Here is a 72,089-nt window from a genome sequence, read left to right as displayed (position 1 = left end):
AAGATCTTTGAGCGTTCCTTTTGAGTGGTACTCTTTCACAAGATTTTCCACCTTTGCCCGAAATTCACCGACTGTTGGTCTCGTGGAGATAGCTGTTTCCTCTTGCTCAACGGTTGCCTGGTCACTCGCGTATAAAGACTGCAGTGTTCCCATTGTAACATCAGGCATAAACCTATTCACCAGTTTCTTCACTTTTACGGTGGGCACGAGGTTGCTGAGGTATGATAAAGCCGCTGTGGCCACTCTTTTTTTTTTGCATTTGGCATCGATGTACTTGCAGCAAGAATGACGTCATTGCCCTCTATTCGGTACGTGCACACTTGGCCTGATCCACAGCCTTCGAAATCGAACGTTCCCGTTATGCCATTGAATGTTGCCCTCTGGTTTAAAACAAGACCATCGTCACCCTCAGTATTAATGTTCCGCAGCACGCATAGCAGCCCCACTTTGGCAGCTGAGAATGCAGGGCTAGCTGTTGACTCTCGTGATCTCCCTTGTGTGGAGAGTGTACCAGCAGAATCAGTCTTTCCGTCCCAAACAATGTCCGTTGTCCGGGCCGAGCAGTGGGCATAAAGCAGGAGGGAGTCCCAAATGGTATTTATGGCAAGTTTCTCAGCATGGTCCTTTTGTGCAGCAAATGCTCGAACGAGAAAAATGCTCCAGCACGATATTACGCAGCGGAAAAGCGCCGGAGTGCTTTCCGCATTATGGATCTCGATAGTCTCGACGTCAGGTTCCGAAAAACAGATTTAAAACGCGGACTTCAGCATAGCGATAGTAGCGGGCTCTGGGATGGTCCCCATTTTTACGAGACACACCAGAGGCATGAGGAAACATGGAAGAGGCATGGCCTTTCTTAGCATCACAGGCGAGTCCGCAGCGAAAGGCAAAGCTGTGTCGAAAATCCGTGGTACCTTTGCCACAGAGGCAGTGCCATGCTCACCGTCCTCCGCTGGTCGCTTGCATGGATGCTTGTGCCCGTCACTCATGTCGCGGCCGATTGACCGCTGGAACCGTCAATGGGGACAGCTTTCCAAGTGTGGAGCTTCGTGGTGGCGTGTCCGACGACGGAGGTAGCAGGCAGCCCCTGGTCGAGCCGCCCCGGCGTGGACCTGGCGAACCTTGTCCCCCGACCCCTTGCGGCGAAGCTGTCCCGGCTGCACGTGGAGGCGCTGTGGCTGTGCAAGGGGGCGCTGATGAGGCGACCCGCTCGTGTCCGCAACGAGGAATTGGTGATGACAATTGAAAGAGCCGAGAGGAATACTAAACATACGTTGGGATTGGCCAAGAAAACTTTGGTTGGGTCATGTGGTGAATCCAATTTAACCACAACGACAGGAAATGAATGTTGATGCCTTGTAAGGTGGGAAAAACAGGAAGAAATAGATAAGAAAAAAAATCGTTGAATGGTAGTAATGAGTATCTGGAGATATCAGTGACGAGCTTCCTGCGAGTACAGTGAAGAAGGTGATTACGTATACTCAATTACGGTAGTACTGGGTTTTGTCACTATACCAAGTGGCTGAATTAGTGCCGGTGCTGTAACGCGGCTGCACGAATGCTTTAGCGAGTCACGTTGTATTTTAACGGTGCATTTCAGTGGTTCGGAGGCACCAGGATGTGTTGCTGTATGCGAGGAAGTATGCCGAACAGATTGTCGTCGGTTGGGAAAATCGCACAACCCAAGGGTTGGAGAGTGCTGCGCCCCGTATGAAGCCAGATTGATAGTGCTAGAGCACCGCTCACCTTACCTTCAACGGTTTCGCGAGGAATAAGTAAATCCTCATTTGTAAATACTTCAATATTTTCCGACATATAGGTCACTTCCGCAAAGCTTGTGCGAGAGCCACTAACTTAAATGGGTGGTGGCCCCAGTTGGAATCCCGGACGAGAGCGAATTTTTCTCTAATTTCAAAGAATTGGAAAGAGCTGTCAGCTTTCCTTTGTAGCCGTAGGACTGCATTTCAGGTGGATGTTAAATTTTCCTTCGCAGGGAATTACTCCTCCCTGGGGATTTTCTCTCAGTCAGTTCAGGTCTACTACTACATGCAGGTGAATGAAGAATGCCTATAACGTTGCAATGAATGTTGCTACGCAGAACTTTAAGGTTACCCAATGTTAAGCTCAAGCTTAGCAACTTAATCGTAACGTCATTGACCTTTCCACATTTGCACATACATACATACATACATACATACATACATACATACATACATACATACATACATACATACATACATACATACATACATACATACATACATACATACATACATACATACATACATACATACATACATACATACATACATACATACATACATACATACATACATACATACATACATACATACATACATACATACATACATACATACATACATACATACATACATGCATTCATGCATGCATGCATGCATGCATGCATACAAGAACAGGGTGTTATCGAAATTTCCTGAGCGAACCGTTCCTCCGTTTCCGCTAAATCATTGCACGGGGGGGTTGCATTTCTATAACAATTTCATTTAACACCATGAACAAGGACACTACTTACCTGCGTACTTAGAAAATAAATGACAACAGTTTTCACCCGTAAAATGGCGGACATCTTGGCCATTTTGTACCAACCGGCCACGGCGGCACCATGGGGGTGAAATGCACCTAGCCGGAACAAACTGCGGCGGGAGATTTAAAACCGTCGCTAGCTCGATCAGGATGACAAAGAATAGTTGAATACGATTTGGTAGCAATCATCATAACGTGTTCCCATGGTTCATCGTTACCAATATTACCATCAAACGATGTATTTTTATCACCTGCTTTCTGGTCGTCCCTCCTGGACTCTGCCACGTAGCCGTGCTTTCAAAACTAGGACTCGCGATACTTTGTTCGCATTAGTTGGTTATCGTTTTGCTGTTGTGTGCATGCGTATCTCTGAGTTCTTTCACTGCAGACGAAGAGGCTGCCGTTATACGGTAACGTCCAGAAGGAAATCGAATTTAGGTGCTGGGACCTTATTTTTTCATCTGACCAGCAAGGGGCCAGAAATGTCCTTGCCATGCGTAACGCCTGCTGGCAGATTTTTTCGTAACCCCGCCGGAACTTCTTGCATCGAGGGCATCGGGCGCCGGGTCATCACTCGGATTCCCCGACTCCTACTTTCCCGACTGCTACATTCCTACTTCATGGCTTAATAAAAGTTTCTTGCGCTGTAACTACTACTGTATAACCAACACCTAATAAGACTGATTTGGAATTTGTGTAAATTAAGTGATTGCGCGTATTTTTAATAAATGTTCAGCCCTTCGACGTATACAATGGGTTTCTGCTTCAAATTATTTTCAACCGAAATGCCCAAAAACAAATTTGGGGATTTTGTCGCAACAGATGGGCAAAAAGGTAAGTGTGCTTTTTGAAACTACACCCATCACAAGGTGAACAAGGCTAACATGTGATATCAGCGCTTAGCACGAAATGCTGGACCTACTGAATTGACCTGTCTGGAGCCCAATCCTATTACGACGTAGGTATCAACTAGGCTCTATTTTTTACTGGAGCCCTTAGGGACTGAACACAATCTGTAGTGTATCTGCTGGCTTTGCAGCAGATATGTTCGAAAGACGAATCTTTAGGTGTCCCCGCTGCCGTAATGGCCTCTCATTTTTACACTCCACCCCTCATACTCGTCCCTCCAATCTCGCGTTTTCAATAATGAACGAAGTGCCACTATGTCCAGTTTAATTTTCCCGCGTTCGGGAGGCACCAGCGCCGTCTGTTGGAACACCCCAGCGACATCTGGGTGCCCGCCCATCAATACCGATATAACTAATTTCCACCGGGCTACACGCTGCTGGATGGCCCATTAACAGTATTTCCAGCAGGCTCCCGAGCGGTAATGCAACTGGTAAGTGACATTACGGGCACAGTTATAAAACAGGGTTTCAACCGGTCAAGAAAATGGACCATCCATGAAGCATCCGGGACGTTGCACCACCAGTTGCCTCGACGACTCGAACCGGGCCGCACGCAATGTAAGGGACGAGCGGGAAGCTCTCGACGAGTTTCTTCAACAGCTGTCGCACTGCTGCAACGTAACTCTGGCTGTCAAATATGGTTTTACACGAGTGGCTCTTCTGCGCCTTCTGTGGCTGTCATTCGAGAGATACTGCGTGTGTAGCGCTACACCAGCTTTGGCCGTTGTGTGCTGCCAGTACGGCGCTGAATGCCGCGAAACACTCATGTCTTAACACCTTCGTGTTTCTTTCCCCACTTCGAAGTTGTAACACCAAAGTAAGGCCTCTCTTCAGCTCAATCGGGGAATCAAACCCTTGGTGAAGTGCATTCGCTGTAAGTTATAACCGCGGTATTCCTATTTGAATTATCACCTTCCCAGGACATGAAAGGTAGCTCCGCAAGTGTAAATAGCAAGATATAAAATAACGCTGTTGCTAGTCCGGACATCCGCCCACGCACACAGCAGAGATGGCCCATGTGCACATAGGAAAAAAAGCAAGAATGACAACGCCCGTACGTTCCAGGCATCTCGGGAAGCTCATTTTTCTTTCGCCAGTACCCACATATACTGCATATACTTACCTGGCGCATTTGATTCTAGGAATTTTCATCCGGTATTATAGTGACCAATTAAAGGCCAGCTGCACTCAAATTTTTCTTTGTCCAAATAAGTAGTCTATGCTCTTAAAATCACCATGGCAAAATCCTTATCTTCTTAATCACAGAGCGCGCTAAGTACCGCCGTTCCAAGTACGTCCGTGCAGACGACGTTTGCACCTGGCGGAGAATCGCCGAAACAAGTTCCGAGCGGCCTATAATGGAGGTTGGGGAACCTGTCCCGTGCGCTTCTCCGGCGACTTGCAGGGCGCTCCGCCGGGTGCAGGGATGCATTTGCCCGGGGTTTCTCTGCTACACCAGCGCGCTGTACTACCGTCGCCATCACATGTTTAAACAAGCGGCATAGGCATTAATGTCCGCCTTTTTTTTCAACGCAAAAAAAGATACGAAGCTTTCAAACTATTCACGCGCTTGCGAACGTCTTGGAGTTAGCAAAACTCTTTTTACTTGGAAAAATTACTTTTACTCAAAGAAAAAAATAGCGCGAAACGCACAATCGTCTTACATTTGCCATTCCTATTGCATTTACCGCAGAAAAAAACACATTTTATAAATTCCAGACCACTTGCAATTCCGCGTTTAATATTTGCCATATTTGGGCTGGCCCAGAGCATTTAAACCTTTCCAAAAGTTTGACTACCTAAATAGACTTCTTGTACACGTGGCTATATACATTTGTGCGACTTTTGCCTCACTCGCTAGTGAACCAAAATTAGCCTTTCTCGTAGTAACAAATATATCCGCAGAAATATCGTCCTTCGTCTTCGCGAAGTGCTAAAAATAACGAAACTTCTCCTCTCCTAAAAAATAAAATAGATTTTTCTTCAATCCCCAAGTGAAGTATTTACTTTGAGCGCTAGATTCAGTTTATATGAAAGTAAAATATTTTCAACAGCACATGTATCTGGTGAAAGTAGAAAACAACGGTAGATAGGACATGTTTTCGCGTTTTAGTGCATCATTTAGCTGTGGAAGCTGGTTTATAGTTTCAGACCACTTTTATAATTCGATTCTAGATGTGCAGCAAGGCGAAATATACTGGGCCGATATTCACGAAGCTGTTTGTACGTAATGTATAGTAGAAATAGTGATTCATCGCCGCCCGCGTGCGGTTTGTTCTTTTCATAGAGAGGGACGTGACAGCCGAGGCCTCGTCTGTAACGAAAGCTGCCTTTCCATTTCGTACGAGCAAGCAGCTTTGTAAATGAGGGTCCGCTTTTTTACTTGCAATGCCAGAAGTTGCTACTCCGGAAGTCATTATATATGATGGAAAAAAATACTGTCAGACGGTCTACTTCATCTCGATTGATAGCAACGGGATGCCGGAATCGCGCCTAACTCCATTATCGTGGGAAACGTTAGTAAAAGTTCTTCTGTGGAAATAACAGAGCGAAACGCGGTGCTACCACGCGCATTTGAAGGCGACTCTGAGCGGCCGCTGGTTCTGGCGCGGCCGCATCCTTTCCATCACGTGCGTCACGTCCGGCCGCCGGTATGGCGGCCTTTTCTATTCAGTTTCGGTACCGAAAACGCCAATGTTGCCAGCCGTTTGCGTGGCGCGCGTTGATGTTTGCAGCGCAGTATTTTGCATTTCGTACCCTTTTTATATGTACTAATAGGTGACAATATTTTTTACGTTGTCAAAAATTTGAGTGCAGTTTGCCTTTAAAGACACGCGGCAAAACAATTACAATCACGTTTCCATAGGTCCACCAGTCCCTCCGCAGGTATCATCACCCTTCGGTCGCGCCCTGTAAAGCTCAGAGCGAAAGCTCTATTACTTTAGCTACAAACCCAAAAACCGCATCCTCTTGTCAATTCTCTGCAGTATCAATGTGACCTACAAGCTCAGTCACACCAGCGCCTCGTGTGGTTGCGAAATGACAGCGTCTACTGGCTCGTTCGTTCCGAAAGTGCGGGTGTGGATAGGGGTCTAGGAGAAAAGAGTACGAGCGCGTGCCATCGGAAAATAGTATTCGAATAAGTACTGGATGCATTCAAGTTTCCCGCGCACTCGTGCCTGGAGTGGTGACTTCAATGAGTAGAGCGTGTGTTTCGTCTTCCGGTTTAATTGGGCGCGTGTTCACTGCGTGCTCTCGGCGCGAAAACCGCACTATTGCTGGACAAACTTGGTTTCACCGAGTTCAACCACGGAAATTTTTTCATCGTTATATGTGGGCCCGCTGCAAGTTTGCTGTTTTGCTGTCTGACTCAGTCTCTGTGCCGCAATTGCTTACCTTTAAACAGCTAGTAGTGCACATGATTCAACCCTGGGGAGTGTCCTACTCTTGAACGAAATGGCCCATGTAAACTATTTTTAGCTTCGATGTCTTAGTAAACGGGTACTCATTTCCTGACTGAATGGAATCCAAGACGACTGCTCCCCTTCCTCTCCGTGAGTGTTGACGAAGCGTGCGCTTAACATTTCGTCCACGGAAAGCCCTACAAGCCATATTTTAGCTTTGCCATCTGCGGCTTTGTCGTATTTCTTTATGTATGAAGCGCGAACCGCCATTCCGAACGTACTCGTGAGCCGTAACCAGTGGCGAGTTTAGGTTTATGCGAACAGACTTAACACACTTCAGGATCTCAAATCTCTATCTTCGCGTAAACTGGAGAGTTTTAGGATTCCAACTTCACGCCACCGCCGTTGGGAACTGAATAGACGGAGTCAAGCGTGGAAGACTAACGCCTGTGTGATCATACCAGATAGATAGATGGAGCTTGTCGTTTCGCCTGGAAGGGGACATTGAAGTAAACCTGTCAAACTTTGATCATGTCAGCATTCCACAGACCAGCTCGAGTAAACAATTTCCATCGTTTATACTTCCCCTAGATAAGTATTTAATTTACAAAGTCGTATAAAAATGTCATGCGGCGTTCGTGGCGGCTGCAACAATTACAGCAATGGCGCAGGACTACGCGAAGTTTCCCTGCATTGTCAGTTGGCGATGTCCTAGTTTTAAACGTTATGCATATGCAGTTGAAGTTGCTTCAATGTCTTTTTTTCTATCAGGAAGAATTTAGGGGTTTTCGCAACGAGCATATGTACCAAAATGTTGTTCTTGTGGCTTTTTTATAGATTGGTTGACATCCGTTTCAGTTCCGATTCCCTGCGATGACATGCTTGGCGTCACCCGTGGCCCTACATTCTCGGTATCTTAGGAGCCGGCATATGGCTGTTGTGGCTTGATGTTGGCTGTAGAATGGACCAAATGGGCCCCCCGACACCGTCAAGGGCCAAGAAAAAACTCCCACCTCCCCTAGCGGGAACCCCTGTGTAGATGCGATGCATAGGTGGAGCGCCGAAGGGACCGCGTTTTATAGCGCGCATAACGTTGAGGGGATTGCGTAACCCGGTCCCAGTCGATGACGACGTTGGCGTACTTGTAAAGCGTCGTGGACTCTAGGTGTTTGAGCCAAGCGTGGATGTTGCTTCGCCGGAGAACGGCACACCGGTTATATGCGCAGCGCGCCCGAGAGGAAACCGCGGAAGAGAGAGTACTGCACATGCGCCGGCCCCAGCGCGTCTGCCGCGGCTATGACGCAACGTGCCGCGGCTATGACGCAACACAATCCAACACAATCCACTTTAATCCAATCCAATCCCAATCCAATCCAAGCCAAGCCAAGCCAAGCCAAGCCAAGCCAAGCCAATCAAAGCCAATCCAATCCAAGCCAATCCAATCCAAGCCAATCCAATCGAATCCAATCCAATGCCCCTCGCGAGAGAGTGTTCGCTATGGGAGAGGAGAGGGGGTGAGCGGCGGAGAGCGCAGCTGGCCGGCGAGGAGAATGGGGGAGGGGTGGACAACGCCGACGACAACGACGACGACGCCGGAGGGACAAGGCGAGTGAATCAGATGCCCTGCATCTAATATCGCACCGTTAGCTGCCTAGTCTCGATCCGAGGCGTACGCTTTCCCTGAACGCCCCAAGCGTCATCGGAGACGCTCACCTGCGAGGCGATTCGCCCGCCCCTAAGAATTAGTTCCATCGTTGAGTTTCTCATGCAAGAGACTCGGGATGTCATGCTCCTTTTCACGGAGCCGTGTATATTCTTTTGACATCACTTGGATCCGAACGAAACACGTAAATGTCGAGAAACTATTTGCAGGAAATAATTAAAATCGAAATCGTGAGAACATGTTTGATATCGCTGTAATAGGACTTATCTTTATTTGTGCTCAAAATATTTATATACCCACATTTGCACTCAAAACCACTCTGACGCCGCATTTTGGACTTCTTTATGTTCGCACAAAAAAAAGTTGTAAGATAGGGACTTGGCAAATCATCTGCGCACGTTACCAATAGGCCAAAAAGGAGGTGGTTTCGGTCTGCCCATCTCACCAAGAAAGGCGTATAGGCGGAGAAATTTTTATGGCGGGCGCATATTCAGGCGGTAGTCTTCGGTCCCTGAAGCCTGGTGCATTCCTCAAGGGAGCGTGCCGTTGCTTGCGCAACTGCCCCCAGGGCAGAAACGGGCCTGTTTCCTGGTTGAATTGGCCTTTTTGTATAGAAGCAAAACGGCCTGCATGCGACCCTCAGCCATCACTACGAGCTGCCACGCGATAACGGCGACGATGACAACCAACAGGACGGCGACGCAGCCCACGATGACGGCCATTCGTAAATTGATCCCGCTGGTCGGCTTCGGTGGCATTAAACTCTTGCTTCTACTTGAAACCTGCGCGGTGAAAAGGGTTCAATTGCAATAAATTGTCAATTACTTAAATTATAAAGGTTGTTGTATTTTGTGTATTACTTTTTTAAACTCAAGACGGAGGCAGCGATACAATGAATTTTCGGTCGCTCAGTTAAGGTTGGTGCAGTTTAAAGGACCATTCAAAAAATTGCCTCATTCAAATCATACTGACACCACTTTTAAGGTAAACTTGGCTCAAATAAGCTATGTAATTAGGAAAAAAAATGGAGTTGTCATGCGACCCACTAGCTCATTTCCCGCAACAAAGCATATGATGTCATACCAGCCGGTTCTGCGATTGGCGGAGGCCGGCAAAAGCAAACGCAAATCATGCAGAGCTTGCCGAACGAGCTATTTGCGCGTAAATTTAGGGCACATTTTTTTTAACGCAGTAGGATTCGTGGGACAAACCGTGGAAGTTACGAAATAACACGTAAACATAGAAGTACCTATGCGTACTGCTGTTGTTACTGCGCGCTCTATGCTTGGTTTAGCTGCACAGGACGGCGAGGCTTTGGGGTTGTCTCAGACGACACTGGCCCATTGACGCAAGCAATGGTGTCTTAAGTTACCATATTTGTTGAGCGAGCACTATGTTTTACGGAAGGAGTATTTTCTCCCTGAACAAAAACATGCCAGGTTCAAATGCGGTCAAGAACAAACCAAAGGCAGAAAACGGCTTTCCACGGTATGGTGGCGCCATCTAGGTTCACCAACGGTAAACGAGGCTTCCCAATCGGCTGCAGAGCGGTCGGTTCCTGTGATGTCATTGCAGACCACGAAAACGCGCGATTTAACGGGAAAATCTAAATTTTAACTTAAATTGATTTTTTTACCAGTGAATAAAGCGTCGCTTGCATCCGGACAAGCGCTGGGGGCACTGTAAAACACGAAATCTTTTGAATAACATCGACTTGTATTTTGTCTTCATGGCTCCTTTAGGCTTCTTTGCAATGTTGCAAAGGGTCCCTGCAACGCTTGTGTTAACTTTTTCTACAAATCTTAAACCCTTTCAGAACTTATTCAACAAATACATCCAGTACTTAGTATAGGAGGCCACGATGTACATGAGCCAAAAGTTATGCCCATCACAGAAACGTGCTCAAAAAAAAGTTGTCTCTCTCCCGGTCTTGGCGGTCTCCGAGCGCTCGAGTTATGTTCTTACAGCGGTATAGCGCCTCTTGGTCGGAGTTATTTCAGTTGCACAAACAAACGCATTCCATAGCCGCTATTAAAAAAGTCACGAAACCAGAGCAGGAACCGAAGGCGGGTGTGCCGTGACGAGGAAATCACGCAGTGCCGCTCCATGCTGCTGATAACTAAAGCTTTTGCGCTGATTCTAGAGGCGAAGGGAAAAGTGAAAGCGTTTATAGGAAGGGTTGCAGGGTCCCTATAACTTTTCAAACATGTACTTTAGTACAAGGTAGGTGCTTTTCACGATTTTTTTCTTTAGCCTTGTTTTTGTGGTGTGTGTGTGGGGGTCTTCTTGTTGTCCGTTCTTAGAGGGTGTTGTAGTTGTAGATTTCTGTCCTTTTTTAGGAAATTTATTGTTGTTTTGTTTTTAATTTTTTTCTGCAGACTTTTAGCAATCACAACGCGTCCACCAGGACACGCTTTAAAGTACGCAATGTACCTTAAAATCTCCGACTTCGACCACAGGGTCGCTGGCATGGCCACTAATCCACGGTCCCAGGATAGTCACAGGTTCTGCAGGGTTTTGAAGGCGAAAGTAATAAGGTCAAAATAAACGCCTGAGACGCTTCGCTTCCTCCCCGTGCTCTCGAACGGCATCGTCCTCTCTCTGTTTGCCACAGACTGCTTCGCGATCCGCTCCCTCCACGCTTGCGAACCACATTAAAAACAAGCCAGGACTATAGACGAGTCCCGGTAACCCAACGAAGAAGCCGAGCAGTCCTTTCGACTCTGGTTTGAAAATAAGGTTTTAACACAAAAGTGTTTTATGCCGGGGTCCACCAAGATCTAACTGACGTCATATCTAACAGGGAAATGAAATCGCTTGCAAAACTCCGACTGACGTGGCGGCGCCGGGATTCTAGCCACAAACGCTTTCGCGGCAACGGGAGGTACGAAACGCGCTCCTGACTTCGCTATGAGCAGACGGGTGAATAGGACGACAAGCGCTCCTTATAGCCTTCCTTTCAGATGCTGCTAACATCTAGGAGAGGCGAAGCAAGTTGTGCATCATGACGCTAATGAGCGCCGACAGTTAGCGCCTCGATGCCAGCGCTTATGTGTACGGGGCATGTACGGCGGACGCGCAGCGTAAACTGCGGAGAAGTCTACTTGCGGATGTCGCGCTCGTGACACGGTCCGCTGCTCCTTTCGCCGCAGCGGGCTGTGTGTTCACCAAATGATTCGCTGACAACCTGTTTGTTTTCGTTCGCACGGACGGTTTGCTAGCGCCTGTGGTTTCAGTCGGATTTACGCAATGCTCCTACGCGTGCAATCCAGTGTCTAACGTTCATGCGCCTCACGGTGCCGTACCGACGAAATATAAATAGCGACGTAGAAGTTAATATAGATGCACAATAAAAATTTAACTGCTCCTGTGAAAGAACATTTCACTTTCGTGCTTTACCGGTTCCTATGGAAGAGGGAACAACCACATTAGTTCATTTCAGCCCTGCACTGCCTCCCATACTTTTAACGTGGCATGTGCACTCCATGGTCTGTGTCTGTTAGAAACTAATGATGCTGCACTTCTGGCTGGCCCACGAAGGCATGAAGAGTCACGTGAATTCATAAACTATGGGTTGCTTTGTGTTGTAGAAAAATTAATTTTAGAATCATTTGTCCAGATAGTATCTCAGGCTTCCTACCTCAACTGTATGTATTGTTGCGACATTGATTCCTCGAAAACCTGCCTTGGACCCTCAGTCATCGACTTTCCACAAACCGGCGTATTCACAGGACCGAACTATGCAGCTACTTGAATTATGCGCCTTTCAGTGGCCTCGTGGCTTCTCAGGCGCCAACCGCTAACAATGGCATTGCTTGGCGCCCTGCACTGCAAGCCTCGGCGGCGTGCCCGCGCTTTATTGTCACGCCCTTTTGTGGCGTGTTGTCTTCAATAGGCCACTCGAAGAATATTGCCACCGAGGGATGCAAGGCGTCTTCGTGGTAGTGCAACATCGCCAGGACAAAGGGGGCTCTGACCACGGCGGATTGCCACGGCGGGAGCAACTTAGCGCTCACCTGCCCAGGAGAGGAGGGGTCTCGTGCGTGTGCGCGTGTGTTTTGCGTGGTGGCGCTCCTATCAGTGCCATGAACTGTGTGATTGGTGCCTCCTGACGTCAGCCGGAGAAAAAGGGTGAAGGGGAAGGGACCCAACGTGCCCTATTTAATCTCGCGCGCGCAGGAGCGCACTGCCCGCTCTCATACCAAGATGTAAATACTTGTATATAAAGTTTTCTTCTTCGTCAACTTGCCCGTCATGACTGCCCCGGCACTTCACCAACCTCGGCCCACATCGACCACGCTACCATGGGTGGAGTCAGCGGTGAAATTCCCAACAGTGGAGTCAGACCCTGGCTTCCCAATAGTATGCAGTCTTCTGTGGAAGTGGAACTAGCCGTTTTTGGTTCTCTCTCTGTATATGTATCTTTCCTTACGCTTTCGAACACCTTTGATCTGTCTCCGATACGTTGCGCCGCTCCCCATTCCCTTTCGCTACAGCCGTGTTAAAGCTCACTCCTCGTGCTGTGCTGTGGAACTCCTCGTGCTTCGATTAGTTATCATAGTTCTGTATTCAGAAGGGGTGACTCAAGGTCTAGTCAGGGATGAAGGAGGCAATAAAGGAAGTGAGACCACCTACAGCCTCCTGCGTACGTGCATGGTTCTTGCAAAAGTTGACCTCCGTGAATTTCAGCCACTTACAAGCAAGAAAGCACACAAACAAACGCGCACATGAACACTTTGCTTTATTAGTCGCCTCGCGCTTCAAAGACATGGGAATGATGTTGACTTTCCCGCAAGCCATTGTGTTCCGAGGGCAGCGAAACATGCACAGAAACGTAGCCTAATACAGCTCCACCGAATTATGAAAATGCCAACATGTTTTAGCACTGGCCTAATACCGCCAGGACGCCCCTCCCAGTGAATCTTTCTACGCAGGCAGAAGCTTAAGTCCCAAATAGGAGTGTCCCTAGACTTCTCCACGCAGTAATACGGCCCAGACTCAGGAGGCTCACGCTAGCAAGCTGAAATTAACGGGAGAACCTTACGCCGCAAACGTAGCACCGCCCAAACGCCGTACCAACGGGACGTTGTTCTAGTTAAAGCAGCAGCGAGTGGCCTGAATGATTGGATTAGATAGGAATATGGGGTTTAACACGCCAAAACTACACCCGGGCCATGAGGCACGCCGACGCGGAGCGCTGCAGATTTAGTTTGACGACCCCGGCCCCTCCAACATGCGCCAATATCTCGACACACGAACGTTTTCTCTTTTCGCCTCCATCAAAAAACAAACATTGCGGCTGGGATTCAACGCACGTCCTTGGATTCAGCAGCAGAATGCATCAGCCATTAAACCACTATGGGAGATAGGGTGGCCAGAGTGGTAGAGTACCCCTAAACGTGGTGGCAAAGCACCGCATCGAAAAGCACTCCACAAATGGTCAGGCATCTAGTGCGGCGTCTGTAGCAACGCCTTGTTTTGCTGAGATGTCTGCACCATTCATGATGTATAGTGATGCTTCATTATCAAGCCTAAGGGTGTTTTGCATTACTTTGGGCAACACTTGAAGCGTGGCTACACTTTCTCTGCCCACCTTATCGTTGACGGAGAAAGTGTATCTGTTATCACGGAACCTGTTATCCCGCAATGAGAAATCGGTCGATGCCTTGCCCTCTATATTTTCACGCTTTCTTGCATGCATCGCAGAATTTGACGCCCCAATTTTCTGACGTTTCTGCGCTGCTATATTCTCTTCTGCGCTTTACCCAGCGTCAGCTTCATGTTCGAGTCGACTTCTTGCCACGTTTCTCGCGAACATCTGTTTATGGTTTGTACGCATTTCTTTCCTACTATTTTTTGTTTCGCATTTTTTCTCAATTCAAACCCTCTTTTACGCCAATATTTCACGCCCGGAAATGTTAAGAATTCAGCTGAGGAAAGAGTGCATGCTTGGGGTTATACCAAACGCGATCTCTTGGCCTAGTTCGTCTTCCATTGTTCGTAGAGTCGGGTGCAAATATGGGCAGGTACGGTGAAATCACAGCGCGCGAGTGCGTAAATGAGAAGCTCGAGCAGTCAAACAAACATTTAATATTAAACAGCTTCCAGTGATTCTTTACAGTTGACCCATCATCCCCCAAATTAGTGTACGTAAGAAGAGACGTACGTGTTCTATGAATGAAGGCGCGGTATCGTGGTCCGCGGGTAAGTTAGACCGGTCCGTGGCAGACTTCTTTGGGCCTCCCCCCTTGCTAGCGAGTCGAGGAGACGTCGGCCTGCAAAAAACGGGACCGAGGAAGGTCCACAGCCTGCCCGAAGACAAAGGAAGGTGCATTTCTGTGTTTCACGGAGCCCGTATTGGGTCCCCAAGTAAGGCATGTGCCGGAGAATCAGGTTTTGGCTGACGCGTGGCGTATCTCAAAATTCTGTAAAAACACTGGTCGGCAGAAACGCTGTTCAACTGAATATGTACCACTTCAGTTAGGCCTTCAACTTTAGAGCAAATCAGCAGTTCTGGCTCATTTTTTTTTTTTACATCAATGCAGGAGTAGGCGGTAAGTGTTGAAAGTGTTGCCGCAGATGAGAGGGTGGACGACTGTACATGGCGACATCAACAAGAAAAGGGCAATGACGTTTTTGCGTCGAGTACGTACTGGCTGTGTTCTGGAGTTCACTCCCCATCACTCTCTGTCTAATATTCATATTAAAAGAACCGTTTTAGTTTATCTGTAAAGAAGAAAAGTATGTGCTGTTTATGGCCATGGGCCAAGTATGACACTGGCGTCTCCCTTACAAAAACTCGTCCGTTTGCGTCCGTTTGCAACCGAAATGCAAACGGACGCGAGTGATATTGGCTTCGGAGCTGTCCTCATACAAAAGCAAAGCGGTTGCAGAAAAGTAATCGCCTATGCTAGCCGTGGGGTGTCGAAGGAAGATAAAAACTACTCAGCCTCTGAGAAAGAGTGCCTGTGTATTATATGGGCCACTTCAAGATTTTACCCATACGTGTATGGCAAACTGTTCCAGGTTATGACAGACCACCGTGCGCTGTGTTGACTCGGCAATGTGAAGGATCCCTCTGGGCGTCTCTGTAGGTGGAATTTGCGCCGGCAAGTATTCGACGTTACGATAGTCTATATATCCGGCAGGAAACACTCCGACGCCGACTGCCTGTCTCGCGCCCCTGTCGACCCACCACCACAAGACTGCGATGAAGAGGGCATTCTTCGGAGACGTGACAAAGAGCGACCTAGCCGCCCAGCAGCGTGCCGACACCGAGTTACGCGTCATGATCGACTACCTCTAAGGACGCAACGCCGCGGTGCCTAGGGCCTTTTAAACGCAACTTAGCAGCATTCAGCCTGAAAAACTCCGTCCTCGTAAAGAAAAACTTCAGCCCCGGAACGAGAACGAATTATCTTCTCGTCATCCCCGCAGGTCTGCGGGACGAAATTTTGGAAGCGTGTCTTCGTGCGTAACCAGTCTTCCGGACATCTCTCAGCACCCCACGCACTATTGAAAAAACCAAGGTGAAGTACCATTGGCCCTACCTTACTTCCGATATCTCCCACTACGTCCGGAGTTACGCGACTGCCAGCGACAAAAAACTCCGCCGCCGACGAGAACCGCCGGACTTCTGCAGTCAATCGCCGTCCATCCAGTCCCTTTACCAGGTTAATACCAGTTGTTTTGATGTTTTGTATGAAATATGTCAAATGTTTTGTTTTTGCTCCACAATGTTGACGAGTATTAAGAATAGTACCAGTTTTAGGGGTTTGGGAAGGTTTTTCCCATATAAACTTCTTTTTTCAGAATTCTTTTAACTTCAGTCGGCATGGCTGAATCAACGGAAAGACAAGCGGAAGTCAGGCATACAGGGAAGCAAAAAGACGAACCGAAATTTTCAGCGTAAATTGTCGTTAATAGTTTGCGTGAGGCAGATTTTTTCTGAACACAACTATATGTATGCTTGCATGCATGCATTTATCTATGTACTTGTGAGTACTTGTGTATGTGTGCTTCTTTGCATATATGTATATATGTACGAATGCATGCACGTGTGTACGCACGCACACATGCATACATGTATGTGTACGTTTGAAGGTTTGAGTATCTGGGTTCGTCCATTTACGTTTACGTGCGGTCTTAGTCGAAATGAAGCTGCGGTTATCCCTATCTTCTCCAAATTATCAACGTTCACATTCCTTCTCCGGTGAAACCACCACATAACTTCCATAATAAAACTGGAAAAAGGACAAGGTTCAGGCAGATTTACCGCACCCGCACAAGAAATTGCTCTTCACACGTAACAATACCTCGGGCTGCCCGGAGGCGATTGCTTCCTGGTCGTCCTTCTGCTAGCTTCAGGTTTTCGCCGTTTTGGGGTGCCCACGTCTTCCAGGGACGCGCGGGCCGAGGTTTCGGGCGACGTCCCACGGGAACGCGGGAGTTCCTCATTTCCTTCAAGTACTCCCAGGGCGTCCAGAACGTGATCGAACCCCCATCTGCTCTTTTCGACTCCTGGTTTGGGCGTTGGAGATGAAGCGCCCCCCGCCTTCGGAGACGCTCGACCACGCGCCGGTGGACCTGCGGCACGAAACACCGAGGAATGTAGCTTACGTATGCAAATGGCTTCCGAATAAAATTCGGAACGTTTGTGTTATTTTCCGCAATGCAAAGATTTCTTTACAGTCAGACGATCCCGCTGTGGTTTCCATTGCCCGAACAAGGCTACAAAACATGGCTCCGGTTTAACACTTCTAAACGTAAATATCACGAGTGAAACAAGGACTATGCAGACTTCATGGACGTTTGCCTTCCCTTTGAGATTTAGCCGTTTGCCGTCTGGCTATATCTACTGGATGAGTATCTTTATCCTTGCCGTGAACGGTACGCACAGACGGCCAAGCTGGCATCCATGGGTGGCGAGAATGAGGAACCGAGTGTCGGTAAAGCAGCCGGCAAAGCAGCCGTTTCGTATGGTGTATCGTGGGTTCTCCAGTCTTGCTTTGTAAAGTCAGTTAGCTTGGTGTTTTCAAATATCAGTTTCTAAACCCTCGCCTAGCCATGCACAGACGGCCCAGCCACCACTGGGTGAGCACATGCGGAGCAGCCGTCTCAGCCTCGTCTAGTTAGGTCGTACCACAGCGGCGCAAGTCTGAGCAAGCGAAGCGATAATAACGCCGCAGCCTGTGCAGAAAGGACGAAAACTTGCGGGCCGGCGACTGAAGGTCATTGCGACGCAGTGAATGACCTTGAAAGGTGTAGCTTAGTAGATGTTTCGCTCTAAACATTTACTCGTCACCATCGTTTCGTTAGCCCCCGTTCTCTCACCTTCACATTGTTTCTTCCAACCTGTAGGTGTTTTATTAGCTCTTCACTGTAGACGGGAGTAATTAACTGTTTGTGGCACAAAAACCACACTTATTATGCACTCCAGGGTATCCTCCCTTAAACTTCGATAGCTCTCGGATACCCATTTTTAAGATGCCAAGCACTAGTTGCTGAGCCTAATTTCCCGTTTTACGGTAGCCGAAATAGTTCGCCCGTTTTCTAGCTGCAGAGACACTTTTTGTATCTAGTAAGAACGTTATAAACACTCTTACGCATCTGAAAATACGAATTATAACAAATTCTGTTGATATTGAATCGTACTGCTGCCACTCAACTGCACAGGCTAGCGAAACTGAATCCCACTTTTTCGTATGGCATAACGCATGAATTTATGTAAGGGTGCTTAAAGAGACCCTTGAAAACTTTTGATAAGCGCTTTCACTTTTTCCTTCGCGTCTGGAACCGCTGCGAATGCTATAGTTATCGCCAGCACGGAGGGGAAGTGCGTGATTTGCTCGTCGCAACAGATACACCTTCCATTTCTGCATTGTTTTGCGGGCTTATTTTCAGTTTCTATCGAAAAGCGTTCATTGCTGCTATTGCAGGAAAACCGGCCAACAGCCGCTGCATGGCCTTGGTGACGTAATTCGAGCCGTCGAATAACGCCAAGGCCGGAAAAGAGAGAAAAATATTTTGAGCGAGTTTACAAGTTATCTGATGGGCATATAGCGGTAATTTTTGGCAGAGATACTTTGCGACCCCCTCATCTAAGGACTGGGTGTGTTGGGTGACTACGTTCTGCAAGCATTTCAGACTTCAAGAAAAGGTGATAAAGTGTTGCATGGTCCCTATAATGGCCCATAAAGTCGCACAGCCTTCGTTCAGTGTACTGTTTTCACAGTTTCCGGGAAGCCTATGCAGAGTATGCTTGCAAGCGGCTTGGATGAAAGGAAGGCCGTTAACATCAACTACCTGGTTATTAATAAAGATGGCCGACAGCTGAGTCATCGTTGTTGTTTAGCCTGTTCTACTTGTTTGTGTTTTTGCTTCTTTTGCTTTCTGTCGGTTATGCAGATGCAGCGCGCAAGAGGCGCGAGGGGTGGCCCGGGCAGCCTTTAACACTTGTATTTGTGTTTTCCTAGCCAGTGCGTTGCAGGGACCCAAGAGGCTCCGGCCGCTGAGAGGGGGATCAAAGATGACTCTCCTTTTAGACGGAGATTTGTCTTGTAAAACCGGAAGAATGTGCGAAGGAAAGTTTGACTTCCACCTCAATGCAGCCGCCCGGCCAAAAAGGAAAGCTGTACACCTTTCTCACAAACTTTGCACTTGAAGAAAAATTCGTCTCGGTCCTGGATTCGAAACCGGAACCACCGCTTAACTGGAGCAGTCGCTCTGCCAAACTTGCATGTGAAAGTTTCCTTCGCAGAAACTTACTCCACCTTAGGGATTTCCCCTAAATCTGGTCGATTAACACCCGGCAGAATGTGTTCTTAAAGCAAAGCTTTATATGCCTCATTGATTCCGTCCTTCGTCCAAGTAAACCGCGCTGCAGGAAAGCCAGCTTTACAAAATTTGTTCACGAAATGAAGATTATGAACAGCGTAGGCACATCAAGCACCTCAAGAAAAAGGGCTTCCCGTGGTTGGGATCGAACCTCGGTCCTTCGCGTTATGAAGCCGACATCTATCCGATTGCGTCATTCCGACACGGTCGAAGCAGTTTGAATTTTGGACTTCGGCTTTGACTCAAGTTGCATGGGGGAAAGCTTCTCGTTTTAACCACCTTTCTTTTCTGAAAGTGAATTTGATTTTTCTAGTTTGCCGAGGTGATTACCGCATTAGAGCATGCCAGGCAGTGGTGCGTACTGGTATGTAGAGTTACGCGGTCTGTGAGCTCATTTCAGGGTTTACAAAGTATAAACGAGGCAGCACGCCAGTTACCCTAGCCCGGTGGTTGTATTGCTCGATGACGATCAGGCTTCATGGACGATCAGCCAGCAGACGCTCAGACTTCGTAATGCGCTACGCGAATTCTTGGAATACAGAAGTGCGCTAACAAAAAGGAGACGGTCCCGCTTTTCTTTTACGGCCGGTTCTTCACCACCCGGGCTTAGATTGTTGTTCTTGGCGTATTCCCCCGCGACGTTATGTTTTCTTGTTGTTTGTTCGTTGGCGTGTTTCGGTGAACTTCTGTCAGGGCCAAAGGAAACGCATTTCCGTACTCGCCTGAAACATGACAGTTTGGTCGCATGGCCTTCATCCACAATTCTACGATTGTTTGCTGTTTTTGCCAATCAGCGACCTAGCCCAGGTTAATTGGTAGACCCTCCTCACTCTTTCTTGGGACGTCTCTTTGCGAGGCGGGATTTTTGAAATAAAAGTACAGCCTTTGATGCTTTGAAAGGTCGACCGAAGGAGAGTGGACGGGGGCAGACGCCTGGAGGCAACTCGCGAGTACGAGATGTTTTGCAAAATGTACTTCATTATTTTTGGTTCAATGGAAGTAGTACAACATTTGAAATTGTATGCCCTAAATTGTAAGCAAGTGTCTTAGGCCGTGAATTAAACAAGGGAAATTCGTAACCTAAAGAACCTTGGAGCGCTTCATCGCCGGAGCCAACATCGCCGGAGACAAAAATAGTCGCTACAATATGATGTAAAAAAAATTATGGTTCGCACTTCCCTCCCTTTACCACCCCCCTCCCACACCAATTGGCTTAATATATTCCCGTTTTGCACGTTGATCGTACTTATCCCCCGTTCCAGCAGGCTTTGACACACGCTAAACATTGTACAGTGGGTATTACTACTCGGTAGATAAGTATCGGTAACGACGCCTCGTTGGCAAACAATATTAAAAATTGCTAGATGTCAATCACGTTTGCCTGCATTCTTTGAAAACGAAAGTCTGGCGATACTTGTCAATGAATTCTTAAATGCTACATGAAATTTCCGTTCCTTTCTTAACTTTCATTTCTTCCTCTTCTGATGGGACTAACTTATATTCTTTACTGCTACATGGTATTTACGTCTGTTTCTTTGCTTTTGTTTCTTAGACCACGTGCCAATTCGTGGACAGTTTGGCGGACACCTTACGAAGCACTCTAATTAGACGTCTAGAAGGACAACAAGCAGAACCAGTGGAACGGCGCGGCGGTCACCAGCGCAGACAAAAAATTCGTAGCAGAAGTATTGGCAAAGGAAAGCCACAGATTTTGTAAATATATCAATCAATATCAATAATCAATAATCACTATCAATTACCAATAATCAATCATCAATTATCAATAATTATCTTGTCGCGAACAATGAATTGCGTTTATTTATGTTTTGTCTTTACCACGCGGCTGCGCCGGTCTTTGTTATCTGTGTGCCAAGTGAAGCATTTGCTCCATTCTTTATTTTTATGCCGCACGTGTTATCTCTTTTTGATAGGAAGAGCGTTTCGAACTACCTTGAACAGTACAGAATCATTTTCTTTGATCTACAGTTTTCTGGATGTAATTCGATTGTTCGAGAAACACTCGCGCCGAAAGATAGACGCCCGCAGAGCGGATGCCGCGGTATTCGATTTGCCGACACCAGCCTACGCACATCACTTTGTTGGCGGCTGTTTCGCCGCCTGTGTGTTCTTTGAGTTGTTAGGGGAGCACAAGTTCGCGCCAATAAATTTGTTTTTCCTTCAAGACAGCTGCGTAGTCTTTGGCTTTGTGACAATACAAACAATACGTGATTTAAAAAGTAAACAGGAGCAGCTTCCCCAGTAGTCAAATTTACGCAAAATTTTGATAAACGAACAGGTTAGTTTGTCACAACATTATTGCGCAAACAGGTGGTGCTGTGTCACTGGCTCTGGCGTCGCTGTCGCCGCGAAGCAGTCTTCATTGCCGGCTTCGTCCGAATTGGAACGGTACTTTAAATGGCGGACGTCATTGAAGCCGTCTTAATGCTAAATTGGAACACACCGTTTACTTTTGACTCCAATTGTTTGTCCAAGCAGGCTGGGGACACATGTCACAATTCCTTAAAATCAAAGTTTTGAGCCGTGAGGAGTACCGTATCAAGTTACGTGCGTTAACGTTCACGTGCCATGTACGCGGCATGCAGAATTGTAATTCTGTTACGTTTGGAATTTATAGCTGTGTGAAGCAGGCACCCTGACCCCTCAAAGCTCCTGATTCCTGAACAATACCCCAAATTGGCATGTGCAACGAAGTAAGGAGCAAGTGGAAAGAAAAACACAGAACTTTTCCGTGTCCTTCCCTTGTTGTTTCTCATCTAGTTTTGCTCTGTTATCACGATGGAGCTTAATTTGTTCCTCGGGGATGTGGAGTTCCGGCTTCATCTGTTCAGCCTTCTCGCAATCATGTTTTACTTCGCATTTTGCACAGATCAAATGCAAAAGCAGAATTATTTTTTCTAAGCCGTTGTAAATGGAGTATAAAGAAATATTCTTCAGTACAATCTACCAAGAATGGTGTGAAGGGGTAAAGGTGTAAGGTGTAAACGGACACCTTACACATGTAAGGTGTCCCTTTAAATGCAGCAAGTAGTGAGTAAAGGCGTCTTTCCTGAACAAATGACATTGCCCTTCACAAACGCTTCCCGATGCCGCATTTGGACCAAAACACTGGCGGTAAGATTCTTCTAACTCCAGTCAACAGAACAAAGTCCCACATATAAATTCCCACAATCATAAAATAAATGTACGAAGGAATAAGTTTGCGCAGAACACGAGGACGAAGAGACGATAGGACAGGACGGGTTTTAGGGTGGATACATGTTAATAGAAAAAAGCGTGTGCAAACTCAAAGTTTGATTTGTTTTCACTGCTCATAAGTCTAGCAAACGCGAGCTGTGTTGGTAGTAACTTCGATTCTTATACCCGTGTTTTCATGTCATCTTATTCTTATAGGCTTTATGCCCTTTTGGCTCTAATTTTACTCGATCATTGTTTTAAAGTGTGTCACGGTTTTTGGAAGACGTACAAAGTCATATCTGTTATCTGGTGCTGTTATGTTACGCCCTTTATAGTTTTGTTTTGTTTGTTGTATTTGATTTGAGATTTTTGTTACGCCTTATCGGGTGGTGCAAATGGTGATAGGAAAGAGGGGGACACCGGTGGGGGTATATATTGTGTCGTGCTTTTTCACGCAAAATAAAGTTGGAAGTACGCGCCCGTCCTGTCCTCTCGTCTCTTCGTCCTCGTCTTCTGCGCGAACTTATTCCTTCGTGCATAATGAACCAACTAGCCAGCAATCAAGTCCTACTATGATAAAATAAAACTTAGAAAGTTTTGTTACGCTAATCAAATAAAAGGCATGCTCAGCGTAATTCCAAACTTATGCGTATTATGTACACTCGCAGCAGTATGCTTATGATCTAGACAAAAAGAGCAACCCGATCATCCCCTCCACATGCACTGAATGAACATTGTGTGGTAACTGCTGCAAGCTTTTTTCATATTGAAAGCGAAGCGTGTGGCAACATTTTTTTCATGTGTGCGCATACAGGTCGCGAGGGCTTTATTGCTACTGGTTTGAAACATTGGTCAGCAAGATATTCGTGTTGGCTAAATCTAGCTGATGTACCAAGACGTCTTTTACGCTTTGTTCACGAGGTAAATCATTCAGCAACCCCAATCTTTTGTCCCCAGAGTAAGCAGCTTAGAAAGCTTAATACACGGCACTGGTCCCCAATTACCTTGTTAGAAAAATTTCTAGGCGACAGTGTGACGAAAATCTGAAGCTGCTTAGTTCGCCCTCTTAATGTCCCCAGCCTGCTCTTTGGCCGAGCTGCGGACGTTACTGTTGTCACTCTCATGGTCCCGCTACCAGATATGGTACCTACAAACATTATCGCAACACAAACTACTCCGTATTTATTTACATACATATATATATTCCGGAGTATATACTTCCGCCACCCGACGCTGAATAAAGCCTAGCGCTGAATTGTTGAGCCAATTTCAACCTGCACCAGGCAGGTAACGTTCCCTTTTATTCCTTTCAATAACTATTTTCAGGCCACTAAGACCGCACCTGGAGCTATTCGGGGTCATTATCGCTGTTCCTAAGCAAGTTCATTCAAAAATGCTTGCCTTCGCGAATGAGTGAACCGCGGCGAGCCGGTGATCCACCAGGCCTCTGTGAGGCCCCTCGCTTTTGTGGGACGCCCTGACCAACAAGAGACCCCCGACGCTTGGATGAAGAGCTCCCTTGTGTCGGTGAGGCACTCCGAGCCGGCGAACCTCCAAGCTTTGGCGAGTGCGCGCCAGATTTGGTCTCCGCTGGAAGTCGCTCGCTGCGTGCTGGCGAAGCGCGCCCGGATGATCTTGCCCGCTGTTGTCCCTTCACGGGTGAACCTCCGGGCTTCGGCGCGCCCCTCGTTTTCGCAGGGGTGAGGTGGTCATTACTTACAACCTGGTCGGTGGCAGCGCCTGCGGACGTGGTTACCGACGTCTCCTGCCCCTTCCTAGAGCCGTCCACTTCCATTCGGAGCTTTGTAGTCTTCCGTGACTCTGCCATGGGTACCCTTCTCTACTTCGACTAGGCAACCTTTCTTTCCAGCATTGCGATGATGATGAGGAAACTAAGAAGCTGAACCTAAAAACTCCAACGAGGTGAGCAAGCCGCTTTACCGAAGAATGATAAAGCGTTCCATAAAAACAATGGAAACTGGCGACAAAAATTTCCTTTAAAAAATCGCACAGAAAAAGCCAAACCGGGAGCATTTCGATTTTATGGCAGTTTCTTAGTTGTGCATCCTAACCCACTTATTGCAGCATGCCTGTGCGCGCAATGTTCCATGATATGAGACATAGACTTTGCACAAAACATATATTGGAAAAAGCAGAAAAATACTCATTGAACACAGGTTTGGTACCTGGATGTGTAGATCTGTAACACATATTCCAAGCCTTTCTCCTCCTACGAGCCTGCCAGAAATGTCCTGACCATGGGAGCCAGCGTATACTGGTAAAAAGGGCGTGGGCTGCTAGCTGAGGCCAGGGCATTCCGCACTAGGGCCGCCTCTCGTATCACCCGGAAAGGTGGTTTATCATGGATAAAAGGCACCTTCGTCCAATTAATGTGCGCGCACCTTCTTGCAACTAACAGTATAACAAAGGGTGCGCAGCCTTCATGCATTCACGGCCATTCCCCCACGTGGCTATGGGATGTGATTATCGCGCCATATTCCATTCCAAGATACGCGCAAGGCCGGTACTTCCGGTGTGATGCAGTGCATCAATAGAGAGTTTTAGCAGTCCGTCTGTTCCTTCGTGAACGTAGTCACCGTGTTGACCGGGACTCGTCTGGGCACTTGAGCTTTCGTCGCGGTAGGGGTATTAGTTCCGCGGGCCCGCCCTCGCCATGCCCGTGCATTCGCCACGGTCGGATGCGCCTCCCCACCCTTTATCCTCGCCCTTCCGCGTGCGCATCATGCGCAGTCGGGTCCCGGTAATCACGGTAACTACGTACATGACGGAACAGAGGGACTGCTAAAACTCTCTAATAAAGACTGTTGATATTCTGCACCTCACCTTAACACTGACAGTAAAGATACCAAACCAACCTTGTTTACAAAAACACTGCGCGAAATTTAGCAAAGAGAACATTTTACAGTAACGAAGATTGTGGTTCTTGGAAAACATTTTGGCAACACTGAGGCTCAAACTTTCGGTGTTCTCTCCGAAATCCAGGGATATCTGTTTAGTCTAATCAGGCCTGACAGCGGTGTTGTTTTAGTACTTGCTTAAAAGAAAGGAAAGTGTGTTTCAAACAAACCAGTAGATAGAGCTGGATGCTTGCAGGAATTTCTAGTCTCGTACCAAATTAGGGACTATATCTCCCTACTATCGCTCCCCAGACGAACTGGAGCAACGTTTGCTTGCAATGAAGTGACGCTCCGCTTCCAAAATCTTTCGCAATCGATTAGCATATATACGTGCTGTATTTACGCCCCTTAAGTCATTTCAATGCACTATAAAGAAAATACGGCATGTGTCACAGGCAGTTCACTGTCACCTTGTTAGCTGACCCGCCCTAGTGAAACGTTATGTACGGAATTATAGGAATACAAATTCGTACTGAGTATTAAGCACCCAGGTGCAACTAATGCGGGTAATTTTTACAAAAAAAGAGACTCAGATGATTTGTCAGAATAGAAACGCTTGACACAGTTTTCGTGTTTACGCCTTAAAGCGCGAAATACGATAAAATATGTATCCCGTAAGTTTTCGGCATACTACATATGTACGAAATTCATAGGAATCATGATTGGCGTTTCTAAAGATCGGAAAGAGATAAAATCTGTGTCGAAATTTGGTAACGTAATATCGTGCTCTATTAGCATGCGCTCCGGACGCATATCCCCGTTTTTTGTTTCTGTGGTGTGTCACTAAACGTAAACAGTTTCTGTTCCCATAATTCCCTACATACGAACGTTTTAGGATGGTAATTTGTCAATCTGTATCGGTCATTACCCCGTAAGTATTCAGTTCCCTATATTCAAAAATGGAGGGGCAACATTTTCCACTTCGTATACTGCATGCATCACAAGTTTCAGGCCGCGGTGCTCCATACTCGTGACATAATGGGTGCATCCATAGAAAAAGACCTTGGTTGTGCTCCTGGACAATTTCAATCTTGCACCGGCCCCACCCTCGCTCATATTTCCGGGTCTCAAACGCTTCCAGGTCTTGTGACATACACTTTCATTGCCCAGGGGGTTTTCCATTAAACAAGTGCAACCGTTCTGGCAACGTACCCCGGACCTAAGACAACGTTCCCTCACCGTAAGAGCATCTGGTCATTCTGGCGTATTATTCTACCATAAACCTTCCATGTGGTCGCACAGCGAAGATGGGAAGTCACTGAGAGATATCTTCATGCTGCAGCGACAGCAAATAAGTTATTCTTGTTGATGATGCGCACCGGTGATGATGGAGCTGAAGACTTATTTTGTAACCACATGTATTTTTCTCTTTCTGGTTTCACTTCGTTGCAATTATACACCCCCAATGAATTACTTTTTCATGCACTGTACTTCCAACTCCCATCATACGTGGGTTTAACCCCATAAATTTCGTCGTTATGAGCCTATCAGTGGTATGGTGGTTATGGTAAAAAAATTTATTGAACCGAAGCTTAATACCAAGAGGTGCCGGCTGGGAGCACCGGCACACTGCAGTTTCCTGGTCGACGGCCAGAAGCCCATGGACCCTAGCGGCGAGTTCCGCCAGCTGGATAACACATTCTCGCACTTGTGCGTCGGAGCTGAGCAGAGTAGCCGTCCAGTGCTCTAACGTGGTGATAGACAGGGAAAGAGCGGGTGGAGGGGGGATTGGCAAGGCAAGCTCCCACTGTGCGGAGTGCGAGCTTGCCCTTCAGACACTGTGTGTTTGAAAGGTTCTTAACTGACCGCGCGGCAGCAGTTGCATCGCCTGCAGAGTGGTGGACCGAGACGAAGGACAGGTACGATACCTTTCAGGGTATCACCAAATATTATAGAAATTGTAGGGGGTGCTGGCACCTCCTCACCCCGAGCTAACCAGGGAGGAAGCGTACACGTTCAGACAGCTGCAGACAAATTCACTGATGACCGCGGACGTGATGAAGCACATACAGCCAGAACTCTATACGGACGACACGTGCGTGTTATGTAACAATGCTAGGGCCTCGACCGCCCACTTACTCTGGGACTGTGAAGTGCGACCTAACGAGGCGGCAACAAGGACAGACCTACCGCCGTGGATCCAAGAAGCAGTGCGCAGTAGTGACAAGGACACCCAACTATCAGCCGTCCAGCAGGTCCTGGCGGCCCTCGAAAAGCAGCACCGGAGCGAAAGCTGCGGGGCGACGCCCTCCCTTATGGGGCAGCGGCGTCCAACCCCGTAGGGAGTAGCGGAGGTGTGGTCCGAGTAGGTGTGACGTCGGGATCGACGAGTGGCTACGTCCGGGCGCAGTGTACACACTGTGTCTGTTGCAGGCATTCAGCAAAGTCTTTCTTCCTTCCTTCCTTATTGTTTGTATTTTTTTTCTACGTTTGTAATTTGTGATTCTCTTAGCAACCATTCATGTTATGTTTGATGTATGCGCATGCTCCCCCTATGTAATACCCTCCTACGGAGGGCCTTTAGGGGTACCTGAACAAATAAATGAATAGGGAAGCGGAAGTCGCAGCGCACCACCTGCACGTGTGGCAGTATCGCGTGGGGAAGTGGAGGTTTCACGACACCGGAACACGGAAGGTGTTTGCAGGGTCTGCAGTTGACGCCACTGGACAGACTGTCGGCGAGTGGTTTTGTTTCCACCTTCCGAGCCCTCGGTTTTCCGGTTAAATCCTTAAATACACCCAGGCCTGTGCTTTATTTGCGCTTAAGGTGACCACGCACGAACTCGTACATAGTCTGTTGCTTGCGGTGTAAAGGAAAATTGATCACATTTTCTTGTATTGTTGTGGTTTTTCTTTCATTAGCAAACGTTATCAAGCAGTAAAAATTCAACGCTTTGGCCTTCCTCTGTCGATGCCTGTGCTCATATCGCTCGTGGCCACGTCCCAGGGGCTTTGACACACAGGGGCGGTTGCGACCATTCACGCGTTTATTTCAGAGACCAGACGCCTGTGGTACCTAGGGTTGTCTGAATTGGTTGTAATTATTCAGGTCTTACTGCTCTTCAGATCAGTAAATTATGTTTGACTTTTTCGTAACAATTTGTCTACGAGTGATCCTAATTTTGGCCCTAAACGTCCTCACTCGATAAGTGTGATTGTCATTACCTGATTTTGCGTGATTTGCATTTCTTGATTTGAATGCTTGGCTTTGCGGCTTTTGCCCAGTCGCAAACTGTACACGGAAATTTTAGTCAAGCTATACAAACAGTTTTGCTCGGTAAGACAAGGCTATACCCCTCAAAAGCGCTCACACTTGCCAAAGAGGTGTGCCAAAAGAACTCGCTGTCGTATCAATTTATCAAGCTTACTTTATTTTGAAACAGTTCTTAAAGACCTCCATAGCGGGAAATTGAACCGGAACTCTGGTTTGAATGATCATAGGGTTTACGACACCATGAATAGCACAGCGCTGTCAGTAGTTCTTTTGACCGGCTTTCGTTTGACAGGTTGCATCATCCAACACCTGTTAAAGCCACCTTCCTCGCGGGGTAACACAACAAACCTCGGGCAGGAAGTTGGGTTGTGTTTGCACCACTACAAACACCTACGTACGAAAATCTACCGATGGAACAAAGAACATTCGGACACTTTCCAGTACACTTTCCTAAGAGAAAACACAAAGCTGTAAAAAAACAACAAAACTCGGACAGGAAGTTGGGTTATGTTTACATCCGTACAAACACCTGCCTAGGAGAATCTATCAATGAAACAAAGAACATTGAGACAATAGTACACTTCGCAATGGAGAAAACACAAAGCTGTAAGAGTCACTGAAAACAGCCTTTGTTGAACACAACAGGCGTAACACCACGATGATGTTCATGACAGAGCACATGGCGCTGACTTTGTGAACTTCCTTCGTGGTGGTATGGTACAGCTGGCCTGATGAAACCAGGATGCGACTTGCGCGTGACGTCATTGCAGGAGCCGCTAGACGCTGCTCCCGTAGCGGCCCTTGAAAATCTCGGCCATGCAGTACTGCCCGTACAAGTATACACATGTACGAGCTAGGCAATGCCGGGTGAGGCGCCGCCAAGGCAAGAAAACACAGCTGCTAGAACCGTACGCAGCATGGAGGAAATATTTTCTCTATGGTCGCAACAGGAGGTGAGTACCCCGTGGGGACCGCTGTGGCGCGGGTACTAGGCGTGGTATAGTATAAACTAACTCTTCTAGACGCTCTTTCATAACCAGCCTTTCACACTTCTTTGTAATTACAGTTTCTAAAATTACCACGCAGATTTTAATAGGCACTGCTACTTCATTTCTTGTCCTACCAGATATGTCGCAACCCTTCATGGCATCCCCTTCAGCAACCATAAATTTAGGCCAATTACAAAGAAAGTTTAAAACCAATTTGTTTGAAAGATGCGGCTTACGTTAAAGGGGTCGTTAATAAAAAGCACTTTCAGCGGTCATTGCACCGTCCTGCTCGTGTGTTGAAAGTGGTGCGCTCTACCTAAACCCATGTCCACCCTGAGTTGTTAATCTTCTACGTAGAGTGAAAACATGGTTTGAACATACATCTTTTGCAGCATTTTATTACACGATATGTGAAGGTGCTACTTGATTATTCTGCAGAACAGTGCAGATAGGGGCGTGTGAGGGTCCGAGGACACCGAAAATATGCGAGCCGTTACACACAATAAACAACTGAAAGAACCTAGAGCAGGGTTACAAATAGTGCCAGTTTAGCAATATGTAAATCCCGAAACAATAGACAACCTCTGCGGCTAGTTGACGGTCATGAATTGAATCAAACCTTCAATTTAGTGCGTATTTTTGTTTTATGCTCTTATGTGGTTTTTCATTTCGTTTACGACTGTACATCCGCCGGCAACAGAGTGTCCCAGTTTGTTTATTACGTAGGCATTTATATTTGGGGCCCTGCGCTTTATTGTCTGGTGAAGTGTGTTCAAAGTACTGCTTGAGGCACTGGTGCACAGCTAAGTAAGCAAAAATGACCAATAGTTTCGAATGGCCCTCTTCTAATCAAATATAGGCGTCGCTTTTAGCGCAGTCTAGTTGTTGCATGTCAGCAGCTATTGTTACGTTACACGCCGAACCTAGAGCATTCAAGGTAAACTCATTATTGCATCTAAGCAAAAGCTCCTTTTAGTGAAGAGAATCGGTATATTGCACAGCACATTGCGGATGGTAAAATACTACCACTTGCTTAATAATTTAAAAAAGACGCGCCTTTAGTTCACTCTGATTCTGTCCCTAGTTGCAACATATGAGTTTCACATCAAGTAAAAATTACACGACCCTGAGTGTGTCACGCTGAAAGCCGGGAAAGGCAACGATTTCGCAGTATTCATAGCGTTCTCTCATTAATAAACGCACGCTACGTGTCCGAACGTCTGTAGCGGCAGCGGTAAAGCGACACTGTCCGTGGCTAATAAAAGCTCTACAAACAAACTGTTGCTGCATGAAAAATGCTGAAGAAACTGCGCATGAAAGTAATGTTGGTTGCCGGGCTGGCTACAGAAACCTGCACGTTGACAACAGATAGTCTTAGTCAGACTTGCGGACTCTCCTTTAACGTCTTGTCTGCTTGCCAACGAAATTATCCATTAAATTATATGCCTTGCCCTAATAGAGTGAATTTCCTGTCTAGTTGGAGTGCACATACATGCCGCAGATGTACCCCTAGTCAGTTCAGTAGCCAACTAGGTGACAGTTCATTCTATTTTGCGGCCGATCAACTGTAATCAGCTGAAGATACGTGACACATTCTCAAAATATTCCGGCATGAGGTTTTTTTGCGCAAAATCGGACACCGACAATATGAAAGTGCGTGAATTTTTCATTCCGCACGCGTGCTTCTTCGACGATGTTGTCATCTGTACGCATCGCGATCGTGAGGTCTGTCCGTCTGTTCCTTGTGAGGCACTCGCGACGACAGGAGTGTGTCTCGAACCGCCCTCAGTCGCCAGTGCTCGTCCATGCCAGGGAATTGAAGGTCGCAGTCCTCCGGGCGTAGCAGTTCGTGCTGTATGTCGAACAACGCCCAGCCCGTGTGCACGTTTCCTTCGCTCTGCAGCACGTGCAGGACACCTTTCATCTGCATAAAAGGAACACGTGGTTCACCTGTCGACACGGACAGTTGTGGTATATTCAATTCCGACTCGATGAGCATTTATCCATCTGGTAATCTGCCTTCCTTTGCCCCCTAGGCTCAGGCGCGAATACTGACGGTTCCTTTCGGTTGGGTTAAGTTGGGTTAAGACAGATTATGGTGGTTTACATGGATTATGAGGGATAAGATGACTTAGGAGGAATTAAGGTTGGTCAACATGAATTACGGCCTGTAAAATCGCGTGGCTGCGTGTCAACAGTTTGGCGTGTATATAAAAAGCACCAGTCACACTACTTCGCCAGGCGTGCGCCTACAATGCATGTAAATAGATTTAAACGCCCAGGAAAATTATCTTTCTCGTAGATATCCAGGTGGTATCCTGACAACTGCTTTGCAGCGGTGGTATTGATATTAGCGAGCGCTATTTTTAATGATGCCTCAACGTCTACTTTTGCTTTATATCTAGGGCACTTTCTTTCTTGCAACTGCAACTTTTACGGACGTGGGCTCGTGGTTCCAATGTCTCTAGCCGGGGTACGCTTTACCGCATAGTTTCGCAAATGTGGGCACCTTGGCGGTGATGGAGGCGCGGTCCTCGTAAGAGAACAGGCTGTCCGTGTTGGCGAACCACGACGTCAAGCTGCGACTGTCGAAGCCACCGCGGGTGCCATGGCGGACGGTGCTCGAACAGGTCTCGCTGAAAGACGTCGTGCGGGCCTCGAGGCACGATGAACCTAGCACGGGGTGCTTGCCCAGATTTTGGTTGAGCTTGAACCTGTCATAAAAGAAGAAAAAGTCGCAAACCGCCTCTAGCAGCTTTCCCCGGGCGTCTCTTCCACACTCCACTAAATCACAATGCCTCGTCTGCTGCCCTTTCCTCCCCGTCCTGATGAAAGCTTCGCTTTAACATCATCATCAACAATAACAGCCTACTCAGGTACAATGCCGGACAAAGGCTTCTTCCGTTGACAGCCAACCACTCCTGCCCGGCGCTACTCCAGTTCATTCTCTGCCCGAAAATCTCATATTTCGTCCCTCCATCATGCTATTATCCTTCCTCTTCTTCTAGACACGTCTCCTTGGTATCCACTCAGTTAGACTGGTGGTTCACCCGTTGTCATCTCCTCTCACAACATGGCCTACCGAAGTCTGCATCTGTTTCATTTAACCTATATGATCTTCCAGTCACGTTTGTTCTCTGATCCAGGAAGCTCGTTTTCTGTGCGCAAGTGTTACTCCCATCACCGTTTCATGCCCCATCAAGCCGACGTAAGTTGTTTTCCAGTAGTTTAGTAAGGCGCAAAGTTCCAGATCCATGTCATTACCGGTATAATGCATTGGTGGTATATCCTTTTTTCAGTAACAGAGTTAGCTCAATTGTCATCATTTGGAAGAGTTTGCAGCGCCCACCCCATCCCGTACATATTCTTTCCCCATAACATATCTTTCCCAATTGTTGTAAATCGTCGAAATGTTTTGTGCAGCCGCCTGATCCAGACGTGCAGTGTTATCAACCGAGCTTCAGTGGTCTCTCCTTTGTGTGACTTTTCCGAACCCGCTCATTTTCTTCTTCCCACACCCTCTCTCTTTTCCTTTGGTTTTACTTAAATGCACTGTTCTTGAACAAATAAAAAGTACAGTTCACACCACCCTCCTCGACTGTTGTCCACCACGGTACGCGCTCGGCGCGCTCAGACTATGCAATAACAACGAAGGTTACTGAATCTGGCCCAGAATGCTGTTGGGCTAGTTAGTGTTGCATTTTAAGAAGAACAAACCGCGCATATAGGACGGGAATACGAGGAGAGACACGACAGAGGTGAGTCTGCGTCCGTCCTATCTCTCGTCATACTCCCGTGTTTTACGCGCAGTCTTTTCTTAAAATTACTGAATCCACCATACTCTGCTGCCATTAAACGCTTTCGTGGAAGTGGTAGTAGCAGAATAAAACAGTTTATGCAATGGGTTAGCGCGAGACCTAGCTGAAAAAAGGGATGTTAGGGGAGGTTCAGTGTGCCTCAATATCGAAGCCTTGTAGGCGGACCTCCTTGGTGTGGTAAGTGACTCCTGACGGGACAAACTGATTTTTGTGGAGTCCAGATCCATCAGCGCATATGTGAGCCAGCGTTTTATGTAGTTGGTTAACCACAAGGCATTTCACTATAAATTGGCCGCAATTATTTCTATTCGGTACTACTATTTCGGACATCTACTGATGGCTCCATGTGGCGCTTAAACGTAACACTACCGTACGAATTAATGTCTGAAGGGGGGCCAGTTGGTTCATTATGAACTGAAGCAAAACAGCGCGAAAAAAACGAAGGACGAGGGAGAACACACACACGAGCGCTGACAACAACTGAGCATGTTTATTGCAAACGCAAATATATACGCTATACAAACAAAGAACAAAAACAAACACAAGATATGCAGACAGCGTAAGCATTTTTTCGCCGCGCCCGACCTAATCACACCACTCTGGGTACTGCTTCATCCTTTCAAATATAGCATCTCTTTCGTAGTTAAGGTGACCGATGGCTTGCTGACGCACTTATCCTCTCTCGCGGTGATTTGGAATGCTTCAACAATTTCCCGCGTGATTTGGTCCTTGTGCTTCTTGATGAGGTCGCATCTTTCGAGAAGAGGCCCACAATTTTTGCAAGATGCGCAGTGGATGGCAAGGTTGCTTCCTGTGCGATTTTTGACTGTATTCGCGTGTTCTCTTAATCGGTCGTTTACGCATCTTCCTGTCTGTCCAATGTACGAGCGACCGCAGGAAAGTGGAATGTCATACACCACCGCGGTGTCGCACTCCCGATAGCGCTTGTCATGCTTCTTACTGCACGGTTGGGCCCTTGGCGCGTCACTATTCACTCGGCGGCACAAACCGTTCAACTTGGTCCTCGCCGAAAAAACCGAAAAAACCGGGAAACCGAGCTGATGTGAGAGTAGTTTTTTCGGCGAGGACCAAGTTGAACGGTTTGTGCCGCCGAGTGAATAGTGACGCGCCAAGGGCCCAACCGTGCAGTAAGAAGCATGACAAGCGCTATCGGGAGTGCGACACCGCGGTGGTGTATGACATTCCACTTTCCTGCGGTCGCTCGTACATTGGACAGACAGGAAGATGCGTAAACGACCGATTAAGAGAACACGCGAATACAGTCAAAAATCGCACAGGAAGCAACCTTGCCATCCACTGCGCATCTTGCAAAAATTGTGGGCCTCTTCTCGAAAGATGCGATCTCATCAAGAAGCACAAGGACCAAATCACGCGGGAAATTGTTGAAGCATTCCAAATCGCCGCGAGAGGGGATAAGTGCGTCAGCAAGCCATCGGTCACCTTAACTGCGAAAGAGATGCTATATTTGAAAGGATGAAGCAGTACCCAGAGTGGTGTGATTAGTTCGGGCGCGGCGAAAAAATGCTTACGCTGTCTGCATATCTTGTGTTTGTTTTTGTTCTTTGTTTGTATAGCGTATATATTTGCGTTTGCAATAAACATGCTCAGTTGTTGTCAGCGCTCGTGCGTGTGTTCTCCCCCGTCCTTCGTTTTTTTCGCGCTGTTTTGCTTCAGTTCACTACCGTACGAGTAGAAACAACTCCGCCAGTTTCAATGCGTAATTAAAAATCCGCGGAAAGGATAAGTAAGACTGCATTCGATTATTGTTTTAGCTTCGGAAAATTTTTAGCTACCACTTTTCACTTCACGTACTCTTAAATTATATTGCCCCATGGTTCACTGACATGGTCACCCACATTCGTTCTAAAAAACTCCGCTTTCAAACATTCTATGGCGCTGTCACAAGAGCAGTTTCGGTACAAGGTGTTTGAGGCGATGTTCTTTCATTTGGGGTAGACACTATTTACTCCGCAAAAATAGGTTGGCTGTACATTTAACCGTCGCTTCCCTCGCGTATCCCGTGTTCGTAAGGCACCGCCGTTGTGGGCCGATGCTTGTCGCGGTTCGTTTCCTGCTACCGAATGACGTGATAAAAGTCAGGAGTGATCGTAACGGTGGTTAGCGCTTCAAGAAACAAGACACACGACAGAAAATTTGTTTTTCTATCGTGTGTCTTGTTTCTTGAAGCGCTAACCACCGTTATGATGACCTTGAACCGATTAGCCCAGCAGCGAGCTTTATTAAGTTAGGGGTGACTTCATTGGCTCATGCATAACACTTTATTGGCACATGCACGTTCGTGCCCGTTCTTCTCCGGAACCAATGTTAACAAAACTAAACTATGCGCAACGCGACCAGGTTGAAGGTCGGATGGCTGCATGCAGAGGATTTTACTCGCCTGATAACGGCCATTGTCATGGACAAAAAAGTCCGTGTGGCGTTTGACTTGAAGTAACCAAGGATTCGTGCAGACGTTTCCTGCAAAGAGAATATCATACTTGCCCTCTTCTCAGTTCATAAACACCTCTGCATAAACCTCAATTGTTTTTAGCTCCTTTTTTGTAGAAACTGACGCACATTGGCGTACCCTGCATGAGTGAGTTTATTTAAAACTTGTCACCGTTGAAGGAATTTTGACAGAGCTTCGATTATTTACTGCGCCGTATTAACAACAAATGTTTTTATACGGGCGTTTTCAGTTCTCGGCGCACGAGATCATTACTTTCAAGAGGCACATAGGACATGCATTATTGCGAAAGCACTGCAATTGTCACGAATACGAGGTATATGTGTATATAAAAACGAATTTCCCAGCTACTACTACTGAGGGAATTTTTCGAACTTGTTACAATTAATTTGCACAAGAAATTCTATGGCGAATCGGAAGCAAACACAATGACATAACCAAGTATAGGAGTGTTCATTCAATTAAAAATGCCTATTATATTGATTGCTCAAAACAATATTTGCTCAGGTCTGTTAAATACCTATATACAGGATGATCGAAATTAAGTCGAAATGTTTTTTTTTTTTAATTAGCCGCCTAGATTTACGTGAAGATTACCTCTGCAGTGAGGTTATGCGCCCAGGGGGACACAAGATTAAGCGGTAATAATTGATTTTGGTGGCCTAATAACTAAAATTGATCAATTAACTTTTGAGTGGCTGCAGTAACCAGGCATGTTTGTGTTTGAAAGTTAGACACAATCGTGTTTCTACGCAGTTTCATCTGGCAGAATTCTTCTAGCACATCTGTAATCCCAGATATAGAACTGCGAAGTTTAATTGCCGTTCGCATGATTACGCGTGCTAGACAGCTAATACCGGCGCAAAGCTCCTCCCTTTTGTGACGTGCCTGCTGTTCGACAACGTGGTGGAGGTATAGGCGGAAGTGATAACTGGCACTCATTAAGTTTTGGTTGGCGTTATCGCGATCTACAGTACTCGGAACCGCTATCGAAACACACAAAAAAGGGCGGAGCTTTGCGCCGCTCTTCGATTTCTAGCATGCGTAATCATGCGAACGGCAATTAAACTTCCTAGTTAGATATATCGGAATGCTGATGCGCTAGCAGAATTCTGCCAAATGAAACTGCGTAGAAAACCGATTGCGTCCAACTTTCCAATACAAACACTCCCGCTTACTGCAGCCACTATAAAGTAACTAATAAATTTTAGTTTATTAAGACACCAACATCAATACTTACGACCTAATTTTGTGTCCCCCCGGGCGCATAACTTCGCTGTAGAGGTGACATTCACGTAAATCTAAGCGCCTAATTAAAAAAACCTGTCGACCTAATTTTGAACACCCTGTAGAATAGAAGGTGATTCGCAAAAAAGAAGGCGTCAAATAGCAGTCCATCGGAGGGGAGTTAACGGCCAACAAAAAGGCTATCATGCGCAGTCCACAACGCCACAGAAATGGTGGATTTAAAAAAAGAAAACGAAATTAACTTTGTTAAGCTGGCCTCCCGGGGACAATGTACACTGTCCGATTTGGCTCACATTGTTCAGCGCACATCGTTTTTCCCTGACTTTGTCAGCCTATCCAAACTGGCCTAACCTTTACTTTTATTTGCCTTTCGGTTGATTCACGCCTGCTATGCTCTGAACACGTTACTAGCCCTCTGTGAAAGCGAAGCCACAGCTGACCAACGGAGGCGACATTAAATGGGGAAGGAATGAACCATTGTTGAACGCACAAAACTTTTCCGGACGAGGGACGGGATAAACGAATACAGGTGCAATCCTCGTTTAACACCTGCAATTGTTTGTCAAGTCCTTCATCTCAAAAGTCTTTTCGCGCTGAAAAGTGAAAAATCGTAAAGTTCAGACTATAGATTGAAGCCATACGTTACTAGTAGGAATCTTTTGACGGCACTACATTAACCTTGGGTGGCAGATTCAGTAATCTCACCGGCAGCTGTAAGTGTATATTTCGCCCTAGTCTCATTAACGCTGATTCGTGCACTGAACAATGGTGAACGAGAGTACAGTCGTCCACCTTCTTAGCTGGAGCAACGCTTTTCCCACTGACCATCTTCTGCTATCTGATTAGCGTAAGCTAATTTAGTCCCAATTTTTGCACTGCTTAATGTTCCATTGAAGTCCTCAACACTGGTGTGAACCACTTTACTTCAGAATGTTCGATCTGTTACGCGCTAAAGTACAATATGACGCTGTGCATATAGCTACGCCTGTCTACGATTGTACAGTGAAGAACGAATGGCACGACTCCTGACTAAAGTGACACCATATGTATACCTCGGACCCCAGAGCGGAACGGGGGAAGGGAGGGGGGCAGTGGGCTTGGAAGATGTAAGGAAGAACGTGGCACATAGCTTGAAGGGAGACTAAGGCTCAGTGAAATTTTGTTTTAACGGGAAGATAACACGTTTGGTAGTTCTCTCGGCCGTTGTTCGACGAGCAATGATGCCTTATTTGCTGAATAAGTAAATAAGTGCTGAAGCACGTCCACCCAGCGTTCTTCAAACGGAGAAGGGTGTGCTGAACGGATTGTTGGTACACTGTAACTTAAACAAAACAGCTCAGACATTCGGACTAAGCAAAGAACACACAACACTTTCTTGCTTAGTTCCATCGTGCTCTCTTTCCTTGAATCCTTGAAGTTTTTCAAACGGTTTCTTTCGAGTCTTTCATTCTTCCAGCTTTTCATTAGTCACACTGGGCTTAATTGATACCCGTTTTTCAATTTTCCGGCCGAAAGCGGGACAAAACACCGTCCCATAAGCAGGCTGCGGGACAGCGGGACCACACCCGCAAAACCGGGCAATGTCTCGCCTAAATCGGGACGTCTGGTCACTGTACTCTTCACCCCAAGTCGGCCGGCATCTCACCAGGTCGGGCGCTGTGGCCTGCATCTTGTCTTCCGTGGCCTGCCTCGTCCAGCGGGAGGTAGGCTGCGTGACACACTTCGTGGCGTCATGCAGCGATGCCACGTTCCACAGGTGCGTTATCAGAACCAGCAGGTCCACCCTGCACCACGGAGAGACCAACTCATTCCTCCTGCTACTGGCTACCATGCTAAATTGAAGCAAGGTTGTGCCCAACTGAAATAGGCATTTTCATGTATATCTTTACGTTCATGCATACCTTTGCGGAAGGGCCGCGTAGAAGCAGGAACACAAGCATCAATTTCTTAATCAGCTTCATTATCAACTATTGTAATCCAAGTTGATGTCCGCAAACCCCACCAATCTTTCTGACGCTTCAACTCCAGCTGAGCGATGTTAGGTTAAGTTTTCATACAGTTTCGACGTCCTCAATCAACCCTCCCGAGGTTTCGCCCGTACCTTGGCAGCCGAGGCAGTAGCATAAACAAACGAGCAGCGGCTCGACGCGTAGGAGACCCATCAAAACCACTTGACAGCGTAATGGGGAACCAGATCACGAAGCATATCATGTCAAGCTGTGAGAGAACAAATCCTCTCTGGAACCTTGCGGAAGCAAAGCGGGTTCGGCGTTCAATTGGACGTTAATTTTTTCGCTTCAGAACCGTTAAGTGTTTAGGTGTCCTTGGACTGTCCTCGCATCATAGGCTCCCTGTGGTGGCACTATTCTTTTGGTAGTAGTCCCTGATTTCGATGTGTGTGTGCCCTAACTGAAAAGGGAGTGGCTCCCGTGTTTCGTAGTTGAGTCATTGGTGCCACACCGATGCTGCCTAAACTACCGCCCAGAGATCAACGTTCGTCGTTTGGGCATTATGCAAGAATGTGCCTGCACACATTGTTTTCTCACCACGTGACTATGCTTTTTTCTCGTCACATTTTCAAAACAGGCTTGAGCTCACGGGGACCATTCAGTTTCAAAGCACAGCACGGCAACTATACAGTGCTGTTCAAGAAAGAATATAGATAGTCTACTTCATTGCCTAACTGCAAGTACGTGTCAGCAATTGTAACAGAAAACGAAAAAAAAGTTCGATACGTTCTAAGCATAACATAGGCGCACAGCAAAAGCTATACCAAGGTTCTGTTATTAAAATTAAACCCTGCAATTCAGCGATCAGGTTTTAATACCGAATTCCACGTGGCCTGCTGCTGACAACTTGCTATTTAGATCAGTGTACGCAGCTGTCACTCACAAGATAGGCAACAATTAGGTTTGTCATGCACTCACGACGTGACACTCTGTACATTTCGTTGGCGCTGATAATTAAACTTCATTTGGAAATGGACGTAACCATTTTAAAACTTAGTAGAAACCCTTAAACACATTTCGTCACCAAGCTGAAAATTTTGTACAGCATTGCCAGACGTGTATGGAGCCAGAAGAGTACAAAAAACACTGCAATAAAGGCAAGCGAAATGAAAAACTAGAAAACTAGAAATCTGTAGTGTTAACTCTCGGCCATCCCAACAAGATGCTGACTTATTCGCCCTCAAGACACGCTGACTCGCCTGTTTCAGCGCAAATTTCTTTATGCACAATTACGCTAAATGCGACGGCACATTGTGCGGTATTGTGTTCTAGGGACCTGCGTTATCACTCACAAAGTCTACTCGCCTGAGGGCCTCCATTTGGGTGCTCAGGGTCCGAGCCAGGGTTCGCTGGCGGTCACTGTCGAGCCGGAGTGATGGGTAGTGCGCCTCGAGGACGATGCCCAGAAACAGTTGCTGCCGCCGAGGATCCTGGACCGAGGACAGGCCCTGCGAAGCCGGGAACAAAGCTTAAAGGGACTGTACAACACTTCCGATAAACGCTTTCACTCTTTCCTTCGCGTCTGAAAGCATTGTCAAAGCTATGGTTATCAACAGCACGGAGCAGCACTGCTTAGCTAGAGTTTCTCATCGCAGCAGAACAGCCCGCCTTCAGATTATGCTTTGCTTTGTGACTTCTTTCTAAAGTGGCTATCGAATCCGTTTACTGCTGTAACAGAAGGAATGGGCCAGTAGCCGCTACGTTGCTATTGGCGTAATTCGAGCGCTCAAAGAGTTCTAAGGCTCAGTAAAAAGAAAAACTTTGTTAGCAGGTTTCCAAGTTATCTGATGGGTACAGAGCAGTAATTGTTGGGTGGAATACTTGAGACCCCTTATTTTAAGTACTTGATGTGTTCGTTGACTACGTTCTGAAAGTGTTTAAGATTTAAAAAAACGTTGAAAAAGTGTGGCAGGGCCCCTTTAAGGGCATTGTCCCCGGCCGTAGAACTGGTGGAGGCAAAATACGGAACTTCACTTCCCTTTATTACCTTACAAACCCCATGTAGGGAGAATTACATAAGGGGTGGGCTAACAAATCGGAGTTAATTACAAGTACAGGTGTTCATATAGAACACTGCGCTGTGACGCTCTGCGCAAAGGTTGATGGACACGTGGTGGCTGCAATGTCAGGGGAAAGACCGTTCTAGTCCACTGCTGTACGAGGGGAAAAAGAGGCGTCAAACGTGGTAGTGCGAGCATGGGGCGGGTAGTATCATACGAATGGGCTGTGCGGTGAAATATGTGCAACGGTGGGATGATGTGCGGAGGTCCATGAAGTTTGAAAGTGAGTGCGATAAAACTGTCACTACCTTCCCCCCTGGTAGTCGCTTGAAAAACTCGGAAAGGCTTCGAAATAACATCCTCCGCCGCCAACAGTGCCAGCTTCTTGTGACAGATGACACAGATGCAAAAGCCAACAAGATCGAAAGTTCCACGCACACGTTCTAACTACCATATTTACTCGATTCTGAGCACCCCCTTTTTTCCACGATCGCGATTCCCAAAGCGAGGCAGGTGCTTAGACTAAAAGAACCTAAATGAAACCCACCCCCCACCCCACCACTTTTTTCGTGGCCGTATCTCAGCGAGACGGGCGCAAGGAATAATGTTATATTTGGCCAACATGCAACAGAAGTATCATACCTAGTCACCTTCTTTACCATCAGAGTCAGTTTTGTCGCTTGGGCCGCCGATCTCAGTATCCCCCAGCAGGTCGTCTTCGGTTACTTTGAAGAGCTTTGTAATTGATAACTTCAAAAAAATACTTGCCCACAACGTGAACTCGAGCCCGCTTACCACCGTCTGAAATCCACCTTGCGAGGATTGCTTAGAAAAGGGGGTGCTGAGATTCGCATTGCAAACTTTTTTTTTCCAAATTTTCTCCCGGAAGTAGGGGAGGGGGCTTATAATCGGGTGTTGCTTAGAATCGAGTGAATCTAGTAACTGGTGATAGAACTTCTTACAGAAGTCTAACTTCTAATAGAAACCTGAGGAGTCTTCTCACCAGTACACTGAGCACAGTCCTTCTCTAACTTCCACGTGATTGATTTAGCTTCCGTCCTGTCTTAGCATTCTCCCTCATGTCGCTGTTGTTTCGCGCTTTTACCACGTCGAAGAAAGACAGAATCAACCTCCTCTACAACGATAAGTCTTCCATTTTATTTTAGCAACATCATTCTTACTTACTGTGCTCGTATGTAAACGCACATAACATGCTCAATAGGCCCCATAAAATCCTTAGACAAAGTGAAGAGATGAAACGCATTGTTCAACAATCGCCCCGAGCTGTGTACAGGAGAACTAGGAACATAAAAGACGTTGCGACGTCAGTCATCTAAAATTCCAACTGTATAAGAACACATGTTGCGAATTCAACGGTAAAGCTTGGTGCAAGCTTTGTACGATGATGAAAAAGTCCCCCATCACGCCGACCCCAGATCACGTTTCTATTTCTGTATACAAGGCAACCGTACCTGCGGCGGCAAAAGCATGAGTTACCTTTTTGAAGGCAGCTTGTGCCCTGCACAGTAGACTGGACAGATTTAAAAAGCCTTCGAGATCGTATTAGCAACTACAAACCTGCTTTAACAGCGCTACAATCCCATCCGTCATAGGAGCATGTCACCAAACTGGGACGACCTCTACGCAAAGTTGCAGTAAGTGGACTACAGGCCATATTCAGCGTACAACAGGACCTTGAAGTACGCTAGTCACGCGTAGTGTGCAAATTCATCGTCAAAGGAAATTCCATTAATGGATGCGCTGTTTAACTTTCTTTCGTGTCCGTGTAAAAAAGGAATGCTGAAAAAAGTCAACCTGATGGCATGTCCAGTATTATCTCCACTATTGTCCAGTATTGTGTGCCCCTGTGACCTGAACCCACTTACAAATTTGTTTTGCCTCATTTTTAATATACCTCCTTGGGCTCTAAGTCATCCTATTTGTTTTTGTGTCTTTTCATGCATGCAGGTCGCAACGACATTTGCATCATTAGGACCATTTTCTTTTGTATTTTTATTTCACTATTTCTGAGTTCCAGTGCTCGTGTATCACTTATTTTTTGTACTTTGATGCCCATTTCACAATGGGGTCATGATGCCTTTTGTCTTTACTTTTATTAGTAATGATTCTAAGCAATCCTTCCCGGATTTTGCTGGTATTTTTAATTGCGTACTCAAATTGACTATTGTTATTTCAGGAGTATTTATGGGGGAATACGTTCTGCCCCTCATGACCGCGTCAATTTCTAAATGACAGACATAAAAATGCTGAAGACATTTCTGTGTTTAAATATATGGAAAGAAATCACGTGGAGTCCTTTAATCACGTTGTTATAAATTGACGCCTTCTCAGTGAGGTTTGCCGCGGATAACTGACCCCGTTCCCCGTTTGCCAAACCTATCACGAGGTTTCCTGCTGTCTTCTTTGGCACCTTTTTCTCCCTTTTTTTGCTGTATTCTTGTGTATATTTGCCCCCTCTTTATTGACTCCTTTTTATTTTTGACCCGTCACGCTTTCTCCATAAAAGGCGATCCTTGTTTCCCTTTTACGTGATCATTACTCTCACCAGAAAGCATTGAAGGACTCTGCTCTCACCTTGACTTAGCCAGCCTCCTAGACGTCGGAGCGACTAGAGGGTGCGTTTTGATTCGGCCGATGTCGTTTTAGTCTGCATACTTACCACAACTAATATTTTCCTAATGCTGCTCCGGAAAGTAAGCACTTATTGAATATGACAACGGGGACGGATGGAAAATAAGACGGGGTAGTAGAACCACACGGCGTTCCGTCATCGCGGCGTAACCCAGAGGCTTCGAAACCCAAAAGGTTCATATAATTATAGGCGTTCGAAACTAGTGAACCGCTTGCGCTTGTCATACATCTCCCCGTTGTTTAGCGCAAAGGAGACTGTAGCTACATTTGAGGCAAAATATACGTAACTAACCGGCCGCGCCCGCGTTAATTTAGTTAGGAACGCTCCTTGTGTTGGTTTTTCCGAAAGTAAGAGAAAAAAAGTGGCAGTGTAACGCCAGCACGTGCGGGAGAAAAAGAAAACACAAAAAGAACAGAACTCCCGCTGGCGCAGTTTCAGGCAGGGGGCGCGCGAGCCCTACAACGGCGGGAAATTTGAATTGCATTGGGTGGTAGCAGTGAGCGGATAACGGCGCTGCAGCCCATTATTGCGAATAACTGCTCTGCACTTCCGACAGCTGTCACATTGAGTGGAACCGCTTGAATTTTTTTAATGCCTCTAGCATCGCGCAGCGAGATTTCTCAGGTATACGCAAGCCCCTGCTGCCTTACCGTGATCCACTTGGTGATGGCGAGGCCCGGCCGCAGGCCCATCGGCGTTACCCTTGCCCCGAGTACGCCGATCGAGTCGATGCCGTATTCGTCCTCCAGGCGCTGCATCATGCTTCCGACGCTAGGCTGGTACTCCGGGTGCGCCTCTACATACGCAGGTGACAGGCTCACGCCGAAGCGGACGCTGTCACCGGCCATCTGCGCCATCTGTTGAAGTTCGACAGATACGAATTCTCTGAAAAAAAAAACTTGCAGCAAGATGGTAGGAAAACAAGAGAAAAGTTGGCCATTCACCAGATACCTTTCTCAATCGACCGTGCAGTGAGCGTTATGTGCCGGTTTGTGATGGCTGAAACCGCAAATGCAGACTAAGGCGTTCCGTGCGCGCGCAGTTCGAATTCATTGCAACAGTATATCGAAATAAAAATATCTTGAGAAACAAGGTGACAAACAAACGGCTACAATGCAAAAGCATCCGAGAGATTGACATAATCAAACCCTATACCACCAGTTCAGAAAGCACTGCAAGATCTTTAAGGGCGATTCGAACAGTGCGTTGACACTAGGAGTAAAAAAAAACAGCGAATGAGTTGTTCCATCCTCACCGTTCTTGTTATCAGAGCTGGTTCAAGTGGGCTCCAGTTATCCAGCTCCTGTTCCTTTAGTCGTGCGAAGCAAGAATTGAACCTACATCTATATACACGATGAAACACCTTGCTGGGTTTTAACTACGTCTGTTGGGTAATTCCAAACTTCCGGTGGTTAGTGCGAGGCCACAACTTTTGATAAACAGTACTGCCTAGTAACCAACTTAAATGTCACCTGCTAAAATATCGGCTCCTCTTTTCTCGCGCGCTGGCACAAGCCTTTGATTGTCTTCTGGATTCTAGAATTAAATCCATTGATTTTCCTCAGCTCCACTGCCAACTTCTTCTCCACCTTGATTCCAATTGCCTATATCCATCTTTCTTGTGCACTAAAACAAGAAAACGGCAATTTCTTAAAGCGAATACTTTCTTAATACATTTCCCCATAGACCGTTTGGTCAATTGATTGATTGATTGATTGTAGGGTTTTAACGCGCCGACGCAACGCAGACGATGAGGCGCGCCGTAGTGGAGGACTCCGGATTAATTTTGACCACCTGGGGATCTTTAACGTGCGGCGAAATCTCGTACACACGGGCGTTTTCGCTTTTCGCCTCCATCAGAAAAGCGGCCGCCGCGGCCGCGAATCGAACCCGCGACCTCGTGCTCAGCAGCGCAACGCCGTTTGGTCAACCGAAAAGCTCTGGACACACTGCGCGTACGTGAAACCTGGCTTCCATTATGTCAAAATGGTTACTTGAAAAATCGCGAAAAAGGAACAGTTCTATATAAGACAACGCACGCATCAATCATGAAGCAGGAGTACAATACTATACCTTTATCTTGCAAACCGCGTATTGGAGTACATATAGATCGTTCGTAGAGCGTTTACTTACTGCGCGAAAAATCGTCCGGGGGTTCGTTCTTTGTTTCTAATTTAGGTTTGTGAAGTTTTGGGGCACCGATTGGACAAACTTTCAGCGAGCGTTGGAAGCACTTTTAGCTTACGCGCTTCTTTCGAGTTTCCTTGGAAAGGGATGGTAATTTCGTATTTTTATTTCGGACTCGCTCAACTCTTAATTGAGTTCTACATTTTAGCACTATCGTCAAGCCTCTCAAAGCGCCTCTCTGTGCTTCGTAAATTCCATGAGATACTGTGCACTTGCATTTAAACATGGCTTAACATTTACGTAGTGCACTCGCAATTCAACCTGTCTTCAAATTACGACGGCAGTGGTTCAAGCTGTTTCTGAAACAGTGAGCAACTTCTGGAACTGTGCACAGAGGTTGTGATGAGTAAATACGTTTATGGGGACCATGACACTAGAACCGAACCTAAACATCCAACAATAAAGTCAACAAACGAAGCCGTTGTATACTTTGATGTCTCGGTCCCCAAAATTTGTCCGCAAATACCTTATTCAACCTGTCCTATCATGTCTCACGAGTCCGTTGGTTCATAACGGCTTGTACATGGGTACGCACACAATGCCAAAAAAGGCTACCTTTTTTCACATCTGATGCTTTTCTTGCGTACATTAATTCCCCTTGGCTTAGTTTCAGCTTATTCAGTTTCCTGTGACCGAGTATGTGTTCTCGTTTTTTTTTTTAAGTCTAACGAACATGCATAGTAACTACACCTATTTTGGCCTGTTCAGTCAGCGATGCAGGGTAGAAAATATAACTTGAATGCGTTGCTCTAAAATGATTTCTTTTTTCTCATACAAGCGAAAGGAAGAATGTACGATAATGTTGGATCAAGTATTCCACTTTCACATTTTATTAGCGCACATGGATCCGGCTCCCATTGACCCACCCTGCAAAAGTGGCGCTATTTTGCCTTTGCTGCCCTTACATCATCTAAACACTTAAAAGCTAGTCAAGCAACCATCCATGTCGTCATTGCATCGTAAACCACGTAATCATCCATCTCCAGAAGTGTTAGTCAGATTTGATATCTCTGAAATTGTTCTGTAACCGCACAAAATCACATGCGATCTCCAAGCACCCATTGAATGCAGACTAACCACTGCCCAATGGCCAAGGCGTTCTGCTACTAAACCAATGGGCGTGGGTTCGATCCTGGCCATCATGGCTGCTATTCGGATAGAGACGAAAAGCAACAATCCCGTGCGTCAAGATTTCTGCGCCTCTTACAGATCCCCGTGTGGTCAAAATGAACCCACAGTATCCACTACACTGCATACACTAATCACACCATTGACCCACGACATCATCATCATCATCATCAGCCTATCTGGGCCAACTGCAGGGCAAAGGCCTCTCCCATGGATCTACAGCTATCCCGGTCCTGTGCTAACTGCGACCAATTTATCCCCACAAACCTCTTGATCTCATCTGCCCACCTAACTTTCGCCGCCCCCTGCCACGCTTGGCTTCTCTAGGGATCTAGGGATGCACTCCGTTACCCTTAATGACCAACGGTTATCTTGCGTTCGCATCACATGCCCTGCCCCCACCCATTTCTTCTTTATTTCTACTAACAGGTCCTTAACACGCGTTTGCTCCCTGACCCTCTGCGCTCTCTTCTTGTCCCTTAATGTTACCCCTATCATCTCCCGTTCCACTGCTCGCCGAGTCATTCACTATTTTAGTTGAACCCTTTTATGAGCCTCCAAGTTTCTGCCCCGTAGGTGAGTATCGGTAAGATGTAGCTGTCATACGATTTCTTCTTGAGGGACAATGGTAGGCTGCCATTCATTATCTGAGAATGCCTTCCGAATGCACTCCACCCCATTCCTATCCGGAGTCATCACTGAGCGGTAACACAATGGAGGTTTCGCGGCAGAGCAAACCAATCTACTGCTTTTAAATTTTCTTTTACCTCATCAAGGCATTTATGGTTATGCTTTTACTTATACACTCTAAACTTCTTTAAGGATCAACAAAATTAGGCCCTGGGAAAGCCAGTTCCTACACGCACCGAGGAGGGTGTCTCCTATATTACCAACCAGGGCACAGGGCGCTGCATGTCACAAAACTTCAGCGCAGCATTTTTATGGGCCCCTGCCACAGTTCCCTCGTTGTGGGAGCTCCCCGATGTGCTCATACCTTGCGGAAGGTTATGTACGAACTGATTCCGTAGCTGGTTCCAAGATCAGAGCCCACCACGGTGACGTGCGTGAAGACGTATAGGTCACAGAGATTACCCGCAATGGGATACACCACGTCGTCGTTCAGAGTAGGGCCCACGGTGCAGATCAGATCAGGGGCCTTCAAAACTGCAGGAAAGGAACATCTCGCTGGTTTTTAGCCGTTAGGAAGCTGCAAGAGGCCGCTACTGACTATTAGTCTGGCTCATTTACGTTTTCTTCTTCAAGCGAAAGCTTTCTTAGTGCAGAGATGGCGTCCTGTCAAAAAACTAATGCCTTTATTTACCCATGAAACGGTTGGTCGACCGAACAACTCTGATAATTATCAGATTTCTGGATACACCGCGCGTGCGTGAAACCGGGCGTCCATTGTGCCAAAACGGTCACTTAAAAATCGCTAAAAGGAAGCGGTTCTGCATAAGACAATGCACGCATCGATTACGAAGAAGAAGTACAATTGTGTACCTTTACCTCATAACCACGTGTCGGTACACATTCAGATCGCTCGTAGATGCGTTCACTTAGGGCGCGAAAAATCCTCTGATGGCTTCGTTCTTCGTTTGCTCGCCATTTTGGATTTGAATGTTTGACGATTGATGGAACGCACTTTCGGCGAAGATCGACGTACTCTTACATAGCGAAGGTTTTTATGCACATTCGATGCATCTTTGATGTGAGAAAGCTTTCGCGCTTCTCTGAACTATCTTGTGGATGGGATGGTAATTTTTCTCTGTTGGGTGCACGCGAAGTTTTTGGTGAAAGTACATCTTGACAGGCCGAAATCTTCCAGAACCCAGCGACGTTAGCAGGAGTTTCAACCAAAAATGCCTTATGTTTAATGTCTAATGGCGAAATCGTTATTTGTTCTATTAGTGCAACAACATTCCGATCTCGAAAATTAAGCTGATGCTTTATATTTTACTCCGTAAGTCAACCTTCTTTAACGCTGCAGTCAGGGGATAAAGCGTTTTAAGGTGCATCCTAACCATGTGTGAGGGTTCGGATTCCTTTTATTCTGGTTTACTTTTACATATGAGTCGTTTGAACTGTGACCCAGTGTACATGCAGATGGTCTATTTCTACTACTGCTCTAATTCTTTATGGCCTCGACACTCCTGGCATTGCCCTCAGACTTTTGAACAATAGTGCACATTTCTCAAGTATCTTTTTAAGCAAGGCTTTACTACTTTCGTCTAGCGGTTTCGTGGAGGATGCGCAAATGACCTTTTGACCGGAGACACACCCCTGGTGACACACCGCTCAAAGCGCATCGCGTATATCGCCGAACCCGCTGTTGGCGCCTGCGGGCAGCGACAGCGGTCGCCATCGCCACTGCGGCTGAGGCAGCCAACCACCCCTGCAGCCTCCCATGCAAGCGGCGCTGGGTCTTTTCAGGCAACATGACTTTCTCGCACCCGGCGAAGAGGAACGGTGCGTTCGCCACCTTCTGTGAGCGTTGCACGGAACCGAGCGGCTTTCTGACGTGGTCGGCAATACAGCTAACTCAAAGGTTAAGCAAGCGAAACCAAGACTCAACCAGACTAAGCCAAGCTTTTGCTTTGCATGTCCAAGGTTTGTGGGGCTAAGCCACAGCCATTTTTAGAAGGCATTCGCTAGTTAATGCTCCTGTAGCATTCATTTCGGCCGAGTCCCTCCATGAGGAAATTTTTAAATAGGTGACAAAAGCTTGATGTGGGCGAGTTGGTACACTATGCTTAAAAATAACTCTGCGCTAAAGCTGGGACGAAGAAGAAACACGTACACACAACACTGTGCCAAACTTCCAACTTGATGTTATTGGAAAAGGACGCTTCTTATGTACGCAAAAACTAAAATACTAAGAATATTGTGACGTCAAAGTGTATCACGTTTCTAACAAGGCTTCTTTTTTATTTGACAACGATATGAACGGAGTACTAACACAGTTTTCCCCTGCCTGTCTCATAAAATTGGCTTCAAGAATTTCGCGCTCAAGCTTTCCGCTTACTCCTCAAAAAAATTTATGCAGTCTAGCAGGGGGCTACACTTGCATCGTTTGAAGTGCTCAAAGAGGTGGCCACCACCATTATTCGCACTTTTACAGTTGTGCTCCCTATTGCTTCTAGGCGTGCTTCTAGTTTGAAGCTCGGCACAGTTTTGCATCTAGGTGTTTCTGCTTGGTCCCTGTTTTAGCGCCGAGCAATTTTTAAGTTTAAATAGGTGGCCTGATTCTCTACTTCATGAATTTTCCTTGAGTTCACCCTAAGTTCTTACAACGCTGTACATTAAGGCACGGCCGAAGCGGCAGACCTGATGCGCGAATGACTCGGTAGCCCGAAACAACAGCATCTAAGCATCCCGAATTCCCGCACTGGGAATTGTGGTCTCCTGTCAGCCTGTGTGCAAAGACACTGCCCGCCCTGTAGTTTCTGTCCTGTCGCAGTGGCATTCAATGTCAACAAAGCGGAGTCTTACCTTTGCGGGGGCGGGCACGGGCTGTGGGGATCATTTTGATGCCTGGGAAAGTGGTCAGAGCCATAGGTTTATTGAGTTTTCTTTTTTTCTAAAGCAAGATAGCGCACAAGAAATAAAGCTTGGATAGATACACTTTGAGGACGCTTAACAACACTTAGGGCAAATTCATGTGGTGTTTGTCAAGAAAAACATAAATTAACACATTTAGGTTCCAAAAGGATACCCGGGCCATCTCCACTAACGTAAAACCTTGTTAGGGGCGAAGCAGGCAGTGTATAAGTATTCTTGGTGCCTTGGCGTTTTTGCCCACGGAGATGAAACCGTTGGGGGCAAGGGAGGTAGACTTATACAGCTTTGCTGTAAGTTTTGTGTCTGAAGCACGAAGCGTTCTAGCGCGAGGCGTTGGCAAACAAGTCTCCCGATGTTTTATTACCGTCACTACATGATACTACGACGACATCAGACGACGACGGCATGAGACGCCGGCAGCCCCAGATCGTGAGGCACTTCACCCCTAAAATAAGTATAGCCCTATCTTTGATCATTCCAAGCCTAAACAAGATGTGAAGGTGGACAGTGATGAGGAACAGGTGTGCCCTGCTTTTATGCAATCATATCCGTACACCTTGAAATGGAAAGCTTAAAGGGGCTCTGTAACACATCCCATAAACGCTTTCACTCTTTCCTTCAGATAAAAAGGATTGTGATATCTACCGTAATCACCGGCCCAAAGCGGAACTGTGTGATTTTCTCGTCGCATCAACTCCGCATTTCGCTTCCGCTTTGCTTTTGTGGCCATTTTTTAAGTGGCTACCGAATGCGTATATTGCTGCAACTGAAAGGATCTAATAGCAGCTACATCACTCTAACGTAAATCAGGCGCTCAAATAATGGCAATACCGGGAAAGAGATAAAAATCTTTTGAACACGTTTTTAAGGGGTTTTTTTTCATGGGCATAGATGAGTAATTTTTGGCTGAGCTACTCCGCGATCCCCTATTCTAAGTACTGGATGTGTTTGTTGACTGCGTTCTAAAAGCAGTTAGAGTATAAAGAAAAGTCGAGAAAACTGTTGCAGGGTCCTTTTAAGAACAATTAGCTTATCGCGATTTTTTTAGGGGTAGGGGTAAATGCCGTTGAGCATGGGAACGCTTACAAAGCAACAGAAATAACTAAACGCAAAATCCGACATGAGGCAGTGTACTGAGGGCTTCTTTGATTGGGCGATGAAGGCGACACTTGCAGTTAGCGGGAAGTACAAAGACAAGAGATATGTAGGGTAAACCGGAAGTTCTATCACAAGGCGTTTGCAGTGTGTGTGCACTGTTTGCTGATAATTCTTAAGCGCTATTACGTCCTAATCCCGTATGAACCAGATGCCTTTGAAGCCTTTAAAAAGTACCTGGGTTTTTAACACGAATGTGTTTTATTCCGGGATACACAACGATTTCAGTCACGTCATATCCATCAAAGAAATGACGACAGTACAACGAAGCAAGTGGCCTGTAAAGGGTGCACCTCTGCACACAGGGTCTCCTTGCGGGGAAGCACCATTTAGTACTAAAGAGTACGTTATACTTATGGTAGTTCGTTTTCCTGTTTTATACTTTAACACGAGAGTGTTTTATGCCGGGATTAACCACTATTTCACTGACTTCATATCCATCACGTAAATGGCGCCTGTACACCTTTGTGGAACCGACCCGCCAGCAAGACGTCGCTCGCCAAGCACACCCACAAGACAGCCTCCAACCCGAAAATCATGCTCAGCTGCAGGTTTCGCTGCACATTTCACTTTCGTGTTTTACCGATTCCTATGACAGAGGAATTAACCACAGTTTTTTCTTCTAACTTTAGTTCTCCTTATTTTAGGGGGCGTTTCTATATGTGGATTTCATACGTGGTATTGGAAGCATTCCAAACAGTACGCGGGGCTCTCAGCATATGACAGCCATCGTGCTTACTCACCTCCCACTATTTTCTCGGCGTCCTCATCATAAGCGTCGTCTTTGGCTGGCTCCTTCTCTGCGCGTCCACCTGCAAGGTTAATGGCCAGTAGGAAAAACTATCATCACATGAGTGGTTTAGGGAGACTGAAGGCTTATGAAAACGGTCTACCAGTGGTGGTCATAATTTCGTCAGGGAAGTGGAGTGGAGTGGCAAACGTTTCTTTATTATCCCTATCGTTTTTTTTTTATTATGAGTGCTACCGTAGGCGGTGGGGGAACATCCTAGTCAGGTAGTCCACTCCAAATTAGGAAATCTAGTCGTTACAACGGGGCAAACGTAGCTTATTGGTAGCCTAACAGTTCGCGAGAAACAATTAAAAGAAAGAAATTGGCTCCAATCCACGCTGTGAAGGTGGTTGGAAAGCAAAGCTGTTAACGGCACATACAACGATTGCACATAAGATATCACTGTAATTCACACACGTGGCTTTACAAAGAGTGAAACCAGAGATTCTGCCAGCCGTTACCGGGCATGCGCGCGGCCAGCGTCCGCAACGCAGGAGCATCGGCCAGGACCAGGCTAGAGTGGCGGATGACGCCGTTCTAGCCCGGCTGTGCGTCGACAGAAAGAAAACGGAGGAGCCTCTTTCGAAGGGTGAGTATACTTAAGATTTTGCTTTCTTCTATACAGTTCTTCTGCCCAGTAACGACTAAAGATCTTTTTTACTAATTTTTCCGTTTATTTGTTTCCGTTTAATTTGCCCATTTTTGGTCATATCGGCTGTCTTCGATTCTCCACGTCTTTTCATATATTTCACCGCTAATACTTTAATTTTTCTAAGCCTTCTAGTCTATCTTCCTTTAGTTTTTCGTATCCCACGCTTTTTATATGGGCGTACCTAAACGCTTAAGATATACACTTAAGTGGAATAATCATTGTCTACATCTTTTTAAAACATATTTTTTTATGATCTTCTCAAACTGCACACGACGCCAAGCTCAGTGCTTCCTGCCTACTTTCGTTGGTTGTTTCACAGTCATCGCCTAAAGCAGAACAGAAGGGCCAACCATTCCATGGTATACTTTTCGGCGTGATAGCGAGTCTGGTTTTAATCAGAACACTGCATTCATAAACCTGAGGTCGGGAAACAATATGCGTGTATCTGCGGCGCTTGAAGTCCGAAACCTTTTCGTGCAAGACACCGTAAGTACAACGCTGAGATATAAATCATTTCTCTCATTTATTGAAATGAGGCCCACAAAAAAATCAACAATCTTCAGTGAGGTGCAAAAGCACAAGAAGCCCGAGCAAAACAAGACGAAGAGCGCGCGAAGTCACGATAAAGCACCGCACTCGTAAGACTGCGGTGAACATACAAAAGCAACAAAAATGCGAGCTGTCGTTTGTTATAACCAAAAAGCGGGCCATCTCCACTGACTTGGTACCTGGGGAGTGGCGAAGCATGCAGGGTATAAGTGTATTTAAAGACTGTACGTTTCTCTCTTGCCACACGGCGTGCGCTCATTGGGCGCCGGAGAAGCGCCCGTGGAAGGAGCAATCGCGCGCTTGCTGAGGCGGTGGCGCCCTCTCTTGCGTTGAACGTGATTTAAGCAATTTGCATGCCCCATCTGACCCAGGTTGGGTAGGGGCCGGGGTCAACGCGAGCGCAGTACAATGCCCGTGCGTCACCCTGGGGACTAGGACAAGGAATTTTTATTTTCTCTTGTAACAAGAGGAAGTACAAAACACACGTGGTTACGCTTTTCCACGTTTACATACTCGGTCCGTCCGTTACACTGCAGGACGACATCTCTCCTTGCTATTAACAAAGTAGATACGAAATGAGTGAAAAACTAACATTGCATGAACACGAATGCAAATGACGTACACTTCTTGGTACATAAATTGTGCACTGAGAGGACAGCCTGTGTCCTGGGAGGGGGGGGGGGAACTACTCCCCCACCCCAAGCACCAGCTCCCTTTACACAAGACGTTTCATTTACTCGGGTCTTCCTTGCTACATACGCAACTTCAAAACATTCAAATGCAAAAACAAATACAAAAGAAACCGACCATTGGTTTGTTGACTGTACCACATACACTTATTTGGCCCACCTTCCCATTTGGGGCCACAAAACTTATTGGATACTCTGAACATGACCTCTGTTTACATAATGCAATTGGAACTGCCTTTGGCAGTAGCAACACAATCACGCGGTTTACATCCGCACCACATGGCTTACACCTGTAAAAACGCAAGTAAGCGGCTTACATTTGCGAGCCCGCTCACTTTGTAGCAGAGTGAGGCGCCAAGTGCACAGGTGCGGGAGGAGAGTCTCCCCCGCCCGAGGCGCCTGCGCCTTTTAAAAGCCTCCCCTTATGTTCCCGTAAACTTGACCCGTACGTTATTGGGGTGCAACTCAAGTGCACTCACCTTTATGATCCTCCCGTTATTTCCCTGAAATGTAGCCCATGTATTGGAGTGCGGCTCAGGCACACCCGCTTTTATAAGCCTCCTTTTATGTTCCCGTGAAGCGTAACCCGTGTATTGGAGTGCAGCTCAAGTGCACTCGCCCGTTTTGAACCTCAATGAAAGGACAAGACCATTTTCTCAAGAATTCTTCTTCCCCTAAGAAGAAGAGCTCTGCTTCCAGGTTTTCGGTTAGTTTTGTGTGCATGTGGATCAGTAAGTTCCACTGGTTACGTCGGGGGCGTGATTGCATAACAGCAATATACCTGTTTATCCACAGTACATAAAGATCAATCGTTATGATAAGCACAGCTAGAGGGTTTCTTGGGCACCGTCTGCCCTCCAGGAAGTCCCGATTGCGGAGTTGTCTATATGCCCTACTCACTATGAGCCAAAATGTTTTGGCGACTGTACATTACCTCGGTTATAAACGAGGTCCCGGCACCAGGTGAGTAGGACTTTTCTTGCATCGACCGACCACCCGACCCGATCAGGCCTAGCGTCGAGAGCCGTTGTGTATTTGAGTGTAAAACAAATTGTAACCCGTCTACAAACAGCTTCTCATTGCGCTTCACGATTGCTGAAGGGGGCAGCGAACGTTCCACAAATCTTTAAATCGTGTTAGTTTATTTTGAACCAGTTTTATCTACTATACACTTTTCTTTTATTACGCGTTACATTATCGCGCGAGGCGTTGGGAAACGAGCGTCCCGGTGTTTCAGCACCTTGACTACAGGAGACGACGACCGGAGACGCAGGCAGCCCGAGCCACTCAGGAGCTTCGCCCCTAAAAGGTCATATTGCCGTTATTTCCCCTCTTTCTAGTAGAAGATTTGTGCTAACAATCAAAGTTGGACTGGCCACGAAATGTTATGATGAAATGGCTAAAGTGGCAACCAATTGACCACTTAGGTAATAGAGCGGCTACTGAAAGACCGGACCAAAACTAGCGGAAGGCTTCTAGCTTAGTGGAGATCAGGTTGAAAAAAATTTGGGTCAAACAATGGATTCGGGGAACCCAGGAGAGGAGCGATTGGAGGTCTATGGGTGAAGTCTTTGCCCTTCGGCAGGCTCAGGCTGATGGTAGTTATGATGATCATCAAGATACGTTGACCGTATGCTAATGACCGAAATATTTACCGAAGTATGGTAGTGTCTTGCTGCTGCTCTTTTCGCACGAGGATTTGGGTCTGACATTTTTCAGAGGCGAACGTTTCGAAGAAAATGGTTGGCAGCAGTGCTCTTGTAATAAAGGGACTCTGAAACACTTCGGATGAACGCTTTCACACTTTCCTTCGCGTCTCTAAGCATTGTCAAAACTAGAGATATCATCAGCACGGAGTGACACTGCGTGATTTGCTCGCCGTGGCAGAACTATCAGCCTTCCGCTTCCGCTGTTATTCGTGGCTTTTTTTTTTTCTAAAGTAGCTAATCGAATGCGTTTATTGCTGCAACAGAAATGAAGCGGCCAATAGCCGCTACATTGCTGCAATGATGTGAATCGTGTGCTCAAAGGACGCAAAAACTCTCGAAAGAAAATTCTTTCTAGCGGATGTCCAAAATATCTGATAGACATAAAGCAGTATTTTTTGGCTGAGGCACTTTGTGACCCCTCATTATAAGTACTAGATGAGTTTAGCAGATTTTAGAAGACACTAGAACATGTAGAAAAGGTTGACCAAAATTGGTTCCTATCCACACTGTCAAGGTGGTCGGACTGCAAAGTTGTAAACGACACCCACAACGATTACCCATACGGCGTCACTTGAATTCACACACGTGGCTCTACAAAGAGTGAAACCAAAGACTGCCAGCTGTTTCCTGGGGTTGGCCGCGTAGGCCACGGCCGGCGTCCGCCGCTCTAACCCGGAAGTGTATCGGCAGAAACAAAACGGAGAGGAGCGCCATTCCAAGGTTAAGGAGGAGGTCGGCACGCGCGACTATGGCGTCACCTCTCTCACTGCCTCCCTTCTGTCTTGTTTCATGTGTCGCCTCCAATCAGCGCCCTCTTCCTCCTCCTCAGGCGCTGAATACAAAACCACCCTCTGCCCCCCCCCCCCCCCCCCCTCCATCGCCACGTGTGGGTGTAGCTTGGTCGGCAAGCCGACGAGCTCTCGCGTCCCTTCTCTTGGGGCCGTGGCTTAATCCCTGGCGGTGCCAGTGGTCTGTGCAGCGTGGATGTAACCTGTAACCAGTAGTAGCCTTGGGGTTTTCTGCTGACGCAGACACGAAAATATCCTTGGCTGGTTAGAGGTACACTGCTTTGCAGTAAAATAGTTTCAGGGTCCCTTTAACAAGTACCTGGCTTCTCGTCGGCGCGCTCCTCGGCGCTTGGGATAACTCCGTGGTCGACGCCATGGTCACCCTCCTCGGCGACTGGCTCTCCCTCTTCAAAGGGCTGCTCGTCGAGCCCCTCGGGATTCTCAACCAAGTTCGGTCCGCCACCTGAGCGCCGTCCCGCCCCCGGCTTTCGCGAAATCTCCGTGCTCGACCTGGCCTCTGCCCGTGGCACGATGGATACCGTGGCTAGAGTGCTGGTTCCTGTCTTGCCCCGACTGGTACCACCCTCCTTGCCACCCTGCATCACATAGTGGGACAATTACAGCCGCTTCATGTCAAGATACGTTCGCAGCTGTACCGTGATGCCACGAAGTTCGCCTCAAGTAACGTAGAAGCGACGCCGTTTACAGCTCATAGAGTTCGTTCATGACATCATGGCAGCACAAAACATCCTGCTTTTTAATGATGAACGTGGAGTCTAGTGTAACAGTTTATACTTGCTGTTTCGACGTAGATTACCTGAAACATTCCCGCTTTCCAGACAGGAGTACTAATCGCATTTAAGGTACAGTGCGGTACACCGTTAAAGGGAAACTACGAACGCGTGGTCCGCCGCGTTCAGCGAGGCACCGACGCCGAGAAGTGGCGATAACCTGAGACGGGCCGGCACATGCGCACTGACCGCTCCAGACGGGCGAAGCCCCTCTGTCGTCTGCTACGGCGCTCCGCTGTGTCGCTTAACTTGCGATAATACTTAATCACAGAGCGAAAGACGGGACAGACAGAAGAATAACCACAGGACAGGCGTTGTGTCCTGTGGTTATTTTTCTGTCTGTCCCGTCTTTCGCGCTGTGATTAAGTATGAACACCTACCAACTCGCGCAACTTGCAACTGTCTAACTTGCAATAGCTGAGGAGTTTCGCACTCGAAGGATGCTGAGCGGCACAGCTGAGCAGCGTAGCAGACGACAGAGCGGCTTCTCACGCCTGGAGCTGTCAGTGCGCATGCGCCGGCTGTCTCCGGTTCTCACCACTTCTTGGCGTCGGCGCTTGCTGGTGCACGGCAAGCCACGCGTTCGCAGTTTCTCTTTAACAGTGTACCGCACTGTACATAGTAATAAACCCATTCATAAGCAATAAACAAAATGCAATGATCCAGAGCATGAAGACAAATTTAAAGAAAAGAGCAATAAGACAAAAGCTATAAACTCAATCTATTCAAGCCCCCGTACACAACAAACTCTAATTCCTTCCTAAAGGAAGTCTAGAGAAGAGCGGAACCTCTCTGACATCAAAACTGCGTCAAAAGCCTGTCGAAAGCTTCAATAAAAGTGAGTCCAACCTTCGCCACCCGCTGCGGTGGCTCAGTGGCTACGCCGTTGGGCTGTTGAACCCAAGGACGTAGGGTCGATTCCCGCCTGTGGTGGCCGCTTCTCTGATGGAGGCGAAAAGCAAAAGCGCCCGTGTGTTCGAGATTTTGGCGCACGCTAAAGATCCCCGGGTGAACAAAATTAATCCGGTGCCTGCCACTACGGCACGAGTATCGCCTGTGTAGCGTCGGTGCCTTAATCCTCATGTTCAATCAACCAATGTAACCTTCGCCGAAAATGCGTCAAATCGATTGTCAAACCTTTAAAGACTCAAACCGCAAAAAAAACGAACCCACGCGGCGATTTTTCGGGCACTAAGTAAACGCATCTACGAAAGATCTATATGTATACCGATACGTGGTTTATGAGATGAAGGTGTGCTATTGTACGCCTTCTTCATGACAGACGCGTGAGAACCGCTATTTTCGCGATTTTCAGGTAACCGTGACACACGCGCAGCGTGCCCAGGGATCTTATCAGAGCTTTTCGGGCGGCTAACCAGTCTATCGGGAAATGCGTTAGGGGAAATTTGCGCCAATTTATTTTTGTGAAAGGATGCCATTGGTTTCACAAAGAAAGCTTTCGCTTTAACCCCTTGATGCCCAGTGTTGCTCAGGAGCAACAACTCAAACAATATTTTTTGTTGCGTAAGCTACACTGGCCGAGGTTGAGCGGTTTCGCGTGTGCCGTGAAGGGCCGTTCTGCGCAAGCGCGAGAAGCATTGGATTGCTTTGGATCGTATCAGATTGGCTTGGATTGCGTTTAATTTGGATTGAATTGGATTGGATTAAATTGGATTGTGTTGGATTGAAATCCAATTCAATTGCAGTACGGGTGCTGAACCTTATTAGCTCACTCTAGGTATATCCTGGCATAGCCGAGCTAAGCCACTGCTAATTTTTTTCTTTCGCCCTTTGTGTTTTTTTTTCATATTTACCACCATCTATCGACACAGCAAAGGATCCAGGATCTTCAAAAGTTAAAGAAGAGCGGTTATCACGTCCTTCCGTGTGCTAAAAAAACGTTGTTGGCACGTGTCAACTCGCATCGAGCCCGGGTGGCTCAATGGGCTAGTGGCAGATAACCGAAATTGTGCAACTTCGTTGTTATTACAAATAGCATTACAAACGGTACCTTATTGTCTTCACTTCAGCCATAAATCATGGTGATAAAGGTAAGTCTTTTGTTCAAGTGATATATGGGCAGCCGGTTCCCAGCGTTTCCCAGTGACCAGTGTGTCCTTGTCCGTCCTAATGAACCAATTTTTTTCCTGACTTCATATTTGTGATGTCGGAAGCCCTTTTAGATCATAAAAAACTTCTCACACGCTTAAGCAAAATAACAAAGTTTTGGGCATCAAAATGTTACAAATTGGCCTGCGGTGCACTACTGAACTAGCCGAAGATCTTCTGGATCTCTACACCAAGGTGCATTTTCAAAATTTAGGGTTGCAACACAGCTTCCACTGCATAAGGCCCCTGTTTTTGGACTATTTGTCTTCTTCAACTATTATCTTTCATGGCGGCGCGACAGAATCACTACGCAGCAGCTGTTTGCAGTGCCACCTACCGTCTTGAAGTCAGCCTGACGCTCGCGCCCCGTTGTGGTCTGTAGGTGAACGGTCCACTGTCGTGAGCTTGCTGCGGAGCTCTTGGACTGCTCCGTAGGCTTTGCACGGTTAGCACTGGTGCCCCCAGTGGAAGGACGCGTTGTGACTGGGGGAAAGGTCGTTTTCGCCGTCGCTGCCTTAGTTGCCGTGACCTTGGCGGCAGGCCGTGTTCCCCCAGTGGAAGAACGCGTTGTGACTGGGTGAAAGGTCATTTTGGCCGTCGCTGCCATAGTTTCCGTGACTTTGGCTGCAGGCCGTGTTCCCCCAGTGTAAGAACGCGTTGTGACTGGCGGGAAGGTCGTTTTGGCCGTCGCTGCCTTAGTTGCCGTGACCTTGGCTGCAGGGCCTGTGCCCCCGGAGGAAGAACGCGTTGAGACTGCGGGAAAGGTCGTTTTCGCCGTCGCTGCCTTAGTTTCCGTGACCTTGGCTGCAGGGTCTGCATGATCGCGTTCAGAAATCCGTTGTTGCTCTGCCGTAATGTTGACAACCAAATAGTACAAATTGTTAGCCTTCTTTTTTGATACCATCGCATATCATAGTCACTGTCCAAGGTGCCATTTATGCGTTTCGCAACTTCTTTTGAATATGTGTTGGGTGAGACAAAATGTCAGTGGTCAGTTCGTAAACGTGGTGACGTCATCAAATTTCACTCAGTCGACCAGGAATATGTCTCAGGGAAAGGAAAATCTTTTCTGCCATGCGTTTGGGGCTTATCGCACAACCTTTTCCACTAGAGGGCGCAGCGGTGTCGTAGGAGCGGTTCCTCTTCATTCCACTAGCGGAGGAAGAGGGGACAAAGGTTCCCGCTGCTGACGTTTACTTTCATTTATTTTAATTTTCATTTATTTGCTTCTTAAATGCCCGAGGCTACCGCATTACATAAGGGCATTACATTAAGGGCATTACATAAGGGAATTGCATTACATTAGGGCATTTCATGAGGGAATTGCATTGTACGTTTAGCTGCCCATTATTTTGCGCGAACCGTAAAATTTGCGCGGCGACGGCGCTGCCGTTCCTCGGCGGCCGTCCGTTGATGTTCGAGCAGACACAAGAGGACGACAGCTTCGCTGCCTCAGCAGATTTCCCACTGGGTGGAACTGGGTTTAATTTTTTTGTTCTGCATTTGATAATACGAGCTTCGTCCTACTGGAGATAAATAAAGTTAGCAAGTGCGAAATCAACCCCTTATCACGGAAATGTGTACACTTAGGCAAGTGTGGCAAGTCCTTGATGCGTAAGAATAGACGCAAAGGAAAGAAAATGATTGCTGTCGTTCGCTCATGTTCTCTCAGCTGTATAAGAAAGCGTGGAGTGCTGTGCCCACTTGGTCGGTTCACGGCAATGTACTTCACTCGAACGACTTGTTGGTGGGGGATGAGCAAGTGTTGCCTACCAAGGAATAAGGACTGTCGTAAGGCTGCGAAAATTTGGTCTCACTTACTTGCCGCAATTGCCCCCGTCCGACGTTGGCTGGTTTTGGGCTGTCTGCGGGGCTCCGAGGTCTTCACTGTGAGAGGCGAGAGGCGACGCACCTGATTGCGACACTTTTCCCCGATTGGAATCCTTGACATTGATCCCTGACATTGACATTGATTGACATTAAGTTCAAACTACAGCAGATGTTGAGAAAGAGCTATTATGCATGGCTGAAAAATACAGTGAAAAACTTTCCCTCACAGATACAGTCACTGCGACGTAAAGCTCGTACAGTCAATTTAGCCCAAGACTTTAATAGTAATGGCGTCATAGTAAAACTGTGTTCGTTTTATAGAATCACCTGTTTCTGCTTCACGCTTGAACATTTTCCGTTAAAAAGGGCAACTACGTACATGCGTTCATGTGACTAAAATTCCCACTTCCGCTGTCCAAGTGAAAATACAAACACCAGGTTCCAAACACTTTGATTCCAAAGTTCAGTGACACCGCATAAATTCATCGACTATTCGTGGGCATCGAACTAGAATGAATATTCTGGGAATGTCTTCACTCATTTATACTCACGGTCTCAGTTCTCACAGTTGGTAAGAACACTTCCGACATGGTGTCATCGTACGTGTTTTTTTAGCTATGCAACGCTTATCTTGGACAAAGTTACATACTGAAACTGCACTGACCCTCTAGAAAACTCTGCAACACCTTCGAGGAACCAGTGAGCACACATGGTCTAGACGAGGGAGGGTCGAGTCAACTGGCAGGTTCAGCTTATTTCGACCCCTGCCGCGTTTAATGAACTCCATTAAAAAAATCGAGGTAAGGGAGGGAGGTGACCGAGGTGACCGAATGGAGGTGACCGAGGGAGGTGTGCAGAAAAAAAATTTGTCGTCCCACTCAACGTAAAAGCTACTGCAAGTGCAGAGCAGTGATTCACCATAATGGTGTGTAGCGCCGTTATCCGCTCACTGTTACCACCCAATTCAATTCAAATTTCCCGCCTCCGCAGTGCGCGCGCGCCCCCTGCCTTAAACAGCGCAAGCGGGAGTTCTGTCTTTGATTGCTGTTCCTCCCGCGCGTGCCGGTGTTTCGCCGCCACTTTTTTTCGCTTACTATCGTAAAAACCAGCTCAACCAGCGTTCCAACTAAATGAACGCGGGTGCTGCCGGTTCATTACGTATATTTTGCCTCAAATGTGCCTGAAATTTTCTTTGCGCTAAACAACGGGGAGATTTGTGACAAGCGCCAGCGTTTACGAGTTTCGAACGCTTATGAACATATAAACCACTTGGCTTCCAAAGCCTTGGCTTCCAAACGCAGGGTGGCTTTTTTTGCGTCCGGCGAACGAGCTACGACGACAAGGGGAGTCCCTAAAGTGTTCTGCACTTAAAAGGACCATTTCAGCTCCTCACGGCCAGCGGACTTAGCCCGACGAGCTAACTAACCCACGCCCTGCCTGCGGGTCGAACCAACTCGCTCTGAAGCCTTGTCGACTCTCGCCGCCCGCTTATCTATGCCTGGCCGAGCCTAGTCGAAAAAAGCCGTTTTTCTCGGCTCAAGCCTGCCTCACCAAGTCCATGTATTTTCGGTTCGCAAACCTAAATTACTTTTTAATGCGTTGCATTCTTTGCCGAGTACCCCCCACAGCCAGGACTGTGTAACGGCCTCTATTTTACAAAAAGGCAAATGTTGCGGAAGTTCCAGCTGTAATCGCTATGATGGCGTAAATGGAGATAAGTCGTAGCACAAAATTTAGAAAAACAAAAAAAAATATCAATTAATCACCAAAACTGCCGAACACCCTGCATTTCAACAATAATGCAGATTTCGCGAAAGTTTCAAATGTTACCGTTATAATAAGGTGAAGACAATAATTGGTCGGACAGGATTTCGAAAAACTAAACAATTTGGCTCGTAAAAATCCCACTCAAGATAAGCGGCATAAGAACGCTGCGCATTAGAGATAATTCTCCGAACCTCCGCAGAATTTTATGGATAAAAGGCCACATTAATAAAACTTTTATTACTTTTTGCAATGTCCAATCGCATGCAGTTATAACCCCTTTTACTCTTTGTACGTGGCAGAGCAAGAAGGTTACACAGCCACAGCTTGATTCAATAAGATAATTTTCCAACCACTGATGATTGGCCGATCCCCTAACTAGATATGCGCCACGCCTGCCCGTTTAGAGCAGCTCTGCCGGGATTATCCTCAACTCAACTCTCTCTCGTCGAATCCATCTATACGGCGCTATTGCCACCTTTCTGACCACAGTGAGATTGACTCCCAAACTGCGTCCTCTGTCCTCTGTGTCCCCTGCGTCCCCTGTGTCTCCTGTGCCCCCTGTGTCCTCTGTCGTTTTAGGGGAAAAGCTCCTTAAGTCATGGCTCTGTCCATCCCTTGTGTCTCGTGGTACGTGACCGCCATATGCTTTCGGAGATGTCGCAAAGTGGGCCGCGTTGCACGCGCAAGAACCGGCTGCAACCGGCAGCGCAAACTCGGCACCGGGAGCGCGAGCTTGTCTGTGTTCGCCAACGGAGGCGCGAGCGCACGTGCACTGCGAGGGGGAGATCACGCAAGAGATCACGCCACGAACGCAGGCAGTCGTTCTCGGAGATCGAACGAGACGCAAGGACCTTTGCTCGTTTCCTCTCGTCTTGTTCGGGCACAAGTTCGCCCTAAATAAAAGTTCTTTCTTTACCGCTGTGTCCCATCCTACGTGACAAATTGTGGTGAGGTGCGGGGTAGTCCTCGATGGCGCGGGGTCTTTCACCAGTTCTGGGCCTGGGAGCATTGACTCCGAAAATAAAAGTTGATTTGTACAATGTACGCACACAGTTTTACGTCTTTCTTAATGATGTAATGGGCGAACTTTCACGGGAGAGTTACGGTTACCGATGATCTCCCCCTCTCGAGCTTCGCCCCACTTATCATCATTCATTCCGTGGATATGGCGTGATTTTTTTATTTTGCGCTACTCGAAGTCATGGATTACCGCTACCAACTAGCCCAAACCCAAACTCTGATATCCCAAACTTTGAAAACCGATGCCCCAATAACGAAAACAGGCGCTGCAGCTTCCTTCGTATACGTCACGCAGTTTACGTTCCCCCGGCGAACCATGCACGATGCACTCACGCTTGACAATCTTCTTCTCGAGTAGACGAGGCGTCTTCGTGGTCTTCGCGCTGCTCCTTGCTTTCCCTGCACGTCGTACAAACCAACGTTGCTAAAAACTGTCTGCACCTCTTCGTTCCACTAACCAACATTTAAAAAAAATGGCCGCGTATCTGCTCCTTTCGTTGCAAATGTCGATGAAAGACGATAGTCGACTGGTGCCCCGGGCAAGTAAATTCCCCCTGCTCTCTACCGCTCACCTCTCCCGTCTCCTTCCAAGATAACAGGCTAGAGGTTTGCACAAGTCAATTTAAATTTACCGCGTTCCACTGCTCCACGCCGGGTGCCTCGATCCCAGCGCTGCAGTACGGCAGAGACGCGCGTGAATCGAGGCACCCTACTACAACCTTTGTAGAACCACTTTGGCGTACTCGACGAGCGTTGTAAGCGGAACGCGGAACCTATCTAGTGGAACCTTTCGTTGCTGTTGCCGTTTAATTTTTTTTAGATGCCGCCAGGTAGCGCGGGGAACACAAGGCGACGGTTGCCGCAATTGATGTAGTATTTCATTTGCTTTAGCAAAAACCAACCAACCGCGAATTTATCAATAAAGGAACACTTGAAATATCACTCTATATTTGCGTAATGTCTTGTTCCTGTTCAACAGTTTTGACAAGTAAGAACATTAACACCGGAACTGGTATCAACACTAGATCACAAGTTCGTTAAAGCCTTCATTGAAAGTGCGTTCAGTCGATCGTCATCCTTAAGGACCAAATCGCAAAGCGAGGTACGAGAACATGCGACGACTTTTCGCGGACTAAGTAAACACATCTACGAACGATCTAAATGTATATGGTTTAAATATCGTCTATATACCCATATATGGTTTGTGAGACAAAGGTAAACTATTGTACTGCTTGGTCAGAATCTTTCGACGTGTGTCTTGTACTAATCTAGAGCCATTCCTTTTCCGCAATTTTCAGGTAACGGATATGACAAAGCGGAAGTCCGGTTACATGCACGCGCGGTGTATCCAGAGATACTATCATAACTTTTCGGTCTTCCAACCGGTCTATGTGCAACGCATTAGTTTTCTGGCAGAACGTCATCGGTCTCACTAAGGACGCTTTCGCTTTAAAAAAATGACTGATATCATTCGGCCATGCTGTATTAGCGGTAGGAAAGAATGCACTGCTATATAAAGCCTTTTTCTACAGATATTTTTCCCCTCTCCGCAAGCTCATACATTTCGTTCCCACTGAAAGTGTGGGTGGGGGCAAGCAGTGCATACGTTGAGCTGTGGCAATTCAGAAGGCTCGTTTAAGTTTGTCCCACTCACTTCTCCGTTCCGGACGAGGGCTGGTTTTTGGCTTCCACACGGGCTTCGGTGCCTTCGCTGCAAGAGGGGACCACGCAAAAAGGTCGACAGTTTTCCACGCTTGGAGTCTCTGAGTCTCTATAACGTTCATCTTAAGCGCGCAAAAAACACGGACATAGAAGACAAAAACAAGCGCTACTACTTCCAACTGAATTTTATTGAACCAGGATGAAATATATACCAGTAAAAAGGCAAGAGATGCAGAAGAGGTTAACATCATACAAAAGACTTGAATAACGGAAACATTTGGTGCTGTCCCACGCGTGTCAGCAACTACCATGACCAGTTCTTTTTCAAGAACACTGCCCCCCTTTTCCCGACAAGGCTATCGATGTCGTACTGACACGTTCGAAATAATCTAGTTGCACTTCAGCTCCGTCTACTATCTCACGCGTGCGCTGATAAGAATCAGGAAACAATATGACTGCAGTTTGAAAGTACGGCATACACCCGCAGCATTCACCGCACTGAGTTGGCAGGTTCCCTTTTTTTTTTCTGTACAGTATTCTGACGTCTGCATAGCCTGGAGTTGAAATACCATGCCGTCTATCCAGCATATATACCTTCCAAAGGCCAACGTAACACGGTACACTACGCCGCAACCACATTAGACGACGTACAGTCTTTGTCAAAATTTTGTGGGTCAAGCCGGAAACACGCAGGCTGCAAAAAGTTCAAAGTACAAGCTTACATCCCGAGCGAGGATGAAACTTTTTATGCAGGAAAGCTAGAGAAAACACCTTTCTTTCTTGCTGCCATAAAATGTTTTTTTTGTCACAGTCAAAGGGAAAGCCGATTCTTTGAATTCTTTGTTGTCGGGAAGGCTTAGGATTGGCCCAGAAAATTTTGGCAGAGGGTGTACTTGTGCTGCCCGACGCTACAGCCAGCCTTTTCTTTTTCCACTGGACATGTGTCTCTGCAGATCCTCGCAGGCTTCAGTGGTGCGGAAATGACTACCCGAACACCAGCTTTCTGCCCCAATTTCTTTAGCCTATGAGCGATGCCACGCAGATACGGTATCTTGCGGCGCTCGCTACCGTCATGCGCACTGGCTGAAACCAGTGAGCATGACGGCAATCAGCCGTTATGCGCACTGAGCCGTCATGACACCATTGAGCCGTCATGGTAGCATGAGCGAGCGCCGTCTTCCTCTTCTTCCTCTCTTCTACCTCTTCTATTTCTTCCTCTCTCCCCCTCTCTTCCGACCCTCTCCCCCGTACACGTCGCCGCCTCCGCGCTCCCGCTCCAATACTTTCCCCCCTCGCGCTGTTCTAATACACTCGGGTCCTCTTCATGTTACCGGGATTTTCTGACTAACTCTTACGCCTCCAGTTGCCCCCTCTGAATATCCCCTCCCTCTCCGATTTTCTCTCCCTCGTGTTCTTCCACTGATGTATCCCCGCTTTTCCTCCTATCACTCCTAAAAAAAGAAAAGCTGAAAGTGTTTCCCTCAAACATTTCATGTTTTGGAAGCATATGCCACGACGGATTCGGCACAATGTCGTCGTTGAGCCCCAAATGCTGAACACTTACTTCGCTACGTTTCAGAACCGCACCGAAATAAATGATCACTGACCTTTGTCAAGAACAGCTTCGGCCAGTTCTTGGGCAGTTCAAAACTGAACCCCCAATAGAAATTCTACGGTCAAATGGAATACGGAGTTGTCCCAGGTGGCATTTCTGGCCAGTCCGAAATGGCAAATAAAAAAGGCCCACACTCCAAGAGCGGAGCAGGACGCATCACCGGTTTTTCCACAACAGTGCTCCAAACTACATCGCAGCCACGTTATCACCCTTCAACGCAGTCTCGCACAGCTGTTTTGTTGGTGCGTTCATGCAGTTCACTTTCCGCCCCGAACGAAGCATGTGCAAGGACACTCACGCTGGGTTGTCTTCATCCTGACCACTTCACGTCTCCTCTTGGCCGTCGCCCTGCCGGTTGGCTGCCCTGCGCGCAGCGCAGAACGCTCCTAAAATCCTGTATATTTTAAGTGCAGAGAACTTTAGGAGCTCGACTTGTCCTAGCTCGCTCGCTGGAACCAAGCATATCGCCACGGCGTTACGGTGTAGCCTGTCATGATCCTTTTGCCGTGGCTTAACCCAGAGGCTTCGAAAGCCAAGCGGCTATGCCAGGATATACGTAGCGTGAGCTAAGGTTCAGCTGGTTATTCTTAGCTATCCTGGTTGTCTGGGATTAGCTTACTAGGATTAGCTTGTCTAGGATCATGCTTACTGCTTCTTATCATCCAACCCAAATCCAATCCAAATCCAAATCCAGTCCCAAACCAATCCAAGCCAAGCCAATCCAATGTAGAACTCCCGCTGGTGCAGTTTCAGGAAGGGGGCGCGCGAGCACTGTGAAGGCGGGAAATATGAATTACATGGGGTGGTAGCAGTAAGCGGACAACGGCGGTACAGCCCATTACGGCGAATCACTGCTCTGCACTTCCGACAACACTCACATTGAGTGGAACGGTTTTAATTTTTACTTCACTTCACTACTGTTACTTCACTATATCAACACCGGAATGTCATCCCGTTGGATAAGCTCGGAATATAGTATCGAAATGGCCGCCTATCGACTTGTTACTGATAAGAGTGTTCTTATAATCGGCAGAACCAATTCGACTAACCCCAACGTAACGCGGTATTCATTACAACATATTTTTTTACTCCCCAAAGTCAGAACAAATTATGCTAAACGGATCGTTGTATTTTCCTCCATTAAATTGTGGAACGACTTATCTATTTATGCTAAAAATACCTTAACTCGCTCATATTACAAACAATCAATTCTTTGAAGTCATCCTCGGAGAACTTCGACTTACAGCTGAATAGTTCATATGGCTTCGCTCTTCTGTTTCTGCTTAGTTTCTTTTTCTTTATTTTTTCGCTATCGTTTTCTTTCGCCATACGTCTTTGCACTTATTTGTATATCGAGATATTTGTGCTATTTTTATGATTGAACTGATGCAGTTTGATTTTTTGTGTAATGTTAAAATATCATGGTACTATTTATTTCGTAAGTTCCTTCCATTGTGATTGTTAGTATGTAATATTTTACTGCTCATTTACAAGAGGTCCCACCACAGTGCCCCACTTCGTGACCTCTTTTTGAATATCGATAAACATGAACTGTACCCTTGCAATCGGTTATAAGAAGCTGAACTTAAGAACTGTACTTAGCCGTGTTTTGAGTGCGTCAGCCACTCAATATGTTTTCCCGACTCGGCTGAGCGGAGGATAGCGCAAGCTCTTATAGCCCTGCTACACTGGCATCCGAATGCCATTTGAACCAAACTTCATTTGACTCAAATGCGAAGTTGTGCTGCTCCGCTGGGTTTTTAAATGCCATTCGGCAAATGACCATCAAGCCAAATGTGCACCCAGAGAGACATTTAGGACTCTCGAATGCAATTTCTAGCACTCTGGCGCACAGCGTTCCAAGTAAGCATAAACAAATACATTACTGGCGTACTTAAAACAAACAAAATATTCTTATTTGTGGGACTTTGTTTACTTCTCGTTCACCTAAATCATGATATCGAATAGTAATAATTCCATACTCTCAGCGCCAGTGCGCGCAAGCGACAAACCAGTGTGATCAGGCAGCCCAAAAAACCTCAATTGCGATTTAGAATTAAGCAAAAACCTAGAAAACCTCACGTTATTTATAATCTGACATTTTAATGCCAAACACTGCTGTGAAATTCGATTTTTGCATTGTGTAAAAACACAACTCGACAGCAGCAGCACCACGCAGCAAGGCGAGCGATTGTTAAAGCTTTCAAATGCCATCGAAATTGTAGTGGAGCACAGCAGATTCTGAGTCGCATTCCAAGCCACTAACTTGCGTCAAATGGCATTCAGTTCGTATGATATTCGGATGCCAGGGTAGCAGAGGTATTACATGTAAAATAGATTTCAAGGATCTCCCCGACTGGAAGGTCTAGTGGAGCAACGATTCAGAATACGAGGGTGACTTTGCAATAAGTAAGAATGTATGGAGGTGGAGAAGGACCGAGGGAAGGGTGATAAGAAAGAATTGTAACAAAAGACATTCGCCATCTCTCTTCCCGAACAGATGAGGCCATTAAAATACCTAGTAAGAGCGATGTGGTTCTCAGGTGGTTCGGCTTCAACCGTTTTTGGTGAAGTCAGTTTTTTGAGTCTCCGTAAATTCTTTTGGCACACGACCCAGCCCGCACAAAATCAACCGGCCAAAAAGGGGAGTTTATCGGGTGAATAATAACTGCGGTGGCCGAACCTAGCGTCACTAAATAAGCTACGCTTATAAGAGTACTGCCACTTCGTGCACCCGGAAGGGTCCGGGGGCCATTTTGTTTCTGGCTTGCAGTGTTGCCATCTCTCCCAACGAAACCGCGTCCGATTGTGACGGGCAGTGTGTAACCGGCCGCTGTAGCGTCCGCGTAGCAGAGAGAGAGAGAGAGAGAGAGAGAGAGAGAGAGAGAGAGAGAGGCGCCCAGAAACAAAATAACTGCGCCCATATGTAAACAAATATCACGTGGTTCCGACCGACCAATGGAAATTTTGGCGGCCATAACAATGAGAGAAAGGAGTGTCGATACTCTAAAAGCCTTTATTTAGTGACGCTAGCCGAACCCAAGGACTCTGCTTGTTGGGCTGTGTAAACTTACTGCGCTAATTAAGCTAATCACTTTACTGCGCTAAATGCGACGAGGGGAGGGTTGAGCTGAGATAAACTGGTTTCTTACAGTCACAACCCAACCATGTATAAGCAGACTGATTGCTTGGAAGGAGTGAGTACGTTCGGCTGGCAGACGGATGGGGTTTTGCGTCGACGGGTTGTGAGGCGTTCAATACACTCCTTTCCATGAACCCCTCCGGTCTGAAGCTAATCGTGCCATTCTTCTGCTTACTGACGGGAACTGGCGAGGGCGTGGTCAAGATAGCGGTGACGGGAAGTAGGCCCGGTGGTCGTAAAGAGTAACAAGATGGCGTGACCTGAATAATTTATCGACGCGAAACTCAGCTGCCATCGCCTCTAAACTCGATTGTTTCGATTTAGTTCATATATATGAGGCAGGGTCAAAGAAACCTCAGCTCGTCAGTCCGCTCAACCTTAACCCGTCGGCGCCATGCATAGAGAGTACTGAATACACGCAAGAAAGCGAGCCTGTTTTTCCTTCGCAACGTTTTACTAGTGGGGGGAAGCGGTGTGCCAAAGCAATTCGTACTACAGTATACGCTGCTCTGGCTTCCTCACTACAGTATACTTCCGTCGCACGAACTCTGGTGGGTGAGAGCAGACGTATAAAGCGCGTCCTATGACAAACCGCACCTGCAGAGAAGGTTATTGAAGTTTGTCTCACTCACTTGCTCGTTTCGGACGCTTGCTGGTTGACGGTAGCACGATGGGCTTCGAGTTCTCTGCTGCGAGAGCGGACCACGCGCACATTCGACAGTTTCCCACGATTGGAGTCAGTTACATGGTTCCCTAACTTTATTTCCCCCTACCTTCTCCTGGTCCTCTCATAGCCTCTCCTTCATCCCCTTGGAGGAAAGAAAAGCTTAGGAGAGGCCCTGGCGTCACCTGTACTAAATCCGGAAACGCAATTTTCGGAGAGGACACAAATGTTTTGCTTGCATTTTGCCGCACGCGCCACATCCTCTGCTGTCGCTCGCTCCGCTGTCGTCTGCTTCGTCTCCGCCTTCCGGCCATTGGCTACCCGGAGGGATCGCGCTGTGACGTAGGGCCTCCGTGGCCCGGCCTTCGGCGCGCCA

General features: G+C 47.0%; 1 protein-coding gene across 1 annotated transcript; it reads right to left on the bottom strand.

The window, feature by feature from the left end:
- Positions 1–31,382: 31,382 nt before the first annotated feature.
- Positions 31,383–57,715, bottom strand: LOC144159986 (uncharacterized). The gene is made up of 9 exons (XM_077691613.1): positions 57,433–57,715; positions 52,680–52,748; positions 48,218–48,387; positions 44,559–44,756; positions 40,561–40,703; positions 38,892–39,030; positions 35,930–36,009; positions 32,202–32,406; positions 31,383–31,616 (listed from the first exon to the last, which is right to left on the bottom strand). The coding sequence occupies exons 1-9, from the start codon at positions 57,713–57,715 to the stop codon at positions 31,392–31,394; spliced, it is 1,512 nt and encodes a 503-aa protein (XP_077547739.1). The 3' UTR covers positions 31,383–31,391.
- Between the last annotated feature and the right edge of the window lie 14,374 nt (positions 57,716–72,089).

Source organism: Haemaphysalis longicornis, unplaced genomic scaffold (assembly GCF_048455015.1).
Source record: "Haemaphysalis longicornis isolate Haplotype H1 unplaced genomic scaffold, Haemaphysalis longicornis Haplotype H1 scaffold_10, whole genome shotgun sequence".
Lineage (NCBI taxonomy): Eukaryota > Metazoa > Arthropoda > Arachnida > Ixodida > Ixodidae > Haemaphysalis > Haemaphysalis longicornis.
This window is presented reverse-complemented; position numbering and strand designations above follow the sequence as displayed.

Coding starts and splice junctions, on each gene's coding strand:
- LOC144159986 (XM_077691613.1), bottom strand. CDS start 57,715: ATGCAGGGTGGCAAGGAGGGTGGTACCAGTCGGGGCAAGACAGGAACC. Junction 48,388..52,679: donor CGCCGAGAAAATAGTGGGAG/GTGAGTAAGCAC, acceptor CCTTTCCTGCAG/TTTTGAAGGCCCCTGATCTG. Junction 40,704..44,558: donor CCATCACCAAGTGGATCACG/GTAAGGCAGCAG, acceptor CCGGCTTCGCAG/GGCCTGTCCTCGGTCCAGGA.